A 72,089-nucleotide genomic window follows, 5' to 3' on the forward strand; every position below is an offset into this window, starting at 1 on the left:
CTCACAGATAAGACCAATGGAGCCGCCACCAGCCTCTCAACTAAACGCAACAGTCGCAGACTTGTTGATTCCAGAAACTATGGAATGGGATGTGGGAAAAATCAGGATGATTCTCCCCTTTGGAGAGAAATGAACCAGAACCATCAAACCTAGCAAATCGGGAGCTCCTGATAAGATGATTTGGCCTCTGACACACACAGGAGAATAATCTATGAAAACAGGATATGCGGCTGCTATGCTATTGAGCTCGATAACAGAGGAAGTGTAAGATGTGGAGACAATCACCAACTAGAGAAAGAGCGTCTGGAAACTGCAGACAACCCCAAAGATTAAACTGTTTATGTGGAAGATTTTCCATGGAGCAAATACCAGTTGGAGAGCAGCTGATCAGGCGACATATTGGAGTTGATGGAAAGTGCAAGCTATGTGGAAGGTCCGAATCTATAAATCATCTGTTTTTCGAATGCAATTTCGCGCACAAGGTTTGGGCTGCAACCCCCCTAATGCCAAGCTTCGAACCTAGAGGAACGATAGCTTTAGAGCATGTTTGGAATAACCTGTGTGAAAGAGTTTGCCTGCCACCGATTTGTCTGATCAAAAGTAGCATAGCTCCTTGGGTCATTTGGAAGATTTGGATTACTAGGAACGCTGCCATCTTTAATGATAGGTGGACGACATCAGAAGACATTGTATCAAAAGCAATTTATCTAGCGAAGGAGTGGGAAACTAACCAGGTAAAAAGAACTACTGAACGCAAAAGTGTTGCAGGACAAAGGCTAGCTCCCGAAAACTGCACCATGGTTCGATCGGATGCGGCATGGAGGGAGGATCTGCTGATGGCGGGCTGCGGTTGGACTATCTCGGATCAGACCAGAACTCGATCTTTCTCGGTCCCGGCGTACTTCGTCGGCTCTCCTCTTACAGCGGAAGGACTTGCACTCCTTGGAGCTGTCACGGAGTGTAAGGAGCTTGGATACACACGCATATGCTGTGAATCGGACTCGAGCCAGTTGATTCAAGCAGTGACAACTGTTACTGAAGCTTCAGAGCTCTATGGCATCACCGCCGACATCAACGCAATTGCTTCAACTTTCGAAGCTATTTCCTTTCTATGGATCTCCCAGATGAACAATGTTGTAGCAGATAACTTAGCTAAACAAGTCTTGGCAGATGAAACTACATTTATTGTACCACCAAACTTCGCTTGATCGAATTAATTAAAAAGTTGTGTTACAAAAAAAGTTTAATAGTTTGGTATAGAAGAAACAAAAGGCATTGTGTTGTCGTTGTGTCTCTAACTAACCGAACAGTAAGAGGTTGTTGTAATTTAGAGGGATATTTCCAGTGTTGGATGTTTTCTCTTTTACATCAATCTAAGGCCATGATTATCGGGGTTTGTTAATGGAGAAACTGCATTTATTGTACCACCAAACTTCGCTTGATCGAATTAATTAAAAAGTTGTGTTACAAAAAAAGTTTAATAGTTTGGTACAGAAGAAACAAAAGGCATTGTGTTGTCGTTGTGTCTCTAACTAACCGAACAGTAAGAGGTTGTTGTAATTTAGAGGGATATTTCCAGTGTTGGATGTTTTCTCTTTTACATCAATCTAAGGCCATGATTATCGGGGTTTGTTAATGGGGTTTCCTTACCAAAATTAGTGTGTGGGCCTCACCAAAATTATAAAACCGGTGACAGAAGACGTGAGATAAGGATCTATTGTGGTGGATTTTTTGCACTGTTTGCGGGCTCTACCGACACGTGGCAGCCCGCGATTGGTGCGCTTTTAAATTATTATTTTTTATAATCAGACCAAAAAAAAAATTTAAGAAACCCATAAGGGTTATAGTGTTAATGATGCTCTAAGCTTACTTTTCTCCAATCTTTCATTCTATTCTCCTTTGTTTATATTTTAGTTCAGGGAGGTTGAATCTTAATTCCATATTATTGTCTTCACTCGGGAGAACTATCTTCGAGTTTTAAATCGGTTATATTTTGTAAACTGGATAAAATAGTTGATGTATTATTCTTTTGTTAATGCTGAGAAAATCCATTCTAAACATAAACAGAGTTAATCGTAGGAACGCTTGTAAGAAATTAAAATGACAATAGGCATCATACAAGAAAGCTCCCAACAGCAGATAACAAGTTCAAGATAATAGAGAGAAAGGGACCAAGAATGCCATCCATTGTAATATAAACAAAATTAAGTAGGTCCAAACCAAGAGCATGTTTGATCGGAAAACGGTGATAAAAAGATGTGGGTTTAACAAAGACGTTTTATTATGGTCGGAGAGACTTTCAGTCGGTTACAAGAGAAGTAAAGAGAAAGCGACAGAAGAGAAGCCGGCAACTCGATGAGTTACCGGAGAGATACAGATATCGGCAAGATGAGCAAAGGTGAAAACCCTAATCTAGCCGCCAAGTGTTAGTCAGATGATTTCGGATCCCTCTCTCGTTCCTCTTCCTTCTCCTTATATAATCCTCTGATGTGTCGTTCTTGACCTAATTTAGGTCGTCTTCGTGGGCCTTCCTCATTGGGCCGAAGGGCCCGTATTAATCCGAGCGATCGCCGAGCCGGATGCCTCCTAGTCGACGACGGTCGACTCGAGGTACTCTAGAAGTGAGCCGAGAGACTGACCTTCTAAGCCGGCTATCCGAGCCGTCGCTTTCATTGGTCCGGGCCAGGCCTCCTATTCCTTGGGCCTTGAGGGATGGTTAGATCCATCTCCTACAGTAAGTCCCCCCGGTCCATCAGTGAGCGAAGGTCGTTTAGCTCATGATGGATTCTAGAACATGGGGGTTCAAAGGAGTGGGAGTCCTGTCGGGAGGTTAAAGCGAGGGGTCGATGAGTCGCAGAAAAGGCTGTGGTAATGCCTTCTCTCGGAGTCGTTGAGTCGTCTTGGCTAATTGTCGATTTAACCGTTTTTAGGATAGCCGTCGATTAATTAAGACGAAGAGCCGGAAAGTCGCGGAAGCCATCGGGATCTTAGGGAGAGTTTCGAGGCCCATTTAGGCCCGTTTAGGCTTAATAATGATACCTCGAATTTTTCCCTTTTTCTTTCTTCATAAATGCATCGAGAAGTCGAAACGCCGCGAGAGTCGGCTGGGTTTTTAGGGAGAATTTCGAGGCCCATTTAGGCCCGTTTAGGCTTAATGATGACGCCTCGAGTTTCCCCCCTCTCTCTTCCTTATAAATACGCAGATCCCCCCCTTATTTCTTCAAGTTTTCTCCGCGATCAAAGGTACTTTCTCTCTCCTTACCTTATATCTCTAAGCGTTTGTTAGATTTGTTCAAAGCGCTCTTCACTGTTCCGTTCCGCGATGTCGTCGGGTCCGAGGTTATCGAGGCAGCAGAAGGGGAAGGGAGTCGCCGCGACGCTGAGTCCGACAAGGAATCCCGACGGGGATCGTGTCGACGATCCGGAGGTGATTCATCGCGCGGCGATGATGGATACGGTTAATCTATCTCGTTCCCAGAGACTTCTGGTCGCGGATGCTGCAAGGCTCGCGAGAGAAGGGAGCGAAAGCGTCGTTGCGAGAGACGCGATGGAATGTTCGAGGGACGGGCAAAGCGGAGCGATGCCTGTTGACTCGGTCACCCCGAGTACTCCCCCCGCGGGAGGCGGCCTCTCGGAAGGCGATGATTCTGAGGCCGAGTTGCTTCCGACTACCTTTTACCCCGAAGGGATTTTTGAAGAGCTTCCTCAACTCCATCCCGATTTATTGCGTCCTGCTTTCTTGGCCGGTCAAGATTGGGAAGGCGTAGAGAAGACAAAATCTACCCTGGGGAGCGTGAAGAGGGTTCTTCGGGCTGCGGGCGCTGTAGGCGTGACCTTCCTCGTTCCTACGGAAGAGCAGAGGCCCTGGTCTCCTCCGATCGGGTATCAGACGGTGTATGAATCCTATTTTCAGGGAGATACTCGATGTTGGTTTCCCATTCCTCGACTGATCACAGCATACGCTAGGCGCCGAGATATCGCGATCAGTCAACTCCTGAATGGCTCGCTGCGATTAGCAGTTACTTTGTCGATTTTGGCGGAGCAGATCGACATGCCGATGAGCGTTAGGTCGTTTGAAGAGATGACCTCGATAACTGACATGAAAGACGGCACCTACTCGGTGAAGATGCGACCGAACTGTAACGTGTGCGCCGGTCATCCGAACAAGACGCAGAACTGGCAGCGTTCTTACTTCTTCCTCAGATCTGACAGCTCGGCCTTCGAGGAACCTCCACAAAACGATTGTCGAGTTCTTTGGAACCGTTCTTGCGGTAGAATATTCTGTCGCAAACCGTAAGCGACTTATTGATTCTAATCGTGTCTCCTTTTTCGCTTTGTATGCAGTTGGCCATCCTACCTCCCCGATCTATCCTGAAGATTTTTTGAAGAGTGTTCGTGCCGTATCTCTGCTTCGAACCTATCGTTGGTCGGAGATCACCGTTAAGAAGATCCGTGAGCTTAAAGATCGAATCGCGCGAAGTACGTTCTCTCGCAGCTCTGAGTTATATTCTTTTAGTCGCGATTTTCACTCGTTGCGCCCTGACCTCTCTGCCTTCTGTTTTTAGGAGAGTGGAGATCTGATCTTCCGGTCGTTCTTCCTATTCGTACCAAACGACTAGATATCTTCCCGAAGGACATCCAAAAACAAATTTCCGAGGCAAAGAGGATGGGAACTCTTCCTGATTTGAGTGCGATACTGTCTGCCCAGCTGGGGTTGATCGGTGGGGGAGGATCGTCAGTAGCGGTTCCTCGCGCTGACGCGATTCCCCCTTCTAATACCCGCGACGCAGGGAAGGGTAAAAAAAGGAAGAGGGGTGGCTCGGGAACCGAAAGGAGTGCCGAGGGAACGAGCGGCGTTCCTCCTTCAGGTGAACTCCAAACGAAGAAGAAGAGAAAGAGGACAGAGAAGAAGTCTGCTGTCGAGGGATCAGGGAATCTCGAGGGACCGACCGAAACTGAGGGGGAGAACGTCCAGGAAGAAGAACTTCGTCCCGAGGAAGAGGTTCCCGCAGATAGGGCCCTTGGAGAAGAAGGCGACGAGGAAGAAGCCGTCGACGGACAAGAGTCTGAGACTTCTCTTGAAGACGCGGGCTCAGACAACCTCGCAGAGGAATCTGAGGGGTCGCCACTTCTGATAAGAGGGCGCGGCGATGAAGCTGATGGCGAGGAGCAACTTCCTGCTCCGATGTCTCCTCACGCAGAGGTTCCAGCCCGTCCCAATATCGGGGCCGTCCAGACTGGTACCTCTTCTCGCGGTGACGCCATTTTGAGGAGGGTGCCCGGAGTCAGCTTTCCCGACAGAGTTGACTTTCACTACGAGGGGCCGGCTCCGCTGGCGTATGTTCCGGAAAAATGCGGGGAGCTCCTTCGTCAGTTTAGAGGAAGGGCGAAACCTTTGCCCGCTGTGGAGGATCTCGTCTTCGGGGGCGAGTACGAGGAGGCTGCAAGGGCCAAGCTGTTGGTGAGTAATTTGACTTCCTTTTGTCTTTTTCTTCCCTTGTTCCTCTAGTGCCATTTCTTTACGGTTTTCGTTGCTTCGCATCTCGTAGGGGGATAGCGCAATGAACATCGTGGTCGACAAATATGATACTGCGCTGAAGGGGGCTTTGAACGAGCTCGAGCAGGTCAAGAGGGAGCATGCGGAGAAAGAAGAGGCTTCTGCTCGTCAGCTAAGTGCATCGAAGGCCAACGTCGAGAGACTTAACGGGATGGTCACTCGCGCAATTGCTCGAAGGGATGAGCTCAAAGCCGATTTGGCGGCCTCTCGTGGAGTCATCCATGAGTTAGAGCAGAAGAATGCGGAGCTCGAAGGTGAGAAGGCTTCGCTCGCTGCCTCTCATGAAAGAGAGATGAAGCGTCTTAGGGATTCCAGAATCCTAGAGGTCACGAAGGAAAGGGGGAGAGTCGAGGCCGAGATGGCTGCGAAAGCTAACCGTCGCTTTGCGAGGATCCGTTCCCGAGAAGAACAGCGGGATGCCTATGATAAAGCTAGGTTACTCCATAGCCAAGCCTTTGGGACCAGGAAATGTCTCGAATCCTTAAGGAGGGTTGGGAGCGACATCTCGCAATCTGTTATCGAGATATTCGCAGAGCAGGAGAGGAAATACGAACAAGAGGCCGAGAAACTCAAAGTGGGCGAGATACCTGCGGAAGATCTCATACTCTCTCCTCTTGTGTTGGACTCTCAGTTCGTGGATGCTCGAATCTCGGCGAGTCTTGATCCATATGGGTCTAACGCTGGCTTAATCGACCCTGAGACTGCGCTGACTCTTCACACTCCTCTTACGCATCCGACTGAAGAACAGCACGCAGACCCCCCCTCCCACGTCGAGGGTCCTTCGACTGCGTTTGAGGGAGAGACGCCTAACCGAGGGAACCTTGTTGCTGAAGATAATGCTCCTTTGCTCGTACTTTCGGACACTTCGGCTGAAGGATCCCGTCGAGGCAATGAAGGAGAGAATGTGGGGATGCTTGAAGAGGTCCCGAGATCAGATGAGATGCACGTCTCTCCGGTTGCTCGCGAGTCGAGTGTTAGGGCTTCAGAACTTTCTGCCCTCAATGACCGTGAGAGCGATCGAGAGGGTTAACGTCTTTTGTGTGTTGTTTTCTTTTGAGTCCCGGAGGACTTTTGTTGTTGTTTTTATTTTGAACCTTTGCCCTCGAGGCTTTTGTTTCGCTGTTTTCTCGCTATCTCGAACTCTTTTGGTGATTTAGACTGATTTACTTTAGATTTGTCTATCGAAATCGTGATTTCTCAAGATTTGAAGTGACTCTGCTCGTTCGGTGTAAATATTGTTCGAGATGTCGAATCATTATAATTTTAAACTTGTTATGACTTTGTCTCGGTTGACCTCTTTGAGTCGCGACCGTTTGCCATTTTTAAGCTTAAATCGTTAATTAAGAGTTTTCGACTTTGACGGTTCCGCGTCGATCCCGATGTAATTTTCAAGCGTTTGGTTGGCCAGACCTTACTTAGTTAAATTATAGGATGAATCGGAGTCATTGTCTCGGCCGTGTTGGTTTAGGTCGCAACGCGGTCGATTCCCGTGAATACGTGTCTGATCAGGACGTATTCAATCGTGGGATGCGAGTGCCGATACGTTTGTTCGAGGAGCCGGGGCGTGTTCGAGTAGGCATCGCTTAAGTGATCGTCTGCTTCGGAGATCGATTCCTCGGGGAGGGTTTTTATATTTTTTTTTTATTTCGGCTGGACCCTTTTTCTTTGGGCTGCCTACGTATCCCTTTGCGGGAATCAAGCCATTCGTAGTTCTTAGATTGCGAGTGAAAGTGGCCTTTGTGGCGCATTCACTCATTTTTTTTTTTTTTTTTTTTTTTTTTTTTTTTTTTTTTTTTTTTTTTTTTGGAGTAAAAGCCGCCTTTATGGTGCTTTTACTCGACTAGTATGTGCGAGTGAAAGTGGCCTTTGTGGCGCATTCACTCGGGTTGGTGTTCTCGCTCGGTGCCGCGTTTGGTTGAGACCTCTGTGCCTTCTTCTCCTTGTTTTTACTCCAGCTCTTGGTGTTTTTTGGTGTTGTTGGAGAAGTGGGCATTTGAATCGTTCCGTTAGTGATCCCGTCGAAGAATTGCCCGATGAGGACTTTGCATTCTTTTGTATCGTGGGAATCCCTTTTGTGGTAGAGGCACCATTTCTTTGGCTCTTCGGAGTTTGAACTCGTTGGCTCGGACGACTTCGACTGTTTCGAGGCGGAGTCTCGGTCCCAGTGATTCCAGGCTTTCTCTCGCGTGACAGCTGCTGTTTTTGGTGATTCCTCGTCGCCCACCGAACTAACGTAGCCTCGTTTCTGAGTGGTGTTCCCACCGGAGGAGTGCTGGCGGGGCTCAGGGTGGGTGTCGTTTGTTCGGGCAGGTCGTTGTTTCGCTGCTGCTTCTTTTGCGAATTTTGCTCTTGTGTCTTCTTCCATGCGGATGAAGTTGTTCGAGCGAGCGATGGCATCGGAAACAGATTTCGTCGGGTATCGGTAAAGATCCTGACGGAACGTGGAGTCGACGTGCAGAGTATTCATCAGAGACTCGACAGCGATATGGTCAGGAATATCAACTTTCGAGACGATAGCCTTGAACTTCTCCATGAAGTCGCGGAGGCTTTGGCCGCTGGTATGAGTGAGGTTCCACAAATCTGACACGGTCGTTTCTTGGTTGGTGAACATGATGTAATTTTTCAGGAAGGCCGTCGAGAGATCGTGGAAACAATCGACGGAGTTTTCTCTGAGGCCTGTGAACCAAGTAAGGGCCGGTCCTTCTAGGGTTTCGACGAAAAGTTGGCAAAAGCCGGCGTCTTTGTCTTCGTCGGTCAGATTTGCGCGCCGCATCGCTATGTTGAAGGACGTGACATGAGTAGAAGGGTCAGAGAGACCCTTGAAAGTCGGGAGGCGAAGTTTTTCCATCTTCTGGAGTCGTACGGCGGTGACCCTCTGCGTGAAGGGCGTACGGAGGGACTCCGCGAGTACGTGCTCGATTTGGGGCGCCGAGGTCGTCACCTGGTGGATCTTGGAGTTGATGTCGAGGACCGACTGTTTCAACGCGGCCAGCTCGCTTGCGGTGTCGGCATTGATATTGTTGCCGGCGCTCTGGTTATCGATACCGGCGCTCTGGTCGTTGTTATTCCGCGCGGGAGCGACGTTGGTGGTCCGTTCAGTGGCGAACAGGTGTCGACGGTACTGCGCCGTTGAAGCTTCGGCGTTTGCAGCGATAGGGGCGAGTATTTTTGCTATCGCTGTGATTTGGTCGACCGCCGCCTTCTGCGCCGCCTCTTGCAGAGCGAGGCGTGCCAAGATGGTTTCCATAGACGCCGGAGGGGGGAGCGGAGTCGCTGGTGTAGGCGTGGGTGTTACCTCGGGAGCCGGCATCACCTCGAGAGCTTCGCGCTCCTCGCCTGACGAAGAACTGTCGTTGCTGACAACCATGGTACTAACGTTACTTTGCTAAAGGCCCCACGGTGGGCGCCAACTGTTTGATCGGAAAACGGTGATAAAAAGATGTGGGTTTAACAAAGACGTTTTATTATGGTCGGAGAGACTTTCAGTCGGTTACAAGAGAAGTAAAGAGAAAGCGACAGAAGAGAAGCCGGCAACTCGATGAGTTACCGGAGAGATACAGATATCGGCAAGATGAGCAAAGGTGAAAACCCTAATCTAGCCGCCAAGTGTTAGTCAGATGATTTCGGATCCCTCTCTCGTTCCTCTTCCTTCTCCTTATATAATCCTCTGATGTGTCGTTCTTGACCTAATTTAGGTCGTCTTCGTGGGCCTTCCTCATTGGGCCGAAGGGCCCGTATTAATCCGAGCGATCGCCGAGCCGGATGCCTCCTAGTCGACGACGGTCGACTCGAGGTACTCTAGAAGTGAGCCGAGAGACTGACCTTCTAAGCCGGCTATCCGAGCCGTCGCTTTCATTGGTCCGGGCCAGGCCTCCTATTCCTTGGGCCTTGAGGGATGGTTAGATCCATCTCCTACAGAGCATAAGGTCAATGATCTGCAGGCAAGGAGGATTTTATAACCAAGCAAGACTTTTTCTAGCAATGTATGATTGGTACCACTGATCATCATGGCTATCTCCATTGCAGCCCTATTACCTGCAGACAAAGTATGGTGTAAAGACAATAAGCTCATGGAATTGAGACACATGGATATCTCACCCATGAGACTGCGGAGAAGTGGGAACTGTTAAGGCTGAAGCATAAATTCCCTAGCTTGATCCATAGAATATTCAAAAGTAATACTATCATGTTTCATATTTGCATTGGCCATTAAGATAACTCAGCAGTTCTGCCACGACTAGAGACAGTACTAATGAGAAAGACCTTCAGCTGTTAAAGAACTCATGATACACGATAAGTTTTGTCTCTGCTCGACCAAGAAGCCGCTATATTGCATTTGTATTGTTCTAGATCCTTAAAAAACATGTATTAAAATGGTAACAATTTAGTTTGGTGTATTATTATAAAATTTTCCCAACTGGGTTTATGTATTTCTTGAAATATATTATTCTTTTACGATTAGTTTTATCAGTCAATTGCTAAACTGTTTCTAGCTAGAACAAAGCATATAACCTCATGTTCTTGCACTACTAACATAGATTAGATATGAACTGAAAACGAGTATACGAAAGCAAGATATTGTGAAACATGTACGTAAAACATTTTTGGAAAATATAAGAATAGAAACATCTTAGATATTTTATATATATATATATATAATGAAGCATTAAATGTCGGGGGTGAATTAACATCCTCCCACAAGGCCCATTATACAATAAATTAAGTTCATTTTACTATGAAACGCTAGACTTGTTCTTGTATAAATAAAGAGACATCTCTCTTTAGCAAAGGGGATCTCTTCTCCCATTTTACACATTAAACACTTCTTACAAAAAATTTATAGATTTAGATTTACTTGATCACTCTTGTAATACAATCTTTGATGTATAAATTCTTTTTGATGTTCATTTCTCGTTTGATTCTTCAAGATTTCTCCTAAAACTCAAGAATTTAAGAAATCTATTTCTTAAATTTTTCATTATATGAATCCGACAAACACATTTTTTTCGGTTCAAACAGTTGGCGCTAGAAGGAGGGGGCTAGAGAGAACTATGTTGAAATCATATCAATCTTGGGATAATCTAGATCTATGATCACTTTGGTTTCTTAAAAAAAAAAAAAAAAAAAAAATTCTCATCTTCTACTTTGCATTCCTCTTGCAGAAGGAGAGCTTGGCAACTGCTATTCTGTTCCTCGTCTCGAAAAGGTTCGACCTTTCGACCCATAAATCAAATCAGAGATGAGATATGGCGATTGATGCTTCTCAGACGACGGAGCCACACACGAACAAGGGCGATCTGCTCCAAGCCTCCAAGTCATCGTATCCAATGGCGAAGAACCTAAGCGACGGAGACATTCTGCCGTCTGGCGTCTGTACAGTCGTACGAGCTTGCGGCCTCTGTTTCCTTTTGCTCGGAAAGATTGCAAAAAAGCTGAGTACTTTATCTGACGTCAACGGCGATCTCGTGATGCTTCCGTCTCGGTCCGCCGGTGAACTTTTGGGACTGCTCGAGCTTATTTCCAGTCCGTGAAACACGATCTACCCAGACGTGTTGCGATGAACTGGGTCTTTCGAGGTCAAGCGAGAGTCGTGAAGAACACGAGGACAGAGAGAGACGTGAAGAAGTCAAAGCCATCGATCTCGCCGTCTCGTCAAAGCTTAAGACTTGATCTCTGGAAGCCTCGCCATCTCAACGAAACTGAAGACTTGATCTCTAGAAATCTCAAAACTTTATCTCGTCACAAGCTCGACTCTTTTTCCTTCCATTAGTCGAAACAGATCAATAGCTTGCAGAGCTTTTTCATTCTCAGTATAAGCTCTGATGTATCTCTGGCGATTCTTAAGTGGTGTGACGATGTTCGGATCGAGACTTCAATGCTCTCATCTCCGTCAACAGCATCACGTTGCCGAGATTAGTTCATAGGATGAGGCTTCCACTAACGGCAACGTCTCCAAGCTCCCCGCAAGTTATAACAGAGACCACATGATCTGTCTCATCGACAATCACCGTCTAGTTTCCGAACGATCTCAGCAAAGGCGCTAAGCTCGGATCTGTCTGGATCATGCCACGACTAGAGAGAAAGAGGTTTGGTAGCTGAAGAAGCGAATTTCGAGTGCTTTGTTGTTAACATATGAGCCTGTATCACCTCAAGCTCTGTCACTGCCCCTCTCTCTATGCCTCCATCTCGTGGTTTCAGAGATTCCTCTCAGTTCCATGCTCGTGGTTGGTGAGAACGCCTCCCTATACTCTTTCAACTCGTCAAAGTGTGCGCTTCTCCACCGCCACGTCTCGAGTTTAATCACGTGCCGGACTCAGCCTGTGTTTAATCTCGGTTTTCAACCTTCATATGATATCTTCCTCCTAAGGACGCAAACATCATAGCATAGAGCTCTTGCTTCTTCACCAAGCAAGCTCTACCAATGACAAGATAAGTTCTTTTTTTTTTCTAAACATCACATACACGTGTTACCTTAGACTTGTAGCTTTGGTTTAAATAATTAAGCAACTCTAAGCTGCTCGTCCTCGTCTTCACTTCACTTAATTGAATTTGTCATCGTTATGAAACAGTATTTGTTATTACTATTATGATGATAAATTTACTAATTAAATTCTCGCCATCATCGAACGAGCCTTCGAACTTGTATTATTTGCAGATCGAAGTCAACGTCACGTCACGTCAATGACGACATCACGACGGTCACGATGGGTACTTTGAGGAAGTAAAAAACATCAGTCTGCTTCTCTACGATCCTGCTCAACTCCACAAGATCGTTTGAGTTCGGTAACTCACCCTAGGTTCATCACTAGTACACCTAAGGCATTGCAAAGTTCTGCAAAGGCCTTTTGAAGCTGCTGAATCTTGGATGATGTTGAGTCTATGAGCGAAGCAAATGGCCTGGTGTCTTCCATCAGGAAAGAGCTGAGAAAATCAGATGAAGTAATCACCAAAAGAAGAGATCAAGAAGCAGCGGAACATGGTTGATCCATCTTGAGAAATCGAGAGAAGAGGAACTTCTCGCTTGGTCTCATGACTATCTTCTTCGGCTTCTTGCCTCCGAGGTACTACTCTTTGATCGCGTCGAGCACCTTCTCGTGCTCTCGCTCGACTAGCTTCTCGGCACGCACTTTCTCCTTGGTCTTGTTACTGATGTTTCCGGCTAGAGACACGTCAGCGCATCAGTGAGATCACGGCAGTCTAGTTTTGATCTCTGCAAACATCGTACATGCCGACTGCACCAGTCACGGCAACATGCGCATCAACGAGATGAATCGACGCCCCGACTCCACCATTCCATCTACACATGGATCGCAACAACACCGCGAAGACATGTCCACCATGGTGATTTGATTGTGACGATTCGTCCATAGTGGTACGTTCATGATGATGTCTATAGCGACATGTTCTTGGCAGTTAGTCGATTGACACTTCATCCATGGCAACTAGCTCCGGTGGTTCAGAACACTGTTTTCACAGATCGTTCGCGCAACCATCCCGGAGTAAGAAGTCTGATCGGAATCAGAAGTATGTCGATGACAGCTCGCCCGAGACGGTTCGTCTATGACACTTCATTTATGGCAACCTAACCATGACGGCCCGTTCATGACATTCATCTGAGACATGGGTATGTGCCTAGTTCATTGTCTCATAAACCCTATTCATAAATTCGCAGAGATCGATTTCGTCTCTCTCTACGAACTTGTGGGGCTTACTGTTGGGGGTGGATTAACATCCTCCCTCAAGGTCCATTAGACAATAAATTAAGCTCATTTTACTATGAAGCCCTAGACTTGTTCTTGTATAAATAAAGAGACATCTCTCTTTAGCAAAGGGGGATCTCTTCTCCCATTTTACACATTAAACACTTCTTACAAAGAATTTATAGATTTAGATTTACTTGATCACTCTTGTAATACAATCTTTGATCTATAAATTCTTTTTGATGTTCATTTCTCATTTGATTCTTCAAGATTTCTCCTAAACCTCAAGAATTTAAGAAATCTATTTCTTAAATTTTTCATTGTATGAATCCGACAAACACACCATTTTCGGTTCAAACATTAAACATGATTTAAAATTGAAGTAAAATATTATATAAACATTATACAGTTTAGCAAAAGTCGGTTCTTAGAAGTTTTAAGCAAGTACACTATTTTTGGTCTATAATCTGTTATACAAAAAACACTCGAACCATAGAGAAACAGAGAAAGAAAATTCAGTTGATGAGATATTAAAAACTTTGAATAAAAAAAGATGTAGAAACAAGAAATATAGAGGACTACATCTATTAAGAAACGTAAAAATTGATTTACGGTAGTTAGAACTATAACTTAAGTTAAGGTTTAAAGGTTTTTACACTCAAGTCTGGAGTTCGAATTTCAAGCTATATAATTTCTTGCAGATTGTACATTACAGCATGTTCAAGTTTCAATTCCCGGCAAAAGCGATTTATTAGACAATTATGCAGACACACAGAACAAAAGCTTATAAGAGATCTTCAACATAGTGCAAGTAAATCCGGTCAGTCGTGGATCTTCATAGGACTTTTGGATATCATCAGGAGGTTCTTGTGGATCTAGTCTAATTCTTTTTTCGATCCACAAAGATCAAGATCAAATGAACATACCATTTCTTTCCTTCGAAAGAAAATCTATTTCTAGCCTCTCAGTGAATAATGATCAAGTGAGCCACTCAGACGATGCAGTTAAGCGTAGATCCTCGTAAGGCATATAGTATTGTCGATTGTCGAATCGTCTATGTAATATTTCTCATATTATGTTTTGGCTTTTGGTGTTATAAAATAGGGAAGATGAAAGGTTTTGAATCTCAGTATATTATTCATTCATAGAGGTTCTTTTATATACAAGAATAGACCGTCATAGATAAATGGAAATCCATAGTAATATGGAAATCCTAGACATACTAGGAAAAGGAAAACCTAAGTACATAAGTAAAAGGAAAGTCGGTCAAGTATAATGGAAAGCTTCCAGCCGCTTTTGGACATGTGGTACGGGCCGGGTGGGCCGCATCTGGTTGGACTGGATCAGGCCGGTTATGGCTCGTCCACATAAGGATTTATAACACTCCCCCTTGGACGCCATAACCATTCAGGGTTCGTAATGTGCTTCATGTTGCCTCATTAAAACCTTTCCAGGAAAACCCAGTGGGATAAAACCAAGGATAAGGGAAAAGAGTACAACACACACTACTCCCCCTAATTTGAACCGTCCTGAATGTTGATGTTTGAAATAGCTCTTGCTGAATTGTAACTTGAATAATCTTGTAATGCTTGAAATTCTCATGTCTTCTGGAAACTCGTGTGTGCATGGACAAGGCGTGAATCTTTGCTGTCGACCACTCTATACTTTGGTCGGACAGATCTCGACTAAACATACTCATAGACAATATAGATTGAGCATGGTACCATGAACTTGTAATTTCAGGTCGTAGGCCTATGTTCTGGTGCATCTTCTCCACACGGATGTATATCAACCATATGCACCAATGTCTTGTCCATTACAGCTGATCTTTCTTTATTATCATCAGCCATACTCTTATCTGATCGATCCATGTTGAGTCATAGACCTCGTCTATACATGTCCATAACTTGTCTCATGAGTGTCTAAGATCATGACGTGGTCAATGATCATTGCTGCAATGAGTTTCACAATCTCATCAAATTATGGCTCTGCGGCCAGATACACTCATGGACCTCATACATGGTTATCGATCTCTCTTGCCTTCGGTAATGTCACATACATTAGACCTTGACCAGACATACCCCTGGTCAATCTCTTTGGCCATTATGGTTCTACCTTGTCCATTGATATACATAATGGTCTATACTTACATTTGCAGTCCTATATTTATATCTTGATGGCGTCCCATGACCTTTTTTGCCGTGGATCATACCACACATTGGAATATATATTAGGTCATGGACCTCGACGACACGTGCTTATGGACTGCCACATGATAGCTGATCTTTCTTTTCCATTAGCCATACTACAATCTGGTCGGTCCATGTTGATATATCAACTTCGACTATAAATTCTCTTGGCTAGTGTTGCAGCGATGGTTTATAGTTTTTTCTGAGATTTAATAGATAACCTGTATCAACCAATTAACCTCTCTTTAGGCTGGTTTAGTATAAAGTAAACACAAGGAATTCAAATTTCTTTTATAAGTATATATGTACTGAATTGGATTGTTCTTATATAACTCATTTACTAAGTATTACATACTATATGCAGCTGCTTTTTTTCAGTCCATAAACAGCTTAGGAACAATGTTGTTCTTTATCCAGTGATCCATATGCTGCTTACTACATCATTATATGAGATTCTTCCACTCATAACTAGCCTTTGGTAGTAGCACCATTTTCTGGTGATCATATCGCCGCTGTAAAGCGGTCCAAAGGTCTAGTGGATTCTCCATGGTAAGGTACTGATCTTTTAGACCTTCAATGAGATGGTGGCGTATTATACTTATCGCCCTATATCGATTCTTATCATTCTCATTGTTGCCCTCGATGATAGTATCACCGAGTCCCTTTGACCTCAGGTTGATCTTTGTATCTAGCGCCCATTGCAAATAGTTATCTCCAGAGAGATTAAGGGCAGCATAGTCTAGATTTGAGATTTTCGACATCTGATCACATTATCAATCAGATTTTAGGGTTTCATAATGTGATCATGCGACCGTAAGACAAACAAGAATATTGGCCACAATCAAGTCTTATACGACCATAAATCAATCAATAGTATCCACCATATAAAATCTACTTGACCATGGTGCGAACAGTCCTAGTTTATGATTCTATATGTAACAAAGAGATTAGGCCACACAGCCATATAATATCATGATGCAAACTATACAAGTTATGCAATCTATATATCATTCTGGTCGAGAATGCAATTAATAATATCATTCAGCTTTATATGTTATGCAAACAACCGTAACAATCGGTTTCTACTATGCAACAATATATAAAGTCTAGGGTTTCAATTTAAACAATATAAGCAGCCGGTTTTAGCAATATGAAATCCAGGTTTCAAGGCCATTAGGATTTTAATTCGAGATTCAATCAATCTATTAATCTTAAAACTCAGATCATCAATCATTCAAACAAGAATAATTTAAAACCTCAATGATCAAACGATCAGACAAGAACATCAAACAAACCGATTTACAATTAGGGTTTTAGGGTTCTTCATACAACCGAATTTTACATCCTATCACAAAATCTAACCGATATCCTATCATAAATTTCTTGATTCCAAACTTAGAGTATTGATTTCTATTATTAGGGTTTTGCAAGATTTTGATTTGTCTTAAACCTTTATCAATCAAGCCAAATTCGATGTGGGTTCTTTATTAGGGTTTCAGATTTACCTTTTCTTTTGTAGGGTTGAACCGGACCCCCAAAGAGCAGAGAGAGTTCGCGAGCTAGTGCGTGTGGACAGGTTGGGTCGCAAATCGGGAACGAGCTGAAGCTAGTCAGATCGCTATCGGGTCGCTATCGTCTCGCTGGATCGTGCAGGCTGGACGGATTGCTACCCGGTTGCTATGCAGCTGAGCTGGTTGTTATCGGCCGCTTGTCGGATCGTTGAACTGATCAAATCGGATGAAGAAGAAAAAAAACAACCGAGAGAGAAAAGGAAACAAGGTTTCTGTCGGCTGGGATTTTAGGGTTTATGGGTTTCGGATTTAGCTTAGGGTTTTAGGGACTATCGTGCTGATAACGTGTTATAAAATAAGGAAGATGAAAGGATTTGAATCTCTTTATATTATTCATTCATAGAGGTTCCTTTATATACAAGAATAGACCGTCATAGATAAATGGAAATCCATAGTAATACGGAAATCCTAAACATACTAGGAAAAGGAAAACCTAAGTACGTAAGTAAAAGGAAAGTCGGTCAAATATAATGGAAAGCTTTCAGCCGCCTTTGGACATGTGGTACAGGCCGGATGTGCCGGTTCTGGTTAGATTGGATCAGGCCGGTTATGGCTCGTCCACATAAGGATTTATAACATTTGGTAATTATTTATAATTACTACTTATTTTATTTCTCATAGTATTATGTTTGACTAAAATAAACGAAAATATGACTTGGATTTTATTTGGATTTGTTTCTTTTTTCTCTCTTCTATTTATTTTATTATAATAATTTATTATATTGAATAATTTATTATCATTATCTACATATAACATATGATAGTCAATCCTTTAAAATAGTCGATTAAATATCTAATCTATTAATTTAGAATTTTATTTGAAATTTAATGTGACATATTTCAAATTTGAACCTATTAAACATGTTGTGACTAAATATAAAATTTTGTTTTATATACAATTTTATATAATAACCAATATATTTAAATGAAACTTAACCTACAATTATACCATGACATTATCGATATTCTTACTTGTTATCTCATCGTCATGTCCCAGCGAAGAACCCCAAAGCCATATCTAATCAATTAATAGATCGCTTGACAGCTGAAATTTCTTATAAGACACTGGTCTACTTGCTTCTCTTAAGTGGACGACCATAATCGAATGATTTCTTATTTGGCCCCGTTTCATCATACTGACAATTCAAAAGAATTCCAGACCTACATTTGGTTTAATAATTAACCATTACATTTTTGTATTTAATATTTTAATATTTAAATTCAATATATTTGAATATATATTTAATCTATTAATTTAGATTCATATTTGAAATTTACTATGACATATTTTAAATTTGAACCTGCTGAACTTGTTGTGACTAAATATAAAATTTGCTTTATATACAATTTTCTATTATAATTGATATATTTAAACCAACCTACAATTATACCATGACATCTATATATATATATAAAGTAGACTTTTTTTTGACATGTGGAAGAAGGATTTAATGACATGTGTCCACATATTTTTTCTTTAAATATTTTAGGTCATTTTTCTTATAGATTAATGCAATTTAGCCCATCATTTTCTAATTGTGTACTATCTAATATTTTTTAACTAACCACTATCACATAAAATCCAATAATCTATTTTATTGGTCATTAAAATTCAAGATGGATAAAGAAATATGTAAAATAATATATCCAATGCTAAAAATAACATAAATTTTCATATTTTTTTTTACTATTTTCTAATAAATTATATATTTATTTTACTCTTCAAAATTATAAAATAACCAGATTAAGAAGAAGTTAGAGCAAAACACATAATCTAAAACTAAAACCTCTACATTCACAAAGAAAACTGAAATGCCATAGTAACACTAACTCAATAAATGTTCGGCGCTGAAAGAAAATCAAGAACGAAGACTAACTTACTTTACCTTAGCATAGAGTATCTTGGCCAGAACAAGCAGAGGTTAGCAAATGGTAGAAATATAAAATCTGAAACAAAGCAATCACAGAACACAAAGGAGCACAATCAAGCAAAACTTTAAAGGATCAAGAAAGCATGCCAGAGGAAGAATAATCACCGGAAAGCCAAAGTCACCACAAAACAGAAAGACACATACCTAAATCACTGGAAGCACAGCCACCAGCTAAGAGGTGGGAAGCACCTCACAAACTAAACAAGCATAGACAAGGTGCTCATGCCAACAAAGAACCACAAAGCTCTGTATATAAGGGAATAAAGCTCTAGAAGATTAACTTCGTACACCTATACCAAGGGAAGGAGATGAAGAAGAGAAACAACCTGAGGGAGGGAGAATGGAAGGTAAGAACCGAGAAACCAGATCCTAAGCTTAAGACCAGAAACAACTTTCTAAACCCACATAGCATTACACGAGGAAATCACTATCCAGACCTGGACTGGCAAATATGTCAAAAGAGAGAGCCACCAGAGATGCGATCAGTGATGAAAGTTGCAACGAGGTGAGAGAACATAAAGGGAAGGGGAGACGGAAAAAAATCAGCAAACCATTGAACCGTACTCGAGCAATGAAAGAGAGCATAGAGTTAGATCACCAAACACGGATCCTGAAAAGCAAGACGAGCAGGGACTATCGACGGCAAACCAACGACGAGGAAGACAACATCAAAGACGACTAAACTCTGTTCCAACCCAAGGAGATGCAGCTCCTAACATAAGCCAAAATCTGAAGAAGAAGAGGAGCACCAATATTGACCAAAACAATTTACAATGCTGTGAGAAACAATCGCACAACTGAGAAATCATAAATCCGATCTACAACAAATACTAGATAATTTCATATGAGAAGAAGGCGAAGAAGAACAACAGCACGGATGTGAGTCTTTTTCTGTGATGGTTAGAAACACCGCCCACCGGAAAGGTAAATGATATACATAGATGGTGACAGCTCAAGGTCAAAATATGGGGAGAGAGCACAAAACATCTTAAAAGAATAATATTCCAAAATATGAAAAAAAAAAAAAATACAATTTTGCAGTTGAAACTGTTAATTTTAAAATCGACAAATTTTTAAATGCAGAGTTACTGAAATTCAATATGCTTTACATCAGATACTCACTTCACCACTAACAAATACTACTATAAACACAACAACACATTATTGAAAAAATAAACACATAATTTATTAACCTATCACCTACTAGTACTACTACTAAATAACACAATAAAAATACTAAATAATGATCTGAACAAATATAGACTACCATATAATTGCGTCATCCAAAAAATTATGCTTAAAAACAATGAAACAATATTCCGCGTCAAGCGCGGACACACACTCGTAGTTATCAATATACTTACCTATTATCTCATCGTCATGTCCCAGCGAAAAATCCCAAAGCCATATCCGATCTATTAATCGATCGCTTGACAACTGACCATTCTTATAAGACACTGGTCTACTTGCTTCTTTTCAGTTGACGACCTGACGACCTGCAACTGACACACCATAATCGAATGATTTCTTATTTGGCCCTGTTTCATCATACTGAAAATTCAAACAGTTACAGACCTACGTTTGGTTTAATGTACTTTTTTTGTATTTAGTATTTTCAGATTTGAATTCAATATATTTGAATACAATATATTGGGATTATTTCAAACAAAATATCGCGTTTATTGATACTTGATTTACATTTCAAAGTTAAATATGTAGAACTACAAGCTTTTTGACTAAAAACAATCAAATCTATTTTAAAAATCTTAAAATGCCTTTTAGAAATCAAATCGTAACCAAGTTTAGGAATATTTTCCAAAATCCTTAACTTTATCTTTTATATGGTCAAATCGTAAACAAGTTTGGGAATATTTTCCAAAATTGGAAAAGGTTTTTTCGGATCAAACTGAAGCAAATTTATATCAATATGTAAAGAGTTCAAATAAAATCACATGATTGAAAATAACGAGTCTGTTGACAAAAAAAAGAAGAAGAAAATAACGAGTCTTACTTTTAATCATCATCGATGCCTCAAAAAACACATACTCATGTTTGAATGTATGATTTGTTGAAAACAAAGTGAAAGTTCTTAAGAAAAAATCGTGTAACACACAATTAGGTTTATAAACATATTAGGCTGTTGCCGAGCCGATTTTAGCAATACACAAACTTCAAATAACCGAATTGAACATCTAATCTTATAAAATAGAACTTCAATAAATTTTTTATAGGTTTTCTAAATAAAATAAAAAAGCATTACCCGCATTTTAACGCGGACCGTATTCTAGTATCGTCTTATAGAAGATCTAATCACGAGTAGTCTCAATCCCAGCTTGTCCATGTTAGAGTTTATTATTATATATTCTTGATTTCTAATATATGATATGTGGTTATATGTTCTTATAGTAATGAATAATTTAGTAACATTATCCAATTCTACAAGCTAATGAATTCGATAATTATTTTTCAACATCTCTTGGTTTACAGATTGCTATGTGATGTGAATGGATCACTTATGCCTCACACCGACATCAACAATCAAATTATCAATATCTTAAGAATTGTTCGTGATCATAAATATTTTTGGTTGTTTTTAATAACTTTGGAAATCCCAAAAATTTTCTAAGCCCAAAGTCTAATCTCACGGGATCTTGCATATACGCAACTAATCAATCTAAATGACATGGTTAGATGGCCAAGGCGAATCGAACTCATGTTGAAAGTTCAGCTGGAACAGCTTTAGCACTAGTCCAAGATGACTTGGTTAATTATTTTGGGTTTACTTTGACCTTTTTATTAACAATTTTGATATTATAAACCAAAATCAGTTTATTACTATCTATGTATTTCATTATTTACTTTTACAAATCCATGTAAATATGTTCATATTAGATTAATGCTATTGTGTCATTGATATGTATCTAACTTTGGCAAAAAAACATTGATAAGTATATATATGTAATATGTGTGTCAATAGCTTATGTAAATATTCCCTATATCTTAATAAAGAATTATTTTAAAAATTGTAACAGTATTAATTACAAAAGAAGTTTTCTGATGTGTCATTTAATTAAGATGTCAATTTATATTAAATGGTGGCTTAAGAATCAATTGAAAATTTTATTAGTCCAAAATCGATTTAATTATATTCGGCTAGGGACATTAACATATACGACCATGAAATAGCCATCATTTGTTTTTACCATGTTACATTAATACTAGCAGTTTATTAATCACACAGAACCTTAGACCAACAATATTTTTCGACGGAACTAAAAAGTCTTCTCATACAATTTGATAAAATTTATCTGTACGACCCACTACCTTATACTGAACCAGAATAATAATTTTATATAGATACAAGTCACTACAAAATTTCAAAAAGAAATCATGACAGAATTTCATAATAATATTGTTCTCTTATGAATTTCGTATAACTATAATAATAATTTTTTTTGTTAAGATAGTTATACGTTGTAATGCTCAAAAATATTTTGTTCAACTATTTTATTATTCTGTATGAGTTGCAGTGTTATGGATTGAACAATATTTTGTTAGTTTTGAATTGTATGTTGGCGAATGTCCAAAATATATGTTTGAATATAAGGGTGATGGTGCAACGCCAAAAAGCAACATGTAAATCTTAGGGACAAATCATATATGTTTAAATCGTTTTGAATTCTATGTAATTGTAGTTCGTCTTGAGATGAGTTCATTTCATTTATATAAAGACTATTCCGTATGAGTCTATAATCTAATACATTTGTATTATTTTTTGTCAATAATACATTTGTAGTTGGTTAATCAATTTTATTTGATTATTTAAATATTTGTTATAATGTACCAAATAAAATAATGGTCCATCGATAGAAGTCAAATCGGTACGTGATAATGATATACTAGTTGATTTCAAATCTGTATTTGGTAATACTAGATCTGCCAACAGCGCGAGTGTTTTCACTTATCTTTATATATAAAAGATAGTTTGCTCTCTCCTGGTGAAGCCACCTCAACATCCAAATCACAAATCCGTGCTATGTGGTGCTGACACGTGTCACTTTAAAAAAAAAAAAAAACTGATTAAAAGACTTTGGACTTCGACTATTTTTTTTTATTTCACGATTTTGTTCAAAGGTCATATGGGCCCTTCAATATATTCAAGTTAATTCAGCCCAAAGTCTTAATTGAAACCTAAAAGCAAGATGTGTTCACGCCGTCGTCTTCCTCGAACATCTTCGCTTTGAGACTGTGATCAAGTTAGTCGCTCATAGAGGTTGTTCAAGTTTCATAAACTCTACCGTCTGCAATCATGGAGATAATTACTTTCGTTACGTTTCTATGTCTATGTCGGCGTCGTTTTGTTTTTGATTCATTTCTTTTTAGGCTTTAAAACATGTGTTGATTCATCGTCATTAATGAAGTCTTAACTATTTCGATCCACTGGATCCACGATTACACATTCAATGGTTCTTATCCCTCTTCCTAGCGGTGGATCTCCCATTATAAAAAGGTAAGGCCTCATCTCAGGAGAATCATCCTCACAATTCCAATTGCATTCTAAAATTTCTTTCTCTATATAATGACTAAATTCCGTTTTACTTGCTGAATTGAAATTCGGCTGTTGATCTTCCGTCGTCAAGGTGCGGCTGCTCAGAAACTGAAAATCGCAACGCTGTGACGAGTTGATGGGAGTTGACATAATCCTCTTCGATGATAAGGTATTTCATTCTTAAAACTCTTTAACAGCTTCTTCTTAAACTACATGGGCGTTTTAACTCATAATTATCCAAACTTATCTATTCAGATATTGATTTAAACTCTTTTGAATGAGAAATCTTGAAACTGTTTGCTGATTAGGCTTTTTTTCACATGTGATTCAGTCGACACTCATGCTAGCCACCGTAATGTCAACCGTCTTGACACCTTCCGGCACCACCGTCTCAAGGCGGGTACTCTGTTCACTGTTAGCGGATTTGAGGACGTCTCAACCGTCTCACCACCTTTCACTCTAACCTCGCTCTCCTCCCTCCTCTCGAGATCTTGCTCATCATGGTCAATCTCTCTTCTTCATCTTATGATTTGAATCAGCTTTGAAACTGAACTTTGGTATTGGATTACAGATTGTGGAGTTTTAGTTCCTCTACGGAATTAAATTGTCTCCTTGATGTTATGTATGTTGTTTGATTGTCAGTAAAGTCTAAATGGTGTGTCTTTTTAACATAGAAAATTTAGATCTTGGATTTTTTGGGTTTAACCACAAGCGCAACATTGTTCTATAGCTATGTTTGAGAGAGATTTAGTGTGTATCCATGTGTTTTCGATGCAAAAAACATTATTTTTTGCTATTTATCTGTGTTTAGATAGTGGAGCATTACGTGGCTCTAAGGTTTGAGTATTGTTGGGTACTTTCACACTAACAAGAGGTTTGATGATGTGGAGCTTTGTGGTGATCACTTCTCTCGCTATTTTCCTTCCTCACCAATTCTCTTGGTAAAATTTTGTATCCTTTGCACTCAGGTACATCAGTTGATTGAAGCACTAACTAGGTAACCATCTTATGCTCTTTTATTTTTGAACAACAAAAATCTTGAAGCCTTATCAAATGGTAAAAATCGAAGGCATGTGATGCAGGTTGGTATTTTAAGGACAAGGTTTTGGACAGCTTAATATAGCCCTTTTTTTTTTGTTCTCATACAACTTTTTTGTGTACAGACAACTTAGTATAGCTTGGAAATGAAATTTAGAATTAGCCAATTATGTAAGGAATATTTATATATAAAGGTCACTCTACACAAGTATATTGTTATTGCTATATAAGAAATATACTGTTAATAGTATAGGAAGTTTTAGAAGCTCGAATTCTTTTAGTATTTGCATTCATTATTTTTATTGCATCATGCACAAATGCTGTCAATGTAAAGATATAAAACATAACTAAACTGTCTACTTGAATTGTGTGCGCAACCGTCTTGACACCAAGCTCATATTGTTTCTTTTTTTTTTACTTTCTATTTGGTGCAATTTAATTTTGTTGCTGTTAATGTCAATTATTTCAATTTTTTTGTTTTTTTTCTATATTACATGATAGCTTTGTGTGAAAGATGCTTCTGATAACTGGAAAATGGTTGGAACAGATGTAGGAAACAAACTATTCTTGAAAGAGCCATCAGCCAAAGTTGTGACATATTTTGTCAGATTACATTTGATTATGTCTCCAAGTAAGCTATAATATATACACGACCTGAAGATGAAAATACATGGAAGACATGAAGTGCTTTCTCTATATTTCTCTAACGAGCAAGAATTTCTATATTTCTCTAGCGTGCAAGAATATTTTTTCCCTACAAATAATAGGAATCCTAAATAATAATTTTGGGAACTTTTTCTAATATTAGATCATTATCCCCTATATATTATTTGTGAAACATTACAACTTCTTTTTGTAGCCACGTGTCATTACTAAGATGATTCTTAGAATTATTAGAGAAATATATTGGTCCATCTAATTATATTATAAGCTTTTTATTAAACTAACCATAAATTCATTATTAATGTCATTTATTATTTCTTTAAATAAAGATTACGGAATTGCCTAATGTGGCTAAAGTATATATGACAATTAATGATTTTGAATAATAAAGATCTGATAAAAAAATAATGTATCTTCTATCAAATTTGTTTAATTTTAAACTATTAAAATAATTTAAAAAAATCACAATAACCATATTATAAAAATTTAGATTTTTCTGTATATGTTATATTTTGAATTTTAAAAAACGACTATAAATTACTAAAACTGTTAAAAGTCTCACATTCAAATTTTGCGATCCATGGTTTAAAATTTTTGTTATGACAAAATACAAATGATTACAAAATCATTTAAATAAAAGTCTAATTTAATTAATCATTAAGATTTAAAATATATATGTATATATATCATTCTAAATTAAACTATAAACCATATTGAATAAATAAATATTTTAATTTCAAAATTTACTTTGAATAATTTTTTTTGATAAAAGTTTTGAACTAACATTGATAAATTTTTTAAAATTATAAATTACTAAAATTATTAATCCCACAATGAAAATTTTATTATCAGTAATTTAAAGTTTTTGCTATTAAAGATACACATGATAAGAAAAACATATTAGTAGAAAGCATCATTTAATAGACATTAATAGTAAAAATATATTATGTATGTTAATATCATTTAAATTTAATTACATATCCTATCAAATTTTTTTAAAAATTGTTTGGATTAATAAAATTGATTTATACGTTCGCACCAATTTAATTATATATGTAATAGTTACTGACTTTTAATTATTCAATATATATTTATTATTTCATAATATGTAAAAACATATAATACATAAAATAATTTTTATATATAATGTTTATCTCGCGCAAGGCGCGGATCTTAATCTAGTTTTTTATTAAAACAAAATGAGCAGTGAACGACATATCTATTTATATAAAATAGAATTTGCCTCTTTTCTAGGGGGTCTACGTAAGATGCCAAGTCACAAATTCGAAGTTTCAGTAGTCGACACGTGTCCCTCTCCTCTAAATATTCTGCGTTTCATTAAGTAACCAACGACATTTATTGGGTTTAGTTGAGTTTTGGTCTTCACGCTTTACTCAAGTGACCGAGCCCAATATTGAGTAACCTTTATCTCCTCTACCGCGTCTGATCGAAATTTAGGGTTCTTCTATTGGTGGATTCGATTAGGCCGGTTGAGATTCTTCTTCATTAGTCGAAATGCTTCCGTTTCATCCCATTTAACCTCTTCTTAACTCGAACAATCACTATATAGCCATCAATGTGAAGTTCCGTCTTGCGAGGCGGTGTATCTGCCCGTATAAAAAGGTCAGGTTTCCTCCTCTGAAAACCATCTCCTCAATCCCTCAAAACTAACCATTAAACTTATTTTCTGAGAACTGGCTAGCGCATCAATTTTCCTTTTTGATTTGAAGACCGAATCGACGATGCTCGTCCACCGTTGAATTGCGGTTGATCCGTTTCTGGGAGGCCAGGAACGTCTTGAGGCGGTGGCGAACTCAGGCGAGTGGATAAGCTCATACTGGATTCACAGGTTGTTATGTATTATAGCTTGCGTTCATAATTTTAATTTTTTTCTCCGGCGTGTTAAATCCGCCTTATTAAGTTTTTCTGTTCAGATATTTGTTTGACGTTTTCTAAATGAGGAATATTTAGTCTGTGCGTTGATTGTTCTGTCATATTTTTTAATGTTTCTGTCATGTTGAATCCTTATTACCAAGTTTACTGTTTAGATTTTTGTTTGACATATGTTGAATAAGACAATTTAAAACCGTTTGTTGATTGTTCTGTATGTTCATGAGGGTTTCAGGCAACCATTGCTGCGACTTGCTTGCTTGGAAAGCCTGCAATGATAATCATGACATACCAGAAGATGTAGATATATCGTTGTAAATCGAACCTTCAACTTGATCACTTCTTGACGGTTGTAACAACTATAAACGCAAGACGGGTCAAAGCAGAGAATATATGCACACTCATCATGAAGTACGCAGAGAACCGGTTGCCACTAATCGAAGATGATTTGGAAATAATACGTTGCCACTAATCGAAGATGATTTGGAAATAATACGAGGTTACACCGTTACAGGTCAAGAAACATTGAGTTGCAGTTCAATGTTGAACGAGAGAGAACAGAGGAAAGAAGTTTAGAATGTTAAGAACAAAAGCTTAGTAACATGTGCTTCATACACAACCTGGAACAGTACCATGCCAGTTTCTGTTGAGGTTACTGACTCAACTTTATATATGTAGAAATGATCAATTTTTTAATGCAAACGATGAATGTAAAGCTATGGTTACTGCAGCTAGGCTCGCATATTTCGATGGTGACTACCGGCCAAGCGCAGCAGAGGATCTTATACATATACCAAATAAGTCAATAAGAAGATGGCACAAAGAGAAAGAAGAAAGCAATGATCAAGAAAACAATTACCAAAAAGGCTCTAAGAGCTTCTGGACAGACTGATTTATCTGGGAATGCTTCCAAGGATCTGCTGCAAATGCATAAAGTAATCTTTACTTTCTATAAAGTAATTTACTATCTATTTTGTTCGTTTGTTTTCATTTTGCGACAACTGAGGTCTTTATTGCTGTCCACTTGCAAACTTCTTGCACATATTGCTGTGCGGTGATGGTATCTTGAATCGTTGGGTATGCAGTCGGTGCAAATACTGTCAGATTTGTGATAAGTGAGAGCTCCTCCTTTCTCTTTTGCTCTTTGATTTTTATATTCTTTTTTGTTGTTGTATCGTACATGAGAATATTATTGATTAAAAAAATGTTATCCTCCCTTTCAGGTGTTAGAGCATGAGCATTGGTGAACCCCCATTGGGGTTCATCCAATTTTTTTAATATTTTTTGGTGGGGCCATAAATAGTTATGAATCTGTATTTGTTGTTTTCTGCATTAGCGAACCCGTAGAAGGAGTTCATATGAATAAAATAATAATATAAAAAAAAAAAATAGAAATAATTCAGAATACATGAATAAAATATTAAAATATATTATAAAATTTTGAAAATTTATTATTCAATACATTAAGAGTAGATTACATAAATAGAGAAATTCAAAAACATACGAAGCTTATTCATCTTCATCACCAAACTTTTGCCAAATATTTTCCACTAGATCAGCTTTCAATCGAGCATGCTTCTCTAAATCTCGAACTTCTCTGCGGATGCCTAACATATCACCGACATGAATACTATCTCTGCTTCTCACCCTTGAACTTCTGTTGGACTCTCCTGACTCAAACTCAGATGTATTAATTTGAGCGTATCCGTGTCGTTCGTTCTCTACTATCATATTGTGCAAACAAGTTTTCATTATCTTTCCTATCTTTGCCTTGTCCCATTGTAGAGCTGGGTTTTTAACAATTGCAAACCTCGATTGCAATACTCCAAAAGCCCGTTCCACATCTTTTCTGGCGGATTCTTGTTTTTCAGCAAATTTCTTGGCTTTACGACCTTGAGGAAGTGGGATGGATTGAATAAATGTTTCCCAATTTGGATAAATTCCGTCAGTAAGATAGTAGGCCATACGATAAGTGTGGTTGTTGACCTTGAACTTAACTTTAGGTGCTCGACCATGTAAGATGTCATCAAAAACATGTGACAGATCTAGAACATTGATATCGTTGAGGGTACCTGGTAAGCCGAAAAATGCGTGTCATATCCAAAGATCTTGTGATGCAACAGCTTCTAAGACAATTGTCGGCTTTCCTGAACCACGTGTGAACTGACCTTTCCAAGCCGTTGGACAGTTTTTCCACTCCCAGTGCATACAGTCGATGCTGCCTATCATCCCCGGAAGCCCTCGTACCTCTCCAACATCGAGTAATCGTTGAAGATCATCGGGGGTAGGTCTTCGTAGATACTCATCTCCAAACAACTGTATTATTGCATCAGTGAAATTTGCCAAACATAAACGTGATGTACTGTCACCAAGTCGGAGATATTCGTCATATGTATCTCCCGACTGACCATATGCGAGCATACGTATAGCTGTCGTACACTTTTGAAGGGGAGAAAGCCCGTACCTTCCCGCAGCATCTCTTGTTTGCTGAAAGTATGGAACTTCACTACTTAGACGCTCGACAATGCGAAGGAACAGTGGTTTGTTCATTCGAAAACGCCTCCTAAACATTTCAGGTGGGTATGTAGGATTTTCTATGAAATAGTCTTTCCATAGTTGATTGTGTCCTCGCTCTCGATCTCTTTCGATATAAGCTCGTTTCTTCCGGTAGTTGGTTTGACCATCAACTACTGTGTCTATGAAATTATCAACAACTTTGTCGACCATTTCATCAAAAGCTTTATCTGCTTCATCGCTTGATGAGGAAGACATTGTTGATGATATTTATTGATCTTTTTCTTGCTACAAAAGAAGAACTTATAGTTAATTTTTTTTTCTTTTCTATATGGTATGTTTATCTTTTTTAGAAATGTTTTTTGGATTTTAAAGTTAAACCAATTGATCTTTTTCTTGCTACAAAAGAAGAACTTATAGTTCATTTTTTTTTTCATAAACAAAAGGGAGTATAATAGTTTTTTCATATAATCCAATTTTTTTTCTTTTCTATATAGTATGTTTATCTTTTTTAGAATTTTTTTTTTGATTTTAAAGTTATAGTTCATTTTTTTTCATAAACAAGTTATAGTTCTATATGGTAAATGACATTGTTGCCTCATAAAAACAAAAGAAAAGTTCTCATTTTACCTCTATGGATTGGTTTTTGACAAGTAGAGGTGGTGATGTCTATGCAATCGTGGTGAACCCCCGTGGTGATGGATGAAAAGTGTATCAGAGCAAGTGGTGATGGTTGATGAGTGTATCAAAGCAAGTGTATCAACGAAGTTTACAAGTTTAGAAGTTTTGGTTTTCAAGTTTACAACTATTGTGAAACACTTTGATGCACAAAAATAATAGAAAGACATAGTTTATATATATAGAGATACATGAGTCAAGTTGCTCGGGTACATACACCCGTGAGTTGAAAAGGCAAGTCGTGGGGACATACACCCGTGACTTGAAAACACATCCTGTGGGTACATACACCCATATTAACCGAAGGTCCTAAAACAAGTGTAGAAACATACAAAATACTACACTCTCCCGTGATTCAATCTGACATAATACTACTACAACCATCAACCTTACCCGTGACTTGATATGATACATAAAGAAACTGAGACCTACAACCACGTCCACACGCATCCTCCTCCTTGAACCCGTGACCTACAAAGAAAAACGGATACATATCAATAATCTAGATACCAAAACATATACAAACATTATCAATATACATAAACCAAAACATATTCAAACAATGTGAAAATACAACAGCTAAAACATAAAGCACAAGAGAGTGAAACAAGAGAAATCAAACGATTAACCAACTGATAAATGCACAAAAAAGCTTCCACTCACCACGTTAAAGCATTTCTGAAATGAGTTTGTTTTTTAGAGCTCTTTCTTGATCAGAAAGAGTTTCTGCATTTTTTCCTAGCAACCTATCTAGGAGTTTGTGTTTGGATAAGTTATTCTTTGCCTCTAAAATGCTCTCTATCTGATCAAACGCTGGTTCATTGAAGTGTTTCTTGCGTTTTGCTGCTTTGGAAGCCTTCACATCGGGAGGCCTAACATCTTCCTCGCCACCCACCTCCTCCGCAGGTTCCTTCCTCTTCTCCTTTGCACCATCTCGTGTCGAAGTGTGGGATCTCCATTTTTGATCAAACCGAAGCTCCCTCCAACAATGTTCAAGAGTGAACTTGGCATTGTAGTCATTAAAGAAGATGTCATGAGCCGCCTTCATGACATCATTCACAGTTTGTCCACTGGCTTGCTTCTTCAAAGCAGCTTCGTGACATCCCACGAACTTGCAAACCTGTTCATTAACCCTACCCCACCTCTGCTTACATTGACTCCACTCCCTAGGAACGGAGCCAACGAGCAGAGGGCTTGCATTCACACACTCCTCTATGCGCTTCCAAAATGAGCCAGCCTTCTGCTCATTACTCACGATTGGATCCTTGCTGGTGTTCAACCAAGCACTGATCAGCACCACATCTTCTTTGGTTGTCCACTTCCGCCTTTCCGCAGGTTTTGGAACCTCAGAACAACCAATATCTATTGGTTGACTGCTCTGGGAGGCAAGGAGGTTAACGAACCCGTGAGAGTTAAGGGAAATTGGTTCCATTTAGTTTTAGATAGAAGTTTTAAAAGTTTGGTGTGTTTTGTGATGTGGATCATGCCTATGTTTTAATACTAGTTTTAGTGTTAGAAAGTACAACAAATTGATTACGTGTGTGTGTGTCTAACTACCAAGCATTGATTAAACTAGTTTAAGTATGGTGTGTGTGTTTGGTTTTTCGTGTGTCTGTTTGTTGTGTGTGTTTTAATTACTCTATACTAGTTTTAGTGTTTGGTTTGTGTGTTTTAATGACTCTATAACAAGTACAATATAGGTATAACTACACAGATATCATTGAATGAACATCAAATAAATTTTAAAAACTCAACTACACCGATTTGATACACAACCATTCACTACCATTGAATACGCAACTACCTATAATTTTTAAAACTCAACTAAGTGTGGTTAAACTCTAGCTAGCTACCACTGTAGTTAACCAGTGTAGAGTAAGGGTTACCTTTTGTTTTCAGTCGAAGCAGAGCTTTTCCAAGACCTCAACCTGCATAGAGAGGTTATAAACCTGCCCAGTGAGGTTATCAACCTCCCGAGTGAGGTCTTTAACCTCTGTCTGTACATGAAAGAACAATCATACAGTGTTAGGCAATGCATAAAAAATTAAGAAATATTTTACAAAATTGAAATCAAATTAGAATCTAGTTACCTCAAGTCTCTGAATGTGGTTATCGACCTCCGGCACCCAATTTATCACCACCTCCACCTCCTCCAGACGCTTAGTGAGGCGTTCGATCTGCTCCTCGACACCATGGACCCAAGGCTGACGATAATGAAACCCATCAGCCTTGGTAAGAAGAAAAAAAATTTTGAATCAATAATCAATCTCGTTTAAAAAAAATAAATTCAAAATACAATTAAGAACAACTTTACCTCGTAGTTTTTGCAGGTGAAGAACCGCTTCCCAAGAAGAGTGTCGTAGTCGTCCTTCCCACGAACCTCGTGAATGATACTGCCACCACAGGGACACCTCGTCGGAATCCCGTACTCTGAATCAGCCACAGAAGAGAGCATGTTGATGTACTCCTTTGTCCTCTTTGAATCTCTTATCTCTGCTGCGGGATCCATCTGCATCAGAAAAAACGATTCCTTTTAGAACCCTAACTATAAACTAAATCGATTACAAATCCCAAATAAACGTACCCGCATGACGATTTTAAACCAGAAATCTATACCCCCTTTTCAATTTCGAACCCTACGACAAAACCCCCAAAACCATAAATCAAAACCCCCAAATCGATTTTTAACCTAAAACGCTTACGACCCCAAACGATTGAATCAATCGGTGAAACTAGTGGATACTCACCTCAGATCGTCTACGAGAGAGTACGACGTCGATTAGATCGAAGAAAGAAGAGAAAATGATCCGGCTATCGCGTCGCACGAAAAATCGCCAGAGAGAGAACGAAACCCTAGCTTTAGAAGAGAGAAGTGAAAATGAATGATCTATCGCGAATCCCTTTTTTTCTCCGTCTACACGCGGACTCGCGTGTCCACTCTGCTATCGACGCGTGGCTTGACTCCGTATCATACGGGTTCACCCGCAAGAGACGGATCACGATATTAAACCCAATAAACATTTTCTTTTAATCGAATGGCCTATGATCCCGAGCCCGTGATCCGGTTATAAACCGTCGATGCTCATGCTCTTATGAGGCTATACAGAGGCGTGAAGACATGAAGACATCCTGTTAATTTCAATGATACACATTCATTATAAACCGATGTCCAAATATATAGAAATTTTTTTGTAATGCTCAGGTTTAATTATTAGAATATGATATTTTTACTAATTAGAGTTACATTTTTCAAATATATTATTTTAAATATAAACAAAAGTAGGTTAAATTTATATTTTCACATGCACGACAATTCTGAAAACTCATTAAAATTTGCTAAAAATAAACTTAGTTATTATTATAAATTAGAGTTATAAACCCGCACTCAGTATAATTATATTTTAAATATAATCCATTAGAGATTCAAAATAATCCTTTGCTTTATGATCTATTAAATATAATCCTTTGGTTCATGATTCATTAGAGATTCGAAGTAACAAAATAAATTCGCTTTCCACAATGTAAAACATAATATCTAACTATTACAAAACATTTATATATAAAAAGGTTAATATTTTTTTGTCAAAAGGTTAATATATTTTTATGAGATTATTAAAATATAATCATATTTATTATACTTATGTTTTTTAATGCCACTGTAAAAAAATATTTTATTTATTAACTCCATTAAAAATATTAACAGTTAGCCATTAAACTAAATTATTTTAACAAAACAATTAAACAACCACAAAATGAAAGCTCACGGAGTTGTTATAATATATTAGCAGACCATTTTTTTCTAATTGAAACTGTACTCACACATAAAAAACTACACCAGTATTATATAATATTCAACTTTTTTTCAGATTAGATGTCGTTCTAATTTTTTCACACTAATTAAGAAAAATGTTAAATGTTCAGTTTACCCCTATTTAGTTATTTAAAATTTATTGATTTTTTTCTACTATTATGTAAGGATTAAACAAAATTAACGCATTAATTCGAAAGCCTACAACCTTACTCACACCACATCTAATTTTTCATGCGGTTGACCTTCGGTAATCATTTCCTCGCACAGATCATTTTGTAAAGCAAACAACACTAACACATATTAGTTCCAAAGCAAATCTAAGACACTACCAATAAGAGCTAAAACGTATTTTTTCCATGCCCAAACATCTTAACAACCATAAACATTATTATACATTTTTTCAAATCCTAATATAAAACATATACAAAGAAAATATACAATAATATAGACATATACATCATACGTAAATTATATCCCGTCCGTAGGGCGGGCCGATCCTAGTCTATATATATAAAGGGGAGTTTTCTCTCACCTCCTTCTGCCATATCAGCAATCACCAAGGAGCAAATTTGGACACGTGTCATCTAAACTAATTCAACGAAACTAAATTTTGGTGACGTACCTAAATCGCTTCATCACTTAACCTTTTGTGGGTTTCTTCGTGGGCTTCTTATTTTAATTTGGGCCTTCGTAGCCCTACAACTCTACTACGCCACGATCACTATCTTTGTCTTCTCCCAAACCGTTACCTCCACCGCCAGTTAGAGACCCACGTCGTAACATATCTCCGTCAATTTCTACAACCCACCTTCCCCCGTCTACGTTATATTTGATTCCTCTTCCTCTACCTTCTTCGAACCTGTAATTAGCTTTGTGGTACTAATAAAAAATCTTATTTGATTTATTATGGGCAAATCTCCAAAAGAACACTAAGTTTATATCACAAAAATAGCATTTAAAAACTAAAATGACCAAAATAGCATTTATCCTTTGAAAATTTTAATTTTTTTTATTTTTCAAAATTTGAAATCTTATCCCCAAAACCTCATTTCTCAACTCTAAACCCTAAACTCTAAACCCTAAACCCTAAACCATAAACCCTAAACCATAAACTGTAAACCCTAAACCCTAAAATCTAAACCCTAAACCCTAAAATCTAAACCCTAAACCCTAAATCATAAACTCCACCCTTTAACTCTAAACCCTAAGTTTGTGACTTTTGTTAAAACATTAAGTGCTATTTTTGTGACTTTTGAACTTGAGTGCTAGTTTGGGAACATAAACTTGGTTTAGTGTTATTTTTGTCTTTTTCTCATTTATTATTCTTGAAATTGGAATTTTGTTTTTGGGTTTTGTAGGACAGGGAAAAGATGAGAAGGCTATTGTAATCGTTTCAGAAACAAACATTGAGAGCCAAAGAAAGAGAATCACGACAAGCTAAAAGAGATTTTCGGAAAATATCTTATTGAAGTTCTCTCCTCTGAACTCTCTGAGGATTTCATGGTAAAATATCTTTGATGCGTACTGAGATTAGAGAGTTGTTTTGTCTCTTCTATAAAATGAAACATGAAAAAAAAAATATCAGATATATTCGCAGAAAGCGTGATTTTGTGCACTTATGATCCAGCACAGAGAGAGATGCAAGATTGCAAACAAGGTCTTGAATGTGAAATGAAAAGCATAGAGAAACTAAAGTTTCCGTAGAGATCTCTTACACAACTTCTATGAACACATATGGTTTTGTGAGGAATGCTTATTGTTATCTCCTTGATTCATCTCTTGAAGACACACTGCCTCCTCTGACCTCTGTGTGTTTTCCTTTTCCAAATGTTTTTTATGATACTTTCTCACTTTCATTATTTTGTTCTTTTTCTTGTCTTTTAACAGGCTCAAATATGTTGATACGAAAATGAGGAGACGTACTCGCCATAAAAAAGAAAGGAGGACGAGGATGGAAAGCAGACGTGGAAAAATCAAAGAAACAAATTCTGATCAAAGGTAAAAGCGTTTTCTACTGTAAAATATTGCAGGATCACATTGGAATATCATCTTTACAGGAAGATATTCGCATTGCAAAACTATATACTTTTAGTAAACTCTAAGTACACTTTGAAATTTTCATGTCTTTTAGTTTGTTTTCTCCAGAGTTTTGCTTTTAATAAAGGTCTTTTGTTAACTTCAATATGTTTCTCGAAGAAGCATTCCTCATCGTTCTGATATATTTTATCAACAAGCACCTAGATTTCACGTGTCGCATTGCACATAATTCTGTTGGATGATGTTTCTTGGTTGCTCAGTTGTGCTGTCCACTACTCAGGTTTGGGCTCAGTTGCCATACTATGGCCATGGCTTATTTGAGGCGAGAATGTAGGAAAATGGTAATGATGTTTATTTCTTTCTCTGAAGTGAATGTTTCCCTGATTTTGTTACTTTCTTGATACAAGCATTATGAATGATATTGTAGGCGATGATGGGCCATCCATACAACAATATTGGAAGCGAGAGAGAGAGAGCAGCCGAAGCAATTACGAAACTTCAGAACCCATATGAAGTAATGATTGATATCGCGTACCATAAATTTGTCTTGATGCATTAAGTTCCCCCTCTCTGATCTACCTAGCTGGCCTCTACGTAATGCTTGAATCTATACAACGGAAAGCATATGCAGATGATTTAAAGAAAGAATAACAAATAAACTACTTTCAGTGCAGTGGTTTAAATTCCTTCTAGGAAGGTATGTTTATATTCTTTTGCAACGTGTCATTTCTCTGCGTAAATATTTTCTTCTCTGACCCTCAACTAAGACACTCATCTTTATTATATGCTGCAGGGACGTGTCTCTAGCTTTGGGCTCTGGAAGCTCAGAAGGTGAAGCAGAAGAAGCTTTAAAAGAGTATGAAATGTGGAAACATGCCTGGTTTCTAACAAAGAAATCAAAATATAGAGAAGGGTGGTGTCAGGTTTTTCAAATACTTCTATGTAGAGATCTTTAATCTTTTGGTGTTGAAATACTTCTATTATTTGCAAGCAATCACATAATTTCAACTGAACTGAACTAAGGTTATGTACTCACTCATGCAAGTGAATTCAAAGCATCAAAACATCTAAGTAGAAAGAAGATTTAGACAACTTTGATGATCTCGAAGAAGTCTCTACAAACACGAAAAAAGTAACAAATTAGGAATAAATCTATCAAATATCTAACTGTGTGATTACTTTGATGAATCTATAAGTAACAAAAAAAACCCCATGGGCATCTTTCAAAATGATGAAAGCTTTGATCGCTATTGCTCTACCCTCAATAATTCTTTCTCAAAAAAGAAGAAGGCCCATTTCTGAGATAGGACATTCATTAATTGAAATATCGTTTAGGAATTGAATTGTGGACATAAACCCTAAAAAGAGAAATTAAATTTTACCAAGAAATTTTTTTTTAATACCTTTTAAATTTGAATAAAAACCACTCAAACCAGAATATTTTTTTTTTGTAGTATTCAAGAGTAATAAAAATCGTGAGTCTGTAGATTTTAAAAAAAAAAATATAATTATGGTCTAACTTGGTAAATTCAAAAAAATATATCGAAAGACCAATAGTTCTTTCCTTACTGATAAATTTGAAGCACAGGTTCATGGATGCCCTCTATAAATTTACTTGATAGCTCCAGTGATAATACACAGTTTGAAGATGAATGTCGAGCTATTATTTGAGCCCTTTAAATCTGCATTTTTTTTTATTACTAAGCCTATTTGAATCAAACATGACTTTCAAGCCTTTTAGCAATGTTAACTTCATGATGTATCATGTCCTCAAGCTATGATTAATAATTTACTTTAAACATATTTAACTTTTTGTAATTAGTAATCTTCTCAAAAGAAGAGCAAAGATGATTTGAACGTATTAGTCAAGCTAACTTTAGCACATATACGATCTCTGACAAAGAATCTAATGTGAATTAACACGCAAAACAGTCGGAAGTTTTTAATGAGAGAGTTTTGGTCAGCAGATGAAGAAGATTTTGGAGCTTTATTAGGTAATTATGATGATGATGTTAGAAACAAGTACACATTGAACCTTATGCAGAATTGGTTAAGGCACTCATAGAGAATTATTGGTAACTTTCTATAAGTCACCATCATCTACACCCTTTCGTTGTTTTTTAACTTTCTGTTTTGGCAACAAATGGTCTCAATGCTACTCTTTGTACATGTAACACCGGTTTAATTCTTATTGATATTCGCACATTTATAAAAAGAAAAGAAAAACACACGCTGAAACTGATAATAGAGAAAACACACTACATAGAAGAGCTTAAAGAATACTTCTATTACAATAACGTTAAGAACTCCACCACCTCAAGCGATCAGCCAATAATTTTTCAGTCGGATATATTTTTATGTTATTATTTTGTTATGCTTATGAAATTTGAAACTTTAATAAGCCATCATGTTTACTAAATAACTAATAAAAAGTATTATCTGTCTACTTCCATTAATATGTTGATAAATCTTCTTCCTCAACCAATTTATATATATATATATATATATATATATATTTTTTTTTTTTTTTTTTTTTTTGATAATCCAGGTACCCGGACCTCTCACTTAGTCCGACTGTCCCACCGCGTCCAACCGGAACTGGCGAGGAAGATCCTGGAGGCCAAACGGAAACCATGTTAAATCCGCTGTGGCTGGGACTCGAACTCGTGATGGCGGGCCCCTCAGCCGAATTTATATTTCATAGTATGCACACAATGACATGTTATTAAAACAATATAGCTTAACTTCAAAGACCAAACCACAATGCCCATCAGATAAACTCTTTTCTCAAGAACTGGCACCACCATAAAGCTGAGTACTACTATACAAAATAACTTACCAATACATCTAGGGGTTAAATAAATATTTCTACCACCACAAAATTTATCAAAGGACTCAACCATCTTCAACAATTTGAAGATGTAAACTATAAACAACAGTACACTAAAGATGTAAACCATTAATATTCTTTCCTTTCGTTGTTTCGAAAAAGGAAAGAATATATGGATAAGCTATCATGTGAAAATGATCAGCCCAAGTTCGAACAATGTTGGACCATGATTAAGAATTCACTTACTAGATTTAAAATCATTTGAAGGCAAAGTGTTTAACCAATGCGTCTACAATGAAGATCCTAACAAATTGCCACATCCATGATATGAGCAAAACATGCAAGGATTGTTATTGCTTTAGGAGGATGGCAAAATTATTATCTTCATTCACATAAGATAATCATAAAACAAACACATATATTTACATGTTTTCCTTTTTGGAACATCTACTTTACTTTATGTTTTAAGTTCAACTATATTTACTCTATTTTTATTGAATCGATATATGAAAACCACACATGTTGTTTCTTTTTGATCTAAGCAACTTTAAAACAAAGTAATATACTACTATCACTAACCAATATCAAATGGAACAAAAAAACAATTTTGAACTTATTAAAGAATAAAACATACGAACCCGGCGCGTAGCGCCGGAATGCCACTAGTACATGCATATACTAGACAATTATCATAATTTAATCCCTTAAATTTTAAACCAACAAAATGAAAAATCTAACTAAACAAAATTTACAATACCCATAAAAGATCAGGACTATTAACACAACAAATATTAAAGACCAAGAACCAGAAAATACTATAAAAAAGCAATACCAACAAAATACAAGCTAGAATGCACTTGACATTTACAATACCCATAAAAGATCAGGACTATTAACACAACGAATATTAAAGACCAAGAACCATAAAAACAACTATAGAAATGTAATACCAACAAAACACAAGCTTTAGTAAAAAAAAACACAAGCAAGAATGAACTTCATGCCAAGAAATATGTAATATTGGTATTTCAATGTAACTTAAGAAAAAAGACACCAAATTGGAAACATTCGCAAATATATAGTAACAATCAAAACATCCGAATACAAATCCAAAAAGCAAATAAAAATTGCATACAAAAGAAAAGAATTCAAACAAAAAATACATTACATCCATACGCGCGGGACCGATTCTAGGCACCATGCATTTACGTTAGTACATTTTGAAATAAAAACATACAATAGCCTTACACTAATCGCTATTTTTTTTATCAAATCACTATGTTATTTTGATCGAAAAAGGTATTAAATAATTAGCTATGTTTTGACCAAAAGATAAATAATTAGATATGTAGGAACACTTATACACACAGTTAAAAAACCAGAGAAATGCTTTGGTTTAAATGTTAACTAATTCATTAACTAAACTAATTGGTTAAGCAAACCAGGTCATTACAGTTTTATAAAAAAACATAAAATGCTTCTACTCATTTTTTTTCTCATTGAAAAAGTTTCAGTCAAAATGTAACTAATTCATTAACTAAATCAATTAGTTAAGCAAATCGGGTTAAGTAAATTTTGTTGGTGTTATATAATCATAAATTTTTGAAAAATTTAAATATTCTTTTAAAAAATATATTATTGGTTGTAAATTTAAGGAGATAGTCCATTAAATTACTTAGAGACTAATTGGAAAAAATGTAATAAATAGTTTTAAGTGAATTGAAACATTAAAACAATTTAACCAATTAAACACCATAACTAAAATTTAATTAATTTTTGATCATTCAGCTCTTCACTTTATATATAATTTTGAATAACAAAAAAATGGATACACAATTTTCTGAATAGCGTAAGACAAAAAGATTGAATAATTTAAAATTATTTTATATTTGTCGATAGCTACTTATATGTTTATGATAAATTATAAAATTTATATATTAAAATAAACATACTAAATATATAATCAAAATTTAAATTTAAACAAAAACCCGGGCGTAGCCCAGGCCGGTCCTAGTATATATATATATCAAATGTTTATATTATTTTTTCAAATCCAATAATTTTTCTGTTTACATTTTTTTTCTATTAAATTAATTGTTTGAATCCATCACATGTATTTTTGTTTCTTATTATTATATATATATCTTATTGGATTTCTACTTAATTATTAGAGAAGTAACATATATTTTCTTAAAATTTAAAATTATTTTATATTTAACATCTTATTATCAAGATTAAATTTACATGTATTTTTTAATTTAATTTTTAAATAATAAACAATTTAATTTGATAATTTAATTTGATAGTTTTAAGAATTTAAAAAAATTCATATACACTAATCTTTAAGCATTTAGTATTAGTTATTAGAACATATGATCAAATGAACTAATGAATTTTAAACAAAAAAAACATTGATAATTGTTTTTAATAAGTTACAATTGAAGGTATATTATTAAAATATAAATTTATATGTAATGTAATTCAAACACATAAAAATTTAAATAAGCCTTTACAACAATATATAAATCTTATCTATTAAAACATTATATATCTTATAAATGGGCCAATAATAGGGTGGGCAAAAAAATTGAACCAAACCAAACCGAACCGACCCAACTAAACACAAACCAATCTAAACCAAACCAAAATATATTTCCAAACCATTTGGTTAAAAGTTTTATCAATCCAAATGGTTTGTTTTTGTTAAAAAAAAACGATGTGATTATCGAATTATATTAACTAATTATATTAATAATATTATAGTTTAAGATATTTCTTTACATTTTTACCACAAACAAAATTAAGATATTTAACCATCTAACCTAAAAAACTATTTTTATACATTTTACTTATAAATAAATAGAAGAAATACATTAACAATAAAATAGAAATATAAATATCATAAACTATCACCAAAACAAACAAACTACTTATGATATATATATGTTTATCATAAACTATGACCAAAACAGAAAATTACTATGCGAAAGCTTATATGTTAGTTTCTTATGTACGATTCTTTATATGGTTAATTTGGAAAAAATATACCATAAATTTATTATGTTTTAAAAATTGATAGATACATATATATTATAATATATACCAATTTAGAATTGAAAAAAAATATTTATATAAAAATAAATGAAAACAAAAACTCGCGCGGTTACACAGATCGAGATCTAGTTCATTTTAAAGTTATAATCTGGTGTTTTTAAAAAATTTATATATGGTGAGGATTTAGTTTAATATTCACAAATTTTAAATTACTTATCAAGATTGTTGTTGAATGAATGTAATTTGAAGAAGTGGTCTAAGTCTAAATCTTTAAACAACTCTCCATGATGTGTTTGAGTCTCCATTTTACACTCTTTTCATCGTCACTGTTACCAATGAAATGTGTTCAAACTTTCAAACATCGTAATTACTACCAATTTTCGTGTTTAATTTTAGACTAACTACATATGTTGTTTTGAGTCCAGTTATTCATCGTACCATGTTACAAAAAGAACATACGAATTATTTGAAAAATGTAATCCATTGGAACAAATTGACACTAATTAGTTTCCAATATATGGTGTAAGATGAAATACTTTCGACAGCGGGCAATTCTCACACATTGTCTTCCTATGTTTTTTATGTTTTTTTTACTAAAATTTGGTGCAATTGTCTTTCTAAGTTCTTTATGTATCTTAGATAATTTATTAGTCAAATAATTTAAAAAAGGTTCCCAACTTGGATTTTGATATATAAACTTTATGCGTATATGGTCTTGAAAATCTTCAGAAACATTTAATCTTTCTATCTTTTTGTGCAAAGATCACTTTGTCCCCAAACAATATCTTCTTCTTCTGAGATTTTTCCAGACATCAGGAATAACTCAGGAGAGAGAGAGAACTAAAAGCTTAAAAGTCACGAAACTTAGCGGATAGTTATTAGAAATCTAAATTAAAAAAAGGCTGCAATGGTTGCCATGTGCCCCAGAAAGGCAGCAAGAATAACATCATTCCACCGTGTATTCAATGGATAGAAACAGCCAAAGCTCAGGGACACACGTTGCTAAATTATTTAGACTCCCCTTCCCATGTCATTTAGCCCGGTAATTAATTTGACAAATACTTTTGAAGATTGAGTATCATCTTCAGAGGCTTTGGTTTCACCTTGTTCATGTATTAAAGAAAGAAACAAATTTCTAGTCTCAAGCTTAAGAATTGATTAGTGATTAAAAGATGAATGGTAAATTTGTCCAAAAAAAGATTAATGATAACACTTAGCACAATTGTCTCTAGAGGGAATTTATTGGCAACTGTTTCGGGTTTATCAGTGAACCCATGCAAAAAAAATTAAGTCTTCAACAATCTGGAAATAAACGCTGATTTAAAAATAAAAGGACTAAACAAAAACATTGCTATAGATCTTTTACAACTCCCGAACATAGAAAGGAGTTTGTTTTATAAATTATTACCTCAGAAGCTGGGATCTCTATGTTTACAGATGACCCAGGTTAACGACAACTTCAGAAACAGCTTCGTTGGAGAATCAGCTTCGTTGGAGAATTTGGTATCATCATCTTTTTCGTTACCACCGTACTGAACCGGGATCTCCTCTGCAGGAAAGTACCTTCATCAAGCCACAATGCATTAATGTTATGGTAAAGATTGACTTTTAGAGCATAGTATGGGGTTCTTACTAAGAAGAGTCTCTGTGACATTAGCTGGAGGAGTCACAACAAACTTGCTCTTCGTTCTTTGTGTTAAGAATGGAGAGATGAGAGTGCTGCCAGCTTAGAACCCATTAGATCTCTAAGGCACAGGATCGATACACCTCAAGCTCGTTTGTAAAGATCGAGCCGTTTGGATTAGGTTTCTCTTTGTTCCATGAGCTGTTTGTCTTCGTCCAACATCGTCCCCGACTTCTCCTTCTGCACCATTTATTTTATTGAATCAGTAGAAAGTTCTTTCCATCTTCAATATGAAAGGGTAATAATATTTTTTACCTCTTTCCTGTCGACATGAGTGTAGAAGAAGTTGAGGGATATCATAGCTTCTCTAACTTGGTAGTAAATAACAGTTTTGGGAAGAGAGTTTCTCAGTGAGTCAAAGAGCATGTTTATGTAGGCACTTACGTTGGATCCTGAAATAATTAATTTATAGGCAAGTCACATTCGATATGTATCATTCGTAATAAGGGAATGCAGAGACACGAACCAAGCTACCTGAAGTGATTATCGGAGTAGATGTCTACGTTTTGTGATGGGGCATTTCTCGGGTTTGGTTTCTCTTTCTTGGGTTCAAGGTGCAGTTTTCTGAATAACTCAACTGTGAGGTAGCTGGATTCCATGTCCACCAGAACAAAACCGTTTCCTGCTTTCGTCTCTGAACCTTTTAAGAGCTTCATTTGCAGCAGCTGCTATGTCACTTTCTTGAGTGGAGAATTGCATCAGCTCCTGATAGAAAGAAAAACAACGGCATTTTAGGTTCGAAACAGAAAGTAAATATTTAGTAGCAGCTAGACATGAGTAAACAGCTAAAATCTCAAAATTTTAGCAAGAAGAAGAGAAGATAATACCTACATGTGGAGAATCAGGGGTCCTCGTGGGGCAGTTGAAGCTGCTCAAAATGTTCCGAAATGGTAACAGTGAGTGATTGGGATTCCATAAGAGATAAATGCAATCAGAATCTCTTAAGATTCAATTCTGGAACATCTAAACAATTTGGTTTGTACAGTATGAGATACAATTATTGAAAATGATTATAGTAGGTAGTTTGTATACCTCGTCATTTATCAACAGCATCGCAAGACCAAGTCAAGGCTCTTTGGAACTATTATTCACTGAGGTTCTACTCGGATTGGGAGAGACGGTGGTGGTAGGTATCGTCAATCTATGTGCAGTGGAGGTGATGAATAATATCAACGGTGTTTGGAGTGTAGTGGTTGAGAGAGTGACTCCTGTTATTTATAGTGTGAGAAGGGAGAATTTGGAGAGTTTTAACCTTGCGACTACTGAACTAATCACTGCATATCTCATCTCTCATGAAGAGAGAAGTAAAGAACATAATTCAATGATTAAAAGTGAGGCTTGACGACTTCACAGTAACGGTGAGTTTCAGGAATTGAAAACGATGATGATTGAGTGGAAGAGTCGGAGAACATTGTCTGCAGCTAACTTCGGGCTCAAAAGGAAATAATGGTTTAAAATGGGCCACTTTGATTTTTATCAGCCCACATGAGTGTGGTCCAATTATAACTTCTAAGATGGTCTGATGTGGCAAAACGAAGCTTCACTATTGGTTGATTTTTTATAGTGACGTGGATAGCTTTAGAGTGGAGGATATTCCCATTTTACTATTGTTAGATACAATTCATTTGTATTAAATAAAAAATATATTACTTACTGTATTTGTGCCAAAGTATATGTGATTACAAATATATATATAGTTATAAATATGTATATCTTAACATATAGAAAAATATATATATATATATATATATATTTATGGCAAATATGAAAATATATATTCCAAAGATATTAAGTCTTTGAATAAACTATATCTAACATCTTCTATATATTAATCCTATAGTATTACAAGATGTTTTCGTAGCCACATGACATCACTAAGATAATTTTTAGAATCCTTAGAAAAAATAAGTTGGTACGCATAAATACATATTATAATTTTTATTAAACTAACTATCAAATTGATTAGTAGTGTACAAAAGAATATTCTCGATTATTTTTTTAAATAAAAGCTACAGAATTACCTAATGTAATTAACATATATATGACAATTAATGATTATGAATAATAAATATTTGATAACAATTTTTGTATCATTTCTTTTATGTTTAACTAATATTATCTCATGTGCTTCAAGCACGGGCCAGTTGATTCTACTTTCCAAAAAAATTATAAATAAAACTATAATGATTATTAACATTAAAAAATAAATTCCTATTATTTAGTCACAAATCTGCTTGCATTTAAATTGTCTTTTCTCATAAGATTCTAATGTTGTTTCATTGTGTTTTAATCAAAATTAAATATTATATTAGTCACACACCGGCATCTAAATTTAATAATTGTTGTATTCAGACAAAGAGACTGAAGACTTCAAATAATTATTATGATTTTTTCCAGAAAATATATGAACATTCAGAAATGTAGTTAAAATATTATGATTTATCTATTCAATTTAATTTGTATTTTTTTGTAAATAATTCTTCTTTAAAATAGAAATCTCCTTAGATTTGATATAATGAAAAAATAAAAACAATGGAAAAATATATTTAGAATATTCAGTTTATATATAATAGACTCGATATGCTCTATATTTCAAGAAGAAAAAAATATTTACGTAACACTCAGACTAACACATAGATTTGTAAATACCAAGTTACATCACATTATTTATTAACCAATTGAATTTCCTTAAGCATGTAAAAGCTACAAAAATAAAATATTTTTTTTTAAAAAGCATTAAAAGAGAATTGGAGAATAACTAAGATACCACTTGTTTTCAGTTTATGGACGGTTCTATTCTTGTATTCCATTTACTGCAGATAAACTAATTTGTTTTGTTTTGGCTTTTCTTTTGCTGGATTATATGTTGACCTAATAATGTTTCTTTCTTGTCAAAACGAGTTTGTCTTGTCTTCTTGCCTTCAGTTTTTATTGGGTGCACATTTACCGGGGTTAGCTCAATGGTGTCATGGGACCTGGGCAAATTATTTTTTTTTATTTTTAAATTATTATTTTTCTTTAAAAAATCTGATAAATATATATATTTTTTCAAAATACTAGAAATGTTTTTAAAAATAAATCTATGGAAATAAAAAAATTATTTTCATATAAAAAATTCTAGGCCTCTTTTCTTATTTTTAATATAAAAATACATGTATTTTTTAAAAAAATCGGATCCTTGTCTATTAAGATATAGGGAGACAACGGATTGGGTCCGGAGCAGTCGCATCGCTGGCCCCCCTATCTAAGCCAGCCCTGACATTTACACAAAAACATTTTATTTCACTCTACGTCTCAGATTTTTCATATTTGGAAAAAAAGAGATACATTACAAACCTGATTAGTCCTTTCAAGACAAACCTTGCATGCGAGTGAAGCTTGATATACAAATGCGGTAGTCCAATTAAGTAAAGAAAAGAGTGAGAACTAAAGGGATTGAACAATAAGACCATCTTCAACGGTTTTCCTCATTTTTTCCCTCAAAATGAAGTAAACTCAAAACGAGTTTGTGATTTGTTCCAATGGTTTCCCTCATTTTCCCCTTCAATTTTTATTATATTCATTTTTCAACCTCTTATTTATTGCAAATAACACCTTTTATTTTATAAAATTTTAGATTATACTCTTATTTTTAAATTCTACAATTTAACCAAACTTTAACTTATAAAAAACTAATATTTATTACTTTAATAAAAGTACATAACAAGATACAAAGTAATAAAACAATTTTACTTAAACAATACTATTACTATATTTTTCCCACAAATGATCAATCAATGCATTTCGAAGAGAGAAATGAGCTTTTTTTTTTATCCTTGATTTGTCTAAAACGACTTAAATTGTTTTGGAATCGGGTAGTTTGTCTTATGTTTAGAGTTGTTAAATGGTGTATTAAGTTTGTTGTGTTTTTCTTAACTTTTTATTAGTTATGTATCTCAATGGTATTGTTTTCTATTTTATTTTCTTTTAATTATACATTATAATCTATAAAATTATAAATTATAAATTATATTTTAAGAACTAATTATTGGTAATTATATTTTAAGAATTTTAATCATTATATACATAATTGATATAAAGTTATGTTTAGTGTTAATATTTTGTTTATGCATAAAATAAAGATTGTCAAAAAGTAAAAGACTATTATGTAAATAAAAAAAGCTTGACATCAAAATGAAGTTGTGAATAGTGTTCCCTCAAATTTGAGGGAATACTGTTCATATACTCATTTTTTTCCTCAAAATGATGTACCATTGGAGATGGATTTCCCTCATTTTTTGATGTTCTCTCTCATTTTGATGCACCATTGGAATGCTCTGATAACAAAAAAAAATATGAGAAGATACACCAAGTAACAATTCACCTTGGAGAAAAAACGGTGTGTGGATTTTTTTTTTTTTTGGTAAAACGTTGTGTGGATTTGAGTAAGAGAGAACATAGAATGACATTGCACATATATAAATGATGGGTGAAGGTAGTTATAAGAGATTGAGGTGAATGGTGATCGTGGAGGTGTGGATAAGAAGAACCAATGTAGAGAGATTATTCGAATGAACGTGTATTACTTTTCACCTTTTTATATTTTTGGTTTTATTATTTTAAACATAATTTGTAATTTTAAAATATGAAATAGAATACATGTGTCAAAGTAATATTGGTAAGGTGACCTGTGATTTATTATATAAGAGATTTTATATTATTAAAAAAATAAATAATCACATTAAGCATATTATTATAAAAAAATATTTTTTTCTTATATGTTATATTTTGAATTTTTTAAAATGAATATAAATTACCAAAATTAGTAAAAGTCTCATATTGGTTTAACTTTTTGACCAATGGTTTAATTTTTTCTTGTTCAAAGAAGATACAAAATCGTAAGATTATGAAGTTTCATTAATAAATATTCATATTTATATAAATATATATTAATATCATTTAAATTTAATTATATACTACATAAAAATATATAATTATCTTTATTTCAATATTTCCATTGAATAATTATTGAGAACTTAATATTTTAATTTTTTAAATTTGTATTGACAAATCTCACATTAAAAATTTTGTGATTAACAATTTAAATGTTTGTTACAACAAATATACAAATGTTAATAAAATCATGTGAGTAAAAAATGTCAATAATAGACATTTATATTAAAATATACTATTGTATCCTCTCTCACATTAAAAATCTCTTTTTATTATTTCCTTAACTAAAAGCTATAGAATTACCTAATACGATTAACATATATAAAACAATTAATAATTATTAATAATAAATATTTGATAACAATTTTGTACCCTCTCAATTTTATATTATTAAAAGAAATTCAACAATCACATTAAACATATAATAAAAAATTATATTTTTCGTATATTTTATATTTTTAATTTTTTAAAACAACTAAAATTACTAAAATGGTAAAAGTCTCACATTGAAAATTTTTGACCAATGGTTTAACTTCTTTTTGTTCAAAGAAAATACAAAATCGTATGAATATGAAGTCTCATTAATAACTATTCATATATATATATATATATATATATATATATTAATATCATTAAAATTAAATTACATACTATATAGAATCATATAAATATGTCAATTTTAAAATTTCACTGAAAAATTATTGAGATCTTAATATTTTAATTTTAAAAATTGTATTGAAAAATCTCACATTAAATTTTTTGTGATTAACACTTTAAATGTTTGTTACAACAAATATACAAATGTTAATAAAATCATATGAGTAGGAAGTGTTAATAATAAATATTTTTATTAAAATATACTATATATATATGTCAATATCACTAAAGTTTAATTATATATTATATAAAGTAAATAAAATGATTGTTTTGATTTATTTACCAAAAACATGAATGTAAATAAACAACATGTATTGGTTTTGATTTATGTGCGTACTCGAAGGTATATACTTTTATATATACAAATTATTTTTTTAATAAGTGGTTTCTAATATGTTATTTGATCCTGACGCTCCGAGAAATATACTTCTTCAAATCGAAGTGATTTTAATATTGGGACCACTATATATATTATTTTATTTAGATTAAATAATTTAGTCATGATTTTTATTCTTAAAAAGCTTTTATGGAATATAGACAAGATTTCAATCACTTCCTTTTGAGTTTGTTCAAAAAAATGAGTGATTTGATTATTCATGTAATATTTGTTTTTTCCTAATACCCTATCTAGCTATTATAATCGTAAGAATGAGAAATTTAAACTATTTATTGTAAGTTTTTTGGTTTATCATTTAATAAACCAAACAGTTTTTATCATTTAATAAACCAAACAGTTTTTAGTTTATACATAGTGTACATATACTAGAATGACAAAGTATTTTATATTTTTTTATCGGTATACTCTTAAGTAACTAAACCTCAAAAGCTTAGGTTAATAAAATAAGTGGTTTGTTTTGTTGTTTTAGAATTAGATGATTTCTAAACCGAACTGATGAATATATACTAGACAGACATTTATATTTTGAGTATGCACTTATATTCTATAACAGCTTGATATATTATATTCGAACAGTAACCTATGAATAGAGTTTGCCGATGATTTTCTTCAAAAATTCGATTCTTAGATATGTATCTGAAGTGGAACTGATTTTTACAGATGTCAATCATTTTAAATTGACACTTATGTAATTCACTGAATTCATAGAAAAGTTAAAAAAGAAACAAAATTCATATCGGTGAAAAATAAACAAGAACGAAACCACAATTTTATAGAGGTAGAAAATAAAATCACTTATAAAGAGTCAAACGTATACAAATCGAGAGCAGAAAAGCCAATCCCCTTTCGTCATTTTACAATCGATGTTGCCTATCTGGTTTTGGTGATTTGTATTAGCTGCAAAACTTAACTTTCTTTTGTGCATATGAAATCTTAAAAATAATTAAAATGACTTGTAATACGTTAATTTTTCAACAACGATGATACATTTAAGAGACCAACATTTGTATTCGTCATTTTACAATTGATAAAAATTTTAGTGTTGCAAAATGTTAAAACTATTTAATGAACAAACATAAGTATAAAAAACTCACCCCCACATACGCGCGGGTTATCATGTAGTTATATATTATGTTTGGGACTTTGAAAGATGAATCTATTTTTTGAAAATTATTTTAGGTTTAATTATAAAATAAATAAAAAATCTTTTGATTATATTACGTACAATTTAGTACAAGAAACATGTTTTCAACTATCTACGATTTACTAATTTGAACTAAGGGTGTTTAATTCGGTAAAAACCGTAACAACTAAAACCAAGTCAAACCAAAATAGAAAAGGTGGATTGATTTGGTATCATCGTATAAACCAAATATGTTATTTTAAAAACTGTGGTATATGAATATGGTTCAGTATATAAACCAATCAAACCATATAAACCAAATAAACCAAAACTAGGTTATAAAAGATAAATATAGTTTAAGTTTTTTAGTATAAAATTGAATAAACAAAAAACCGACAGTATATAAACAGAACCAAACCAAATAGATATGATTTTAATATGATATATAACTTTTATAAACCAAAATATCAAAAAACCGAACCGAGTCCATACCAAAATTGAATAAACTAAAAACCGATAGTATATAAACTAAACCAAACCAAAATAGATATGATTTTAATATGATATCTAATTTTTATAAACTAAAATATCGTAACCGAACCGATACCAGATCAAAATCCGGATTGAACAACTCTACTTTGAATATTTGATTTTTATACCTTTTTCACCCCATGCAAAGCGTGGATCTCAACCTAGTCTTCAATTATTATGTGAGATAGTTTATAGAAATTCAATCACTTCATATAGAGTAACATAAACTATAATAACAACATGATAATAAACAAGTTACAAGTTAAATCATCTATCTTCATATGGTAGTCAATATTCCTTTCAAACAGCCATACGTATTGTCTTTTTGACTTCTTGTTTATGCGTCTTTACGTAAATGATGTCATTCATGCATCAAGTAGATATCAATTATCAAATCAATACAATATCAGTTCATTGTTTTGTGTGTATTACAAGTACAATAATTTCAAAAACTAATCTACCAATAACACTTTCTGAATAGTATTAGTGATGAATATTAACTTCGTCAATGTAGTTACTTATACAAACTGTCTTTTATATTTGTTTATCAATCGCTCTTTAATTGAGTTTTTTTTTGTCAGCGACATAAACAGATTCATATAAATTCTGGAAACCAAACTGGTAACTCTCCATCCATATGAAAGACGAAAGACGACTGCGTCTTTGCACTTCATACGAGACTCTCCGTCCTTAAATTCTATGTTCGTGGTATATGAATGATCTCTAAATTGTCGAAAACTTATCCTTAAAAATTTTATATTTTCCAAATAACTTGTAAAAACTGGCCCTAAGTTACTTACTGAAACATTGTTTGCTACACTTTCTTTATGTATGAAAAAGCAATAGATGTCCTTGTTTATTTCTTCTAACTTAGATATTCTTGTTTATTTTCCAAGAGATATTATAACATCCCGAGTTGTGATATGTGAAAAGGCTTAAGAGAATTGATTTGGCTACTTATGTCACCAAAGTTGACTTACATTTTCCGGAGCACGTCCTGAAAGAATTCCAGAGTTAAGCGTGTTTAAGCTGGAGTAGTGGAAGGATGGGTGACCTATCGGGAAGTGATTCGCGATAGCATGCGAGTGAGGCCAAAGCATGGGAAAAGGTCGGGTGGTGATTGAAGGGTCAGTAAACAATGATTTCGAGCCTTTAGAAAAATTAACGGACCGATCGCTGGAACGGGATGGGCCAACGGGATGGGCCCACGGGCCGAGAGAGCGGGCTTGGGTGGCCCATTAGCTGTGGGCGGTCGGGGCGTTACAAGTGATATCAGAGCTGGTTAGCCATCTCAGTTCTGACCTGAGAGACCTGTCATGGGGCGCAACGAGGACGTTGCGTTCTTTGAGAGGGGGTGAATTGTAACATCCAAGTTGTGATATGTGAAAAGGCTTAAGAGAATTGATTTGGCTACCTATGTCACCAAAGTTGACTTACCTTTTCCGGAGCACATCCTGAAAGAACTCCAGAGTTAAGCGTGCTTGAGCTGGAATAGTGGAAGGATGGGTGACCTATTGAGAAGTGATTCGCGATAGCATGCGAGTGAAGCCAAAGCATGGGAAAAGATCGGGTGGTGATTGCAGGGTCAGTAAACAATGATTTCGAGCCTTTAGAAAAATTAACGGACTGATCGCTGGAACAGGATGGGCCCACGGGCCGAGAGAGCGGGCGTGGGTGGCCCATTAGCCGTGGGCGGTCGGGGCGTTACAGATATATGCATAATTATTTACACTGGAAAAATACATGTCTTTTATAAAATCATGGTACTATTTTCGGGGTTATTTGGTAACACATATAATGGGTCGAAAAAATCTCAAAAAATAAAAACATTAACAAAAAAGTCATCAATTTTAGTCAAAACTGCATCTTAAAAATATTATTCAAATGGTAAGTCTAAGATAATTTCTTAGTCAAATGATTCAAATCCCATTCCTAATTAATCTATCCCAGCCTATCATTTCAACCCAATTTATATTTAATCTCCCAATTATTTATATTCATATTTCACATTTACAAAACAAACAATAATCAAAAACAAATCCCTTAGAAAAAACTAAATCTCACTTTGCTGGATTCAATATCTAGGAATTTGCTTAACCTGCTAGCTTTGTGTTGTGGAAGGTGTGTAGTTTGTTTGGTTATTATAAAAATCAATATAATCTTCCAGTGGGAAAAAAACTAAATCTCACTTTTAGTCGTTTTTTTTTGTTTTCATTGTTATTTTTTCAGATGGATCCTAACCATCCTTCAAACACCTCCTTTGTCCCCGGTCATGTCACTCCTCCCAACCAACCCGTTCTCCATGTAACACCTATTAACGGGTCTAACAACGTCTATTCCCATCCCGATTTCCAGCCTCAGCCTCATTTCCAGCCCCGTCCCCAGTTCCAGCCCATGCCCCAGTTCCAGCCCCGCCCTCAGTTCCAGCCCCATCCCCAGTTCATGCTCCGTCCCCAGTTCATGCCCCAGCCCCAGCCCCCACTGCAGCAAACGCCTCCTTCTCGGTTAGCTCATGTTCCGACACAGGCGCAGCCTTTGATAAACTATCCTCCTTACGACGACGTAAGTTTGGATCTCACTTCTTATATTTTAAACTCAATTCGGTTTGGTCTTCTTCTTTTTTGAAATTCTGACAATTTTCTATGTGTGTAGATGATTTGTGACGTAATTAGGGACTTGAACGAACCGGATGGTTCAAGCAAGTCGAGGATCTCGAGGCGTATCAAGAGATCGAACGTCGTTTTGCCTCCTAGTCACTCGGTTTTGATGACTTACCATCTCAAGAGGTTGAGGAAGAATGGCGTTCTTACCATGGTTAACAACTTATACAAGATCGCTGCTGCTCCCCCTCCTCCCCCTCCCCCTCCCCCTCCTCCACCTCCCCCGCAAAACGTTGCTGTTGCGGCAGATCTGGAGCTCGAGGCTCCCAGATCTGAGGTTCCTCCAATGAACACCTCTCCGCTTGATATGCTTGCTGCCTCTGCTTCTGGCTTGGCTTTGGGCTCTCAGCCTCAGAAGCGAGGCCGTGGACGCCCTCCAAAGGCTAATCCCGAAGCTCCACAAGAGCAACAACCCATCGATGCTCAACCCGTCGCTGTCATGTCTCCCGGACAGTCAAGCCGTGAGCAACCCGAGTTGCATGTAGCAGATTCGAACCAAGTGGTTACTGAGTCAGCAAACAGACGACCTGATTGGCCAAGGAGGGGGAGATCTGTTCCGATCTCTCCAACTGCGGGTGCAGTTCTAGCTCTTCCAGCTCCGAGTACGTATGCAAGAGGGAGGTCACCGAGTCGTAGTGACGCTGGGAGAGAGAGGAAGAGGCTATGCATAGGTGCATCTAGCGGTGGAGTCGTCATCGCTGCTCCAGCTGGTGGAGAAACTGTGGCGGTTGCGTCAAGGATGATGCGTGGACCTGGACGTCCACGTAAGGTGGTTAGGGGTAGACCCAAAAAGGTAATTTCTTATCCCATATATTACAATCTTTTTCACGTTGATTGAGATAGATTTGCAATATCTTTTGTAAAGGTTATTAGTTATTACTTTATTATTTTATTATTTTATTTTATTTTTGTAACTAGGTTTGTACTTTATTGCAATCATTCGTAAATTAAATCATTGTCGGGTTGTCTGTTTTGGAGAACCTGACTAGTTTCCAGATGTTGTCTTATTATATTCATGTCCCTTCGCTTTTGGTTTGTCTTTTTCTAGTTGGTGTTGTTCTGCTTTTATCTTATCAATTGTACAATTATTCTCATTAGATACGGGTTTCAATTGGTATAAGAGTTGTTTTTATTTAAACATTATTGTTTGTTTTAAATTTGGTGAAAAACTTTATACCTAATTCGTTTACCTTTTATGAACCTAGAGTACCATACCAATCTCCACCAGGGAAGCTACCGGGACATTGGAATCTTCCCATGGAGAACTCAAGAGAAAGCTTGACTTTGCTGTAAGTTTAGTTGATTATGATGAACACTCTTGTCCTTTATTCGATTTTGATTTTTGGATTGAATTCTTGATTCTTATGTTTGGTTTTGGTCTCTGAATGTTCTAGCGCGAGAAAGCAAAAGAAATCTTGGATGTGTTGAAAGCTGGTATCGAGAGCAACGACTTCATAGCAATATCGTCGCAAGCTAAACAGGAGCTGGAAGGACTAGTACCAATTTTGACTGTGGAGACGCATGGCGTGGGACAAGTGCAGCCAGACGCCGTGGAAGAAGTAGAAGCACGAGCCGTTGAAGAAGTGCAGTCAGAGGAGGCAGCAGCACATACTGAAGCTGAAACCCAAGGAGAGGAACATGGACAAGAAGTTGGGGAAGGAGAACAAGCACAGCCCCATCCTTAGCCTTAGCCTCAGACCGAAGCTGAGGCAATGCAAGGAGCCCTGATCTGAGAAAGATAGCCTAGACATTGCCTTGGTGTTTATGGTTAGGAGTGTTCTTTTTTAATATTTGTTGCATCTATCTTTATTTAAAACTCATTTGCATTTTCAATTTAATAGTTTGGTATAGAAGAAACAAAAAGGCATTGTGTTGTCTTTGTTTGTCTAACTAACCAAACAGTAAGAGGTTGTTATAATTTAGAGGGATATTTTCAGTACTGTTGGATGATCTTCTCTTTTATATCAATCTATATAAGTTTCTTTTTCTCCAATCTTTCATTCTATTCTGCTTCCGTTTTGTTTATCTGTTAGTTCTAGGCGTCGAATATCTTAATTTCATATTATTGTCTTCACTCGTTAGTACTAACTCTATATATTACATGTCTACAGTTCGTTTTAATCAACTAGTCAGCTACTTTTGAAATAACTTTGAAGTCATGTCATTTGGTAAACATAGTGGACGCATGTACCATTGAAACACTTTGATCTAGATAGCTATAATCGTTTTAGGATTTTAGCACACTCCTTTTGACCTTGTTATATTGACGTACGTATTAGTTCTTTAAATGTAACGTTCAAAACTGTAAACATTACCGTCATCTAATATGGGTGCTTAATTATGTTCCATCGTTCTTGATATATTTTTTCTTCGGGACGCAGAAATAGTGTATGGTAGTTTCTTAGTTTTAAATCTGTAGTATTTTTGTACAATGAATAAAATAGTTGATGGTGAGAAAATCCATTCTAAATATAAACAACGTTAAACTCGTACGAAAGCTTGAAAGAATATTAAAATGCCAATATGCATCATATAAGAAAGCTCCCAATAGCAGATAAGAAGTTCAAGAAAAGAGAGAGAAAGGGACCAAAATATCATCCGTTGTAAAATAAACAAAAATAGGTCCAAACCAAGAGCATAAGGTCAATGATCTGCAGGCAAGGAAGTGTTGTAACCAAGCAAGACTATATCTAGCATGTATGATTGGTACCACTGATCATCATGGCTATCTCCATTGCAGCCCTATTACCTGCAGACAAAGTATGGTGTAAAGACAATAAGCTCATGGAATTGAGACACATGGATATCTCACCCATGAGACTGCGGAGAAGTGGGAACTGTTAAGGGTGAAGCATAACTTCTCTAGCTTGCTCCCTAGAATATTTAAAAGTAATACTATCATGTCTCATATTTGCATTGGCCATTAAGAATCTAAGATAACTCAACAGTTCTGTCTCGACCAGAAACTGTACTGCTGAGAAAGAAATTCAGCTGTGTAATAATATAAAGTAGTTCCTTCGTGATCTAGTACATGCCATGATACACGATAATTTTGTCTCTGCTCGACCAAGAAGCCACTATATTGCATTTGTAATATTGGAGGTCCTTAAAAAGCATATATTAAAATGGTAACATTTTAGTTCGGTATATTATTATCAAATTTTCCCAACTGGGTTTACGAATTCCTTGGAATATATTATTCTTTTAAGCTTAGTTTTATCAGTCAATTGCTATACTGTTTTTAAATATATTTTTTTTTCTTTTCTGATTAACCTGGGATATCTCAAGCCCATGGAGAAATCCAGATTAATTTCCAAAAAAAAGTGCAGTCTACGGATAGACCATTTCTCCGGGCATTCAAATGGACCCTAAAATATGAGCTCATATCCGTGTTAATTGATCAGAATAATTGTGACTTAGTTTCGCGCAGCAGGTGGATTGAGCCCGAAACGTGTTAGCGTCCTAACCCCGCCTCCTCCTGTTTTTAAATATCTTGCACTACTTACATAGATTACATATAAACTGAAACGAGAATACAAAAGCAAGATATTTTGAAACATGTAGACATTTTTGGAAAATATAAGAATAGAAACATCTTATATATATACATACATACATAATGAAACATTAAAATTGATTTAAACTGAAGTAAATATTATATATATATATGTTGTATAGTTTAGCCTAAGTCGGTTCTTAGAAGTTACAAGCAAGTACACAATTTTAGCTCAAACCAAAGGAAACACGAACCATAGAAACAAATTCAGTTTCTCTGGTTTCTGGTCTATCCCGGTTTAAACCGGTTATTGCAACGGTGTTTCTATTTTTTATGTTTATTTTCGTTTATTTATCTTTTCAGTTGTACCCATGTAAAACAAAAAAAAACCCAATTTTTTAAATATGGAAGCGTTTTAGAAAAAAAAAAAGGTGAAACAAATTTAGTTAATGAGATATCAAATTTTTTGACTAATAAGAGATGTAGAAACAAGAACTATAGAGGACAACATCTATTAAGAAACGTAAAAATTGATATATGAAAATTAGAACAATAAACTAAGTTAAATTTTCTGACATTTTTTTTTAATTTTAATAACATATTTAGAGTTTCGAATATTTTACTCATAGTCTCCAAATTTGGCATATGCATTCGGGGTCCCAATCGGGTTTCAGTATTTATCAAAATTAGTCATATTTGGATTATATGAAAGTTTGGTTTGTGATCGGTTCATGTTCTATCTGATTTGGGTTGGGGTTAGTAAATCCTCAAAGAACTGGTACAACCTGATGTATTTTTGGGTTTGGGTCTCAATCAGTTCTTCGGTTTAAAAGTAACTGATTTGTATCTACTTTATAACCAAAACATAAGTAAAATTGATTCAAAATAAGAAAGGAACATTGAACGTGATCATTCAAAATTAAACAAATTCAAAATCAAACAAAAGGTAAACATAGTTATTAATTGAAATAAAATCAAATAAATGAATACATAAAACGAAAACCAAGTTATCAATAGAATTAGAAACATCATCAATGAAAACAAAACCAAACTATAAAAACTTCAAGCTTCAACCGCCGCCTTCAACCATCAACTTTCATGTAATAGATAATTATTTTAGATGTTTAATAATATCTTAGTATATTATGGATACATATTAGGAATTAAGATCATGTTTGATACAAGTTATTTTGGGATTTTGAACATTTCGAGTTCTGTCGGATATCCATTTAAGTTCGATTTCAGTTTGGATAATACTCATAATCTGAAATACCATAAAACAAGATCTATTCGGTATTAATGTCAATTTTGGATCAGTTTTGATTTATTTTTATCGGATCAAATTCGGTTCAGATTTTTGGGTTCGGTGTATTTGCCCAGTTGGGGATATTAACCAAGGGTAAAACATAACAAATCACTACATTACCCATTAGACCATAACACATTTGGTTTTGTTTTATTTTATGGTAAATTAATATTATTTACTGTTTATTTGTGGGTCACCATATTCTGTTTGGGCTGTTGGTAATTAATTATAATTACTACTTATTTTATTTCTTAAATTATTATATTTGACTAAAATAAAATATAGAAAATATAACTTGTTTTTTTTGTATTCTCTTCCGTTTCTTTTATTATAAGTATTTTATTATAATGATATATTTTAATAAAATAAAATATGAAAATATCATTTGGATTTTATCTGGATTTGTTTCTTTGTTTATTCTTCTATTTCTTTTATTATAATGGTAAGTTTGACTAAATAAAATATGAAAATATTACTTTGATTTTATTTGGATTTTTTTCTTTCTTTTCTTTTCTATTTCTTTTATTAGAAATTTTTTCATATAATGATATATTTTACTAAAATAAAATATGAAAAATGTGACATGGATTTTATTTGGATTTGTTTCTTTGTTTTTCTTCTATTTATTTATTCTAATCATCTACTATACTATGATAAAATATGAAAATATGCCTTGGATTTCTTTCTTTGTTTCTCTTATGTTTCTTTCATTAAAATGTTTTTCTTCTTATAATAGTATTTTTGATTAAAATAAAATATTTCAAAATGTGACTTGGATTTTATTTGGATTTGTTTCTTTGTTTTTTCTTCTATTTATTTTCTCATAATTATTTTATTATAATGATATTTTTGACTAAAATAAAATATGAAAATATGACTAGATTTTACTTGGATTTCTTTCTTTGTTTTCTATATTACTTATTTTATTAGAATATTTTTTGCTTATAATGTTATAGTTGAATAAAATAAAATATGAGAAATGTGATTTGGATTTTTGTCTTAATCCATTTCTTTTACTGAGTTTCATTTCTTTTAATATTACGTTTGACTAAACAAGTAAATTACGAAAATTTTACTTAATTTTAATTATTTTTATCATAAATTTTATTTATTAAATTTTAATTTCTTAAAGTATGTTTGACTAAAAACTAAAATATAAACTTTTGTCTTTTATCATATATTCCTTTTTCTAATATTTGACTGAGAAAAAAATATGAAAACTAAGGCATACGATTCAATTAAGGTTTTCAAGTCTTAAATAATTTAAACTTAATTTTACTCTAAACTAGTGGTTGGTCCGTGAGTTTACACTGAATTTATTTTAAATTAAAATATATTTTAATTTTATAAAATATTTGAAAATTTACTTTATATTGAAAATAATAAATATTTTTTTTCAAAGACTATATTGTTAATTTTATTAAATTTTGTTGATTTGAATTGAAAGAAACTTTTTTTAGTGAACACAAATTTATTATATAAACAAAATTATGGAAAATATAATAATTTATATTTCTTCTTTTGATTTTTATTTCAGTTTGATATAGTTGAAGAAAATCTAAAGTAAAAATAACTGATACATTTTTTAAAGATTTTCAAACTTTAATATTATTACATTAATTAAATTTCTCACGATAACTAATTAATCTAATTTCAAGCTAAATCAATTGAAATATAATGTAATGTGGTAAAAATGTATATTTTAAAGTACTATATAAATAGTTTTAATAATATCATAGATAATAATTAAAATATTGTATTTAACAATAAATTATGTTTTAGTATATATGTTTGTTTCAGTTTATATTAGATTTCAAATTTATAATGAAATTTATTCAATTTTTAATACTTTATTAATTATGTTTTGTAAATTATTTTAGCATTTGTTGAACTTTGTTTTATAGCAGAAGGACGAACAACCCCAATATAACGCCAAATTACAAAGCATTCAAATGATCATTAGTTGTAACTAATATTTACTTTCCCGAAGTTTCAGTTACAAAGCCTCCAAAGTTGGATTCTGGTTTTGTCTCTATTGTCTCTCACCGGATTGGAGTCACCCTGTTTCTCTCAAACCCCACATCTCCTCTGCTTCTCTCACCAGTTTGGATGAATCAATGAACTCTATTTCTATTCATGTTTCCACTTTATCGAGCCTTGGTTTTGTATCAGACTGAAGTTTTGTAATGTCACCTCCGACACTCTCGCGTTCCTTGGGATAATTTCAGGTGTGTTGAAGCTAAGCAACTTGGAAGTTATTGCATCTCTCCAAGAATTCTCTCTGATGTATGTAGAGACTGAAGCATATCAACTCCGATTACCTTACCACCTTTATTCACATTACACGCCTTGACGACTCTCTGTCTAGAACACCCAGTTTTCAATTCATCAAGCGAAACTTGGAAGTTAAGCTTTAAAGTGGAGACTTAAAGATATGGTGGCAACTCTAATGGAAGCGTGAAAACTTAGATAACCGCCTTATTTTGTTTGCCATGTTGTGATATTTTATTCTAGTTAAATCTACAAAAATATAAACTTTTATAAGAATCTTACAACTTTTTCTTTGAAATATGAAACCGCAAAAATGAGCCCCATCCCAATGTTTTATGGGATTGGGGTCAAACCTGTTACTGCACAAAACCAAGGCGAACTGGCGGATCAAAGAGGTGCTAGCTTAAATTTTTCACAGAAAAATACTTGACTGTACTGTGGTAGTGTATGTGTTGTGTTTTAGTGTGCACCTAGTATGACTATTAATATTGCTGCTCTGTTTTGTTGTAACGGTTTTTGGAATTATATATGATGACACTGAAGAACAAAAAATGGTGGTGATATGTAATCAATACTGGTTCAGCGTAACCTCTCTCGCGTGAACTAACCCAAAGCAAATGCAATGTCAAAGACGCAGTTTCAAACGGGATAAAGCGTTTTTCTTGACACCTCTTAAGTCTTAACTGATGTTTAGATATAGATACGTGGAGCTCAAGAAACCTACTACGTCTGTTCAGCTTTGATTTTCCTAGTGTATAATGAGGATTTGCAAATTAAGTTTAATTTAACGGTGTTTAACTGCAGAGGTCCTATTTAATGTCAAATGTGTGGATGAATGGTTTCTCTGAAATTCTACAGGATGTTCAAATTCAATTAACGAATCCAGCCATACTCAGATTCAACTAAATAAGGCGGTTGTAATCTGACTCTGCTAGTTATAGTTTGTACTAACTGGTCCAACAACATGACGTTCACTTTTCTCTATTTTGCGGTCTAAAAATTGATACCATTGAAACTAAAGTTTTGAAACTAAAAAAACTCAACTGTTAAGGAAAATAACCAGATCGCTGGGTTCCGTAAAAGGGAAATCACCAATTCATTATTGGACTAAAAATAAAAAATTTAAACAACTCATAAACTACTCTGTTGGATCCCTTAGTTGTGATGGGATTTCTTGGAGGACGGAACTTTCTTTGGAGCAGATGTTGCATCACCGTGGCTAGCATCTTCATCAGGTTGAAGAGATTGTGGTGGTGGGTCCACCGAACTTTCTGCAATCACATGATCATCATTAACTCTTGTGGTGTTCTCTGAGACTCTTGGGGAACATATGAGTGGGTTTCATAGTTTGGATGAGAGCACCAGGCATGTCGTCACCGGGATTGTCATCACCTCCCTGTCACTTCTGATTCACAGAGATTAGTGTTAGAATTATTTAGACATCGTAATCTCTAATCTTAGCACCCTTATTATAGTATAGATGTATTGATAATCTTTTTAACGCTGCTTCCTCCTGCTTTTTAATAGACTAAACCCATTTAATAGTTTATAAATAAAAAGATCATCTAGGAAAAGATAACACAACCTTGTTCATCGCATAACCTTGGTAAAGATCAATGTGGATGAGGAAATGACACAAGCAAACCTCTCCTCAACCTCTGATCAGACCTCTTTTACATTTTATGTCAAATGTCTTTTTGGGCGGCTGATGAGATACAATAAGGCAAGAAGATATTGGGTTTCAAGTTATTGTTATAAAGACCGAACAATGAAATTGATTCTGCAGAGTTAGATGTTCTGTAATAAGAAGGTTTAAAGATTAAAAGTGGAGAGGGGATCACCTGCTACGAATCTGGGATTGATGTTTGTAGCGATGATGACCCTAGACTCCATACCCAACCTGTCTGATTTCTGGTGAAGAGCGTGGTGTGCCCATCAAACACTAAGGAGCGGTTTGAGTGATGAGACTTGTTAATGCCTAGATGCTTATATATAGGAGCAAATTAGAGAATGTGAAGGAGCAGGGATTGGAGTAATTAAGGTTAAGTAGTGGGGCGTGGATTTGGGATTGTAAATGTTAATCTTAAGTATAAAGTGGCATTGATGACCATCGGCGTTACGGTGGCAGATTCATACTGCTGTGGTTTCTAGGGTAAATAAGAAGACGACGAAGTTCAGTTTTTTGTAGATTGGTTCCTGTCACGAACACCGCCCAAAAACGGCCGAGGGAAACACAAATACAAATACGCTTAAACTGAACTTTCATAAATAGAGCCAACGGCCCATCTAACCAGCTAGAATCAATTAGGTAGTGATTATCCATTCTTTATCTTTCTCTTCCCTCTAAAAACATTTTGATATTCTCGACAAGATCGTCTTGTTCGGCTAGGGTTCCTCGCCGAACTAACCATCCATCATCTTCCACTAGTTTCTGTAAGGGTTTCCAAAGAGCCATGGAGAGTGGGAAACGAGACAGAGACATGGAAGTGCAAACCACTCACAGGAAGCCACGTGTACTGCTCGCTGCAAGCGGAAGCGTCGCGGCTATCAAATTCGGCAACCTCTGCCATTGCTTCAGAGAGTGGGCTGAAGTGAGAGCCGTCGTATCGAAATCGTCTCTGCCTTTCCTCGACAGACTCTCTCTCCCACGGGAGGGAGCTGGAACAAGATCGGTGATCCCGTGCTTCACATTGAGCTCAGACGCTGGGCTGATGTTTTGGTCATTGCTCCTTTGTCTGCTAACACGTTAGGCAAAGGTAAAAACATCTAAAGAATCAAACTCGTTACTTAAACTAGTTATGAGTTTTTTTGTCTGTAATCACTTTTTGTCTATTTATAGATTGCTGGTGGGCTGTGTGATAATCTTCTGACTTGTATCATTCGAGCTTGGGATTACAGCAAACCCCTTTTCGTTGCACCAGCGATGAATACTTTAATGTGGAACAGTCCTTTTACAGAAAGGCATCTGTTGACGCTTGATGAACTTGGAGTCACACTCATTCCTCCCATCAAGAAGAGATTGGCGTGTGGGGACTATGGTAACGGCGCAATGGCTGAGCCTTCTCTTATCTATTCCACTGTCAGACTCTTCTGGGAGTCCCAGGCTCATCAGCAAAGTGCTGGAACAAGTTAAGGTCTCCACTTTGTAGTTGCATTGGTTGGTGGTTCTGTTTTCACTATAATAGATATTCAGTATGTAATGCTTGTCTTTGTACATCTTAGAAATAGCTGTCTAGACTGATGTCTCTGAAGGAACATTTTCACTGGCTCCACTCATGTTGCTGTAGATGAATATTAAAGTATTTAACTATCTGAGCTCTCTGAACTTTTGAATTTGCTGGCAAAGAACTCACAAACTAGGCCACTTAGTTTTATACTTTCTAATTTCACATACAGAGCTTTACTTTCTACCAGTGATCATAAAATAAAATAAAAAGCATGATGCCAAAAAACATGTAGTTTGCCGAGTTTGAAGATTACTCTCCTTCCACTGCTAAAGCTCTGGAATCATGTAGTTTATCTAGTATCCGCCATGTGACAGCATCAGGAGCGTGACCGTTCTTTCTCATCTCCTCTATAATCTGGTACGCCTCTCTCCTCAACCCACTTCTGCTACATTCATCAATCACAATGTTATAGCACACGACATTAGGAACCGCTCCAGAATCCGCCAGTTCGTATAGGAAATGGCAAGCATCACTTAGACTACCAAACCGACAAAAATGCTGAATACACATACGCATCATGTCTGCCTGATGGCCATATCACATCGTCCCAGAACCTCTTCGCCGTATCCACCTGACCAGTCGCACACAACCCGTCAATGATGATAGCATATGTAGTATTATCTGCGCACACACCTGCCTTTGCCATCTGATCAAACACGCACATAGCTTCAACTCCCTTAGGGAGCTTGAACAATCCACGCATAACAGCGTTGTATGTAACAACACTTGGCTTCAACCCGTTCTCAGGCATAACCCAATCCAACACATCAAGAGCTTCTTCTGCTCTTCCTTGAGTAAGCAAGTGATAGAGTAAAACTTCAGATCTTATAGAAAATAGAGATTGATGTTCGTAAAACAACGATCCCTTCTCACAAGTCGAAGGTATCGCAATAGAATCAATCTTCAAACTACTATGAGAAGATGAGTTTACAGAATTCAAGAAAGAGAAAGTTGCTAAAATATTTTCTGGATGAAAAAGTAAAACAATCTCGAAACAGAGTATATACGAGTTGTTGTAACAAACTCGCATCCACCACCGTACACGTGTCAGCATCTCCGTTTCTCATTTATTCTTCAAATCTTCCTTCCATATCTCTTTTATCTTCTTTCCCACGACTCCGTATGATTTCCCATATCAGCAAGCCACACATAACAGTACTTAGAGTCACAGCATCAGGCGCGCAGAACTTCCCTGTCACCATATCGCCAAGAACTTTAATGGCGTCATCCACTTTACACATCTTGAAAAATCCATCAATGACTGTGTTAGGTGTATACTCATCGGGCCTACAGTCTCCCTGAAGCATACTGACCAGAACATTCAAGATCTCTATCGGGTTATCCACTACGCAGAGAGCTCGTAGGTAGATATTGTAGGTTCTAGTTCTATCAGTTCTTTCTTTTCTCATCAGCTCTAGAACATTCCTCGCCTTACCGGTGTCATGCTCCTTACAAGTGAATTCTATTCGGTAGAGTCTTGAAAAAATATAACCTCTCTAATATAGACCATGTAAAACCGGCTGACGTATACAACTCTATGTGGGAACCGAAATTCACACTGTCGATTTCCGTTTAAATTAAGAAAGTAGGAGAATCCTAATTTCCCAGAGGTCCTGGATATCTGCTAATACCAACGCTAAGCAATCAGAACACGAGGTAACAACGATAAAGTATATGAAATCGTAAAAAGAGAGCAAAAGGAGTTTTATTCTGAATTCACGTATGAGCGTTACAATAAGGTAGAAGTCTCGGCTATGAGAGCTGTCGGCGAGATTCCTAGTTCTAACAACCTAACACTGCAAAACCTAGTTGAGTCGCAGCTCGAAATAACAAAAACGGAAAGTTGCCTAATTGCTCTAAGTGATCAGTTTGTTCTGAAAAAGTTCTCTTCATGCCTCTTGCCTAGGACTCCTTATATACTCGCTCCTAGGTCGGTTTACGCTTTTCCCCTTCTGCCCTTAAGTTGTAAAAATGGAGATATTCCATTTTTCCCGATCTTCGTAATTATCTTCAAAATTTCGTATTTATCCGCGGAAACTTGACATTTATCTTTCCTTGCGAACCAAGCGTAAACCGTCCCATGGTTTACGGGCCGCTGGTTAAAAAATCGTAAGGTGGGCCTCGAGTCATGTCTTAGGTCCCTTTGGGCCGTCTTTCGACTTGAAGCGTTTATTACGACTTCTTTCGATAAAAATGATTTTTTCGCGGTTTTTATCGTAAAGTCTGATGGATGACTTCGAATGGCGGAAAACATGAAATGGGTTCGCTACGGTCTTTGGGAGACAGCATCGAAGGGTAGACGAGAATGCAAGGATTTGTGTCGTATCGTTGTTTCGGAAGAGCTCGGTTGCTATGTAGCGACCGAACAGAACGCACGCTCAGTCGGCTCGAGCTCGGTCGCTACGTAGTGACCGAGCGGGACGTGTGTTTGGTCGCTATGTAGTGACCGTGCGACCTTATTCGGGCTTTTCTCCGATGTCTCGTGTTTCCTCCGCAAAGTTCTTCGTAAGAATGAATCTTTTCCGAAAAAGTATTTGCCGAAGATAGTTCTTATTCTTCTTCTTCTGATGTTTTGAGTGTTAACTTCGTCGCAACCTTTTTTGACCCCAACAGTTAGCCCTCCAGCCGGTTAGAATCGTGGATTGAGAGACGAGATTCTAGCGCGCGGTTTGACGATTTAGTAACGTTAGGCGTATTGGACGAAGTTTATACTCTAAACCCTGCAGAAGAAAGTCATCAAGAAAGTATTTGTTTAAAAATAAAAAATTATAAACCCATACTTCTATAAGTAGTGAGCTCTTGTCATTCATTTTCTTCCATACCTTCTCTTCTTCAAACCTTCAAACCCTCTCTAGCTTCCAAATTTTAGCTTTCAACATGTCTTACTCCCAAGGTGGCAAGAGAAATTCCGACGTTGAGATGGGCGAGGCCACCTCTCCGGCTCCGATTCTGACTTCTTCCATCGGAGCGCCGGCTTGCGTTGCTGACCATCTCTTCTTCCGAGAGAAACTAGTTCGTCGCGAAGCCGAGAAGGAACCGGTTCAAGCTGATATCAAGATCCCATCCTCTTCTGTACTGGCCGCTGCTCCGTGTCATGGGACCGAGGTCAAGGTTCCGCAAGATGCAGAAACTCTTGCTGGCTCGGGCATTCCAGATACTTAGGCTCTCCTCGTCGGATCGTCCACGACTCCGATCCTCGTCGAGGATAAGGAGAGGGCCGCTGAGTCCATGCCTCCTCTTCCGGTCAGGAAGGAGATCGTTCTAGCGCTGCGTGCTCCTAGTGTTGTTCTGTTTGCTCAGCCTAAGAGCCGGAAGAGGAAGTCCACCAAGGGCGGTGATGGGGAATCTTCGCAACAAGGAGGCTCAAGTATAGTGTCGGGGCTCCGCGGAAAGTTTTGTCGCCTACTCAACTCCCCCTTTTTTTTATGATGATTTTTTTTATTTCTAACTGTTTTTCCCGTTTCGCAGTTTATGTCGTTGATCGATGGAATGATCAGTGAGTGCGGTTCCGAGGCCAGTCGTCTTGCCGGGGAGTTGTCGAAGCTGCAGGGTAGATGGCCTAAAACCGAAGCCATGCTGACGGCTGTCAAGGATTCTCACTCCGCGAAAGTGTCGAAACTCGAGGTCAAGATAGGGGAGCTCGAGAGGGACCTCGGGAAGACGGCGAGCTCACTTCTTAAGGAGAAGAAGGCTAGGAAGGCCAAATCTTCGGAGGTGCGTCGGCTTCAGCGTCAGATCGAGGGTGACACAGGATTAACGAGCCGCAGGATCCAAGAGGCCACAGACGCTCTCCGCTCTGAGTTTCAGGCTCGCTTGGCGAAGATCTCTGCCTTTCTGGACTCGAGTGCATCTGGAGCAGGGACTTGGCGTCGGCGACGATTGAGGTTGGGATGACCCTAGTTCGGGCATTCCAGAGCGAGACTCCTTCGTCTTTAGAAGACAAAGAGACCCGACTGTCCGACTGCAAGGGGGATTTGGTAGCCGTGATGGAGATTTCGATCTCGTCCTAGCTGACCTGAAATCTGCGTGCCTCCTTCCGACGTGTCCAGAAGACCCAGAGGGGAAAGATCCTGTGGTCGGAGAAGACGTGGATGACGCGGCTCCAGGCTTGGATGAAGCGACGGGTGAAGAGGGAGCGTGAGTTCTGAGGATGACTGTGGTTTAGATCTCTTGCAAGAGGTTTTTTTTATGTTTGATGTTTTGGCCTTAAATGGCTTTATTTCGTGTTTCGGGACTGGCCGTGTGTGGCTTTCAATCCCTGCCGCTCTGCGGCTTTTCTTTTCATGACAAGATAATCAAGCTGCGTTTTTCATGAGTTAGCGTATGGTGTGGAAGGAAGGTGATGAGTTGTCGTCTCATATCCTTCTTTGATGTGAAATGTTTCGTTCGAGATACGTTTCGAGAGTTTTTCCACGAGATATAGATTTTGCGGGATATCTGAAGATGTCGAATATAATTATTGAGGCACGGTTTTGGGATCTCATATCTTTTCGATATCATGCCTTGAGATGTTAGAGACCAGTGCGCTGGGTTTAGGGCAAGACCTAGGTTTACTTTCGGTTTTAAGATTTATGCGGTGACTAACCGGCTATCGATTTATCGGTCGCGATTTTAACCTAATTCGTATCGATTTAAAGTCCGCGATAGGTTCTCGGCTTACACGACTTGTTTGATATGAATTGAGCATCTCTCCAGATATAATTTTTAAGCCAACTGGAAGTGCTGGACCAAAATTTCGGGTTTCTTTTATAGCGCTATTATCCTTGTGTCGGATGTACGAGAGTCATCTTTGTGAGATGGCTATGTCTATTTAGGACATTCAAGAGTTCGATGTGATCAGCACCGGACTTGGCAGCATATATCGCCATTTTGAGTTTTTGCGCAAAATGTGTGTTAACATGTTCATTGTTTTTCGAAGGTTTTCGTTTTGTCGGTTTGGAAACAGTAACTCTTGAGGCATTTTTGTGATGTCTTGTGATGCCAAAGGTTGCTTTTTCCTGACGAATGGTTTATTTTCAAGGATCTGAAAATAATTTGTGGATAAAATGTTTTGCTTGGAAACATCGAGGGCGTGGTCAAAAGTTTTCGAATTTTAGAGTATATGAGTATACGTATCCACTCCCCCCCCCTTTTTACTGAAGGGGTACAGCTGTATTTTCCTTTTGACAAACTGCCTACGTACTCCCTATGGAGATCAAGTCGTCTCGTAGTTCGGTGTTTGCGAGGTGGTTTGTTTAATGATAGTATTTTTTGAGGTGCCTTGCGTTCCAGGTTCTTGGAATTTTTACGCCTTGCATGTTGGCTATTTCGTAGGAGCCTGGTCGGACGACCTTTTCGATTTTATAGGGTCCTTCCCAGTTTGCTCCAAATTTCCCCGCGTTTCGTTCAGCGGTGTTTTGGAAGACTTTGCGAAGGACCAAATCTCCTTCATTGAATCTGCGGTTTCGTACGTTGGTATTATAATATTTTGCGGCTGTGGTAGTTTTGGATTCGAATGAGTGCTCGATCTCGGCGCTCGTTAATGAGGTCGAGATCGTCTAAGAGCATGGCGTCATTAAGCTCTTCTCGTTCGGGTAGCAGTCTTCTCCGAACACCAGGTAACTCGACTTCCGCGGGAATCATGTGTTCCGTTCCGTATATCAGAGCGATAGTTGTTTCTCCTGTTGCTCGTCTTGGGGTGGTGCGATGGGACCAGAAGACTCCCTCGAGTTCGTCGGCCCACCTGCCCTTTTTAGCCTCTAGGCGTTTCTTAACTCCGTCGAGAATGGTCTTATTGATCGTTTCAACTTGTCCGTTGCATTGCAGATACCTTGGTGTTGACTTGTTCAGTCGTATCTTCCATTTTTTACAAAATGCCTCGAACCGGGTGGAGATAAATTGAGATCTGTTATCGGTTACGATCTCGTAGGGAATCTCATGCCTGCAGATGATGTTATTCCATACGAAATTTTCGACTTGGACATCTTTTATACTTGCGTATGAATCTGCTTCCACCCATTTTGAGAAGAAATCGGTGAGGACTAAGAGGAAATGCTTTTGCTTTGAATTATGAAGAGGTCCGACGATATCCATGGCCCAGCGCATAAAGGGATAGGGCGATGTGATGGAGGACAGAACTTCGGCTGGTTGTCGGATGGTTGGAGCATGCCTTTGGCATTTTTTGCTTTTTCGCGCGATTTTTTCGCAATCTCCGATCATCATTGGCCAGTAGTATCCATGGCGTTTTATTTTCACTGCTAGCGATCTTCCACCGGAATGGTTCCCGCAGAACCCAGAATGTACCTCCTCCATCATTTTTCTTGCTTTTTCCCCTTCCAGACACGTCATGAGTGGTCCAGAGAATCTTCATTTATAAATTATGCCGTCCACTGTTACATAACGTGCAGCCTGTGTTCGGACTTTGCGGGCTGCCCATTTCTCGGTAGGTAGCTTTCCGTCGGAGATGTAGGCTCGAATTGTCTACAACCATGGAGCATCGCAGCCGTAATCGGATTGCTCCGATTTCGGTTGTATCGTAACTTCTTCTTCCTCGTCATCTTGACTTTCTGTGAGGTTGACGACGATTGGTGGTACGATGCTCGGGTGTTGGATGAATTCGACCGGAATTACTCTTTTAAGACCCGGGTCGGAACTTGACGCTAGGGCCGCAAGAGAATCTGCCTATAAATTTTCGGAACGGGGGATTCGCGTAAGAGTAAAACAGTCAAATTCTTGAGCTAGATTTTGGACCAGTTTGAGATACGCGTCCATCCTTTCGTCCCTTGCTTCATATTCTCCGCTAAATTGACTTGCCACTAACTGGGAATCGCAATAAGCGTGGATCTTGCGTATTTTCAAGCCGTGAGCCAAACGCAGCCCTGCGATGAGTGCTTCGTACTTGGGCTCGTTGTTTGAGGCGTGGAATTTCAGCCTGAATGATTGCTCCAAGATCTCGCTTGTCGGAGATGTGAGGCGAATTCCGATGCCTGACCCTTGCTTGTATGAGGATCCGTCGACGTGAAGGAGCCAAGTGGAATTTGGTTCCTCGTTGGTTACGGTCCCCGTTGGTAGTTTGACCAAGAAATCTGCAAGCACTTGTGATTTTGCACTCGTTCTTGACCGATACTCGATATCGTACTCGCTCAACTCGACCGCCCATTTGGCTAGTCGGCCTGACTAACTTGGGCTATGCAGAATCGTTCGTAGGCGAAAGGTCGTGAGGATGACGATCGTGTGGGACTGGAATTATGGTCTTAGTTTTCGGGCCGATGTTACGACCGCGTATGCTAATTTTTCCATTAGCGGGTACCTAGATTCGGCATCCAGCAAGGTTTTGCTTATATAGAAAATAGGTTTCTGTTCGCCGCGTTCTTCCCTGATCAGGACGCCGCTCACAGCTGTTGCTGATACGGCGATGTAGAAGAACAAAGGTTCCCCCTCCACGGGTTTTGCGAGGACTGGAGGAGAAGCTAAATACCGTTTCAGCTGTTGGAAAGCGTTTTCGCCTTCTTCCGACCATTAGAACTTTATATTTCCCCGTAGGATATCGTAGAAAGGCAGGCACTTGTCAGTCGACCATGAAATGAATCGGTTAACTGCTGCGAATCTACCGGTTAGCCTTTGGACTTCCCGCTTATTCTTTGGTGAAGCCATCTCGATCAATGCGTTGATCTGTTTTGGACTAGCTTCGATGCCGCGGCATGTGACTAGGTAACCGAGGAATTCCCCTGAAGCCACAGCAAATCTGCATTTTGTTGGTATGAGAATTTAGCTGCGCAAAACATTTCTCGAGATGTGATACGTGATCTTTTGCT

At 36.5% G+C, this 72,089-nt stretch overlaps 4 protein-coding genes, 2 long non-coding RNA genes and 1 pseudogene across 7 annotated transcripts; 5 read left to right on the forward strand and 2 right to left on the reverse strand.

The window, feature by feature from the left end:
* The first annotated feature begins 4,613 nt into the window (after window positions 1-4,613).
* LOC125587629 (meiosis-specific protein ASY2-like) lies at window positions 4,614-7,356 on the forward strand. Its single transcript, XM_048758446.1, has 2 exons — window positions 4,614-5,461; window positions 5,550-7,356. Exons 1-2 carry the CDS (start codon window positions 4,667-4,669, stop codon window positions 6,585-6,587), a joined length of 1,833 nt encoding a protein of 610 aa, XP_048614403.1. The 5' UTR covers window positions 4,614-4,666; the 3' UTR covers window positions 6,588-7,356.
* A 2,519-nt stretch (window positions 7,357-9,875) lies between these two features.
* On the forward strand, window positions 9,876-25,476 carry LOC111202885. 2 transcript variants are annotated; one of them, XR_007323876.1, is made up of 4 exons: window positions 10,309-13,181; window positions 16,966-23,458; window positions 23,589-23,666; window positions 23,829-25,476. It is a non-coding gene; the product is annotated as an uncharacterized LOC111202885 (long non-coding RNA). The 2 variants fall into 2 exon arrangements; XR_007323877.1 differs by lacking the exons at window positions 16,966-23,458; window positions 23,589-23,666; window positions 23,829-25,476 and adding an exon at window positions 13,959-14,444 and having other exon boundaries at window positions 9,876-13,181.
* Window positions 25,477-28,597: 3,121 nt separating this feature from the next.
* On the reverse strand, window positions 28,598-29,860 carry LOC106422421. Its single transcript, XM_048757543.1, has 2 exons — window positions 29,299-29,860; window positions 28,598-28,980 (listed from the first exon to the last, which is right to left on the reverse strand). The coding sequence occupies exons 1-2, from the start codon at window positions 29,858-29,860 to the stop codon at window positions 28,598-28,600; spliced, it is 945 nt and encodes a 314-aa protein (XP_048613500.1).
* Window positions 29,861-30,635: 775 nt separating this feature from the next.
* On the reverse strand, window positions 30,636-31,712 carry LOC106422422 (glutathione S-transferase T3-like). Its single transcript, XM_013863215.1, has 2 exons — window positions 31,065-31,712; window positions 30,636-30,782 (listed from the first exon to the last, which is right to left on the reverse strand). The coding sequence occupies exons 1-2, from the start codon at window positions 31,710-31,712 to the stop codon at window positions 30,636-30,638; spliced, it is 795 nt and encodes a 264-aa protein (XP_013718669.1).
* A 3,748-nt stretch (window positions 31,713-35,460) lies between these two features.
* Window positions 35,461-37,145, forward strand: LOC106422474. The gene is made up of 3 exons (XR_007323878.1): window positions 35,461-36,089; window positions 36,409-36,825; window positions 36,922-37,145. It is a non-coding gene; the product is annotated as an uncharacterized LOC106422474 (long non-coding RNA).
* Window positions 37,146-52,758: 15,613 nt separating this feature from the next.
* LOC106422476 (pollen-specific leucine-rich repeat extensin-like protein 1) lies at window positions 52,759-55,991 on the forward strand. The gene is made up of 5 exons (XM_048758447.1): window positions 52,759-53,457; window positions 53,566-53,898; window positions 53,989-54,789; window positions 55,202-55,285; window positions 55,391-55,991. Exons 2-5 carry the CDS (start codon window positions 53,566-53,568, stop codon window positions 55,679-55,681), a joined length of 1,509 nt encoding a protein of 502 aa, XP_048614404.1. The 5' UTR covers window positions 52,759-53,457; the 3' UTR covers window positions 55,682-55,991.
* Window positions 55,992-61,405: 5,414 nt separating this feature from the next.
* On the forward strand, window positions 61,406-64,402 carry LOC106422472 (annotated as a pseudogene).
* Window positions 64,403-72,089: the final 7,687 nt, after the last annotated feature.

The sequence above is a fragment of the Brassica napus genome, chromosome C5 (assembly GCF_020379485.1).
Source record: "Brassica napus cultivar Da-Ae chromosome C5, Da-Ae, whole genome shotgun sequence".
Lineage (NCBI taxonomy): Eukaryota > Viridiplantae > Streptophyta > Magnoliopsida > Brassicales > Brassicaceae > Brassica > Brassica napus.

Coding starts and splice junctions, on each gene's coding strand:
- LOC106422476 (XM_048758447.1), top strand. CDS start 53,566: ATGGATCCTAACCATCCTTCAAACACCTCCTTTGTCCCCGGTCATGTC. Junction 54,790..55,201: donor TTAGGGGTAGACCCAAAAAG/GTAATTTCTTAT, acceptor TTATGAACCTAG/AGTACCATACCAATCTCCAC. Junction 55,286..55,390: donor AGAGAAAGCTTGACTTTGCT/GTAAGTTTAGTT, acceptor TGAATGTTCTAG/CGCGAGAAAGCAAAAGAAAT.
- LOC106422422 (XM_013863215.1), bottom strand. CDS start 31,712: ATGGAACCAATTTCCCTTAACTCTCACGGGTTCGTTAACCTCCTTGCC. Junction 30,783..31,064: donor AGATAGAGAGCATTTTAGAG/GCAAAGAATAAC, acceptor TTTGGTATCTAG/ATTATTGATATGTATCCGTT.
- LOC125587629 (XM_048758446.1), top strand. CDS start 4,667: ATGGGAACTCTTCCTGATTTGAGTGCGATACTGTCTGCCCAGCTGGGG. Junction 5,462..5,549: donor CTGCAAGGGCCAAGCTGTTG/GTGAGTAATTTG, acceptor CGCATCTCGTAG/GGGGATAGCGCAATGAACAT.
- LOC106422421 (XM_048757543.1), bottom strand. CDS start 29,860: ATGTCTTCCTCATCAAGCGATGAAGCAGATAAAGCTTTTGATGAAATG. Junction 28,981..29,298: donor GATGATAGGCAGCATCGACT/GTATGCACTGGG, acceptor CACTTCCTCAAG/GTCGTAAAGCCAAGAAATTT.